This window comes from Ovis canadensis, chromosome 7 (genome assembly GCF_042477335.2).
Source record: "Ovis canadensis isolate MfBH-ARS-UI-01 breed Bighorn chromosome 7, ARS-UI_OviCan_v2, whole genome shotgun sequence".
NCBI lineage: Eukaryota > Metazoa > Chordata > Mammalia > Artiodactyla > Bovidae > Ovis > Ovis canadensis.
The window spans coordinates 69,701,181-69,773,269 of record NC_091251.1 but is presented as its reverse complement, the minus strand read 5'-3'; the positions used below and the strand labels follow the sequence as shown (position 1 = coordinate 69,773,269).

The 72,089-nt window shown below is 43.9% G+C and overlaps 1 protein-coding gene across 2 annotated transcripts; it reads right to left on the bottom strand.

Moving 5' to 3' along the window:
• Positions 1-12,599: 12,599 nt before the first annotated feature.
• On the bottom strand, positions 12,600-55,973 carry TNFAIP8L3 (TNF alpha induced protein 8 like 3). Of its 2 annotated transcripts, XM_069596601.1 has the most exons (3): positions 55,353-55,973; positions 54,470-54,577; positions 12,600-14,116 (listed from the first exon to the last, which is right to left on the bottom strand). In XM_069596601.1, exon 3 carries the CDS (start codon positions 14,028-14,030, stop codon positions 13,554-13,556), a length of 477 nt encoding a protein of 158 aa, XP_069452702.1. In that variant the 5' UTR covers positions 14,031-14,116; positions 54,470-54,577; positions 55,353-55,973; the 3' UTR covers positions 12,600-13,553. The 2 variants fall into 2 exon arrangements, with proteins under 2 accessions (XP_069452702.1, XP_069452701.1); XM_069596600.2 differs by lacking the exon at positions 54,470-54,577 and having other exon boundaries at positions 55,353-55,722.
• Between the last annotated feature and the right edge of the window lie 16,116 nt (positions 55,974-72,089).

Sequence of the window (72,089 nt, the reverse complement as noted above, 5' to 3'; positions counted from 1 at the left end):
TTAATCAATAGGAGCTCATCAAATGTCTCCATACCTACACTGAAACCAAGCACCACCCAAGGGCCAACAAGTTCCAGAGAAAGACAGACCATGCAAATTCTCCAGCAACACAGGAGCATAGTGCTGAGCTTCTATATACAGGTTGCCCAAAGTCACACCAAACTCATTGACATCTCAAAACTCATTACTGGACACTTCAGTGCAATCCAGAGAGAAGAAATCCAGCTCCACCCACCAGAATACTGACACAAGCTTCCCTAACCAGGATACCTTGACAAGCCACACGTCCAACCCCCACCCACAGTGAGGAACCTCCACAATAAAAAGGAACCACAAACTGCCAGAATACGGAAAGGCCACCCCAAACACAGCAATATAAACAAGATGAAAAGGCAGAGAAATACCCAGCAGGTAAAGGAACAGGATAAATGCCCACCAAACCAAACAAAAGAGGAAGAGATAGGGAATCTACCTGATAAAGAATTCCAAATAATGATAGTGAAGATGGTCCAAAATCTTGAAAACAAAATGGAGTTACAGATAAATAGCCTGGAGACAAAGATCGAGAAGATGCAAGAAATGTTTAACAAGGACCTAGAAGAAATTAAAAAGAGTCAATGTATAATGAATAATGCAATAAATGAGATAAAAAACACTGTGAAGGGAACCAACAGTAAAATAACGGCGGCAGAAGATAGGATTAGTGAGGTAGAAGATAGAATGGTAGAAATAAATGAAACCGGAAAAAAGAAAAAATAATTAAAAGAAATGAGGACAACCTCAGAGACCTCTGGGACAATGTTAAATGCCCCAATATTCGAATCATTGGAGTCCCAGAAGAAGAAGACAAAAAGAAAGGCCATGAGAAAATACTTGAGGAGATAATAGTTGAAAATTTCCCTAAAATGGGGAAGGAAATAGTCACCCAAGTCCAAGAAACCCAGAGTCCCAAACAGGATAAACCCAAGGCAAAACAACCCAAGACACATATTAATCAAATTAACAAAGACCAAACACGAAGAACAAATATTAAAAGCAGCAAGCGAAAACCGACAAATAGCACACAAGAGGATTCCCATAAAGACAACAGATGATCTTTCAATAGAAACGCTTCAGGCCAGGAGGGAATGGCAAGACATACTTAAAGTGATGAAAGAAAATAACCTACAGCCTAGATTACTGTACCCAGCAGGGATCTCATTCAAATATGAAGGAGAAATCAAAAGCTTTACAGACAAGCAAAAGCTGAGAATTCAGCACCACCAACCCAGCTCTCCAACAAATGCTAAAGGATCTTCTCTAGACAGGAAAAACAGAAAGGGTATATAAACTCGAACCCAAAACAATAAAGTAAATGGCAATGGGATCATACTTATCAATAATTACCTTAAATGTAAATGGGTTGAATGCCCCAACCAAAAGACAAAGACTGGATGAATGGATACAAAAACAAGACCCCTATATATGTTGTCTACAAGAGACCCACCTCGAAACAAGGGACAGACTGAAAGTGAAGGGCTGGAAAAGGACATTCCACGCAAATAGAGACCAAAAGAAAGCAGGAGTAGCAATACTCATATCAGATAAAATAGACTTTAAAACAAAGGTTGTGAAAAGAGACAAAGAAGGACACTACATAATGATCAAAGGCTCAATCCAATAAAATACAACAATTATATATGCACCCAACTTAGGAGCACCTCAATAAGTAAGACAAATGCTAACAAGTATGAAAGGGGAAATTAATAATAACACAGTAATAATGGGAGACTTTAATACCCCACTCACACCTATGAATAGATCAAATAAACAGAAAATTAACAAGGACACACAACTTTAAATGATACAATAGACCAATTAGACCTAATTGATATCTATAGGACATTTCAGCCCAAAACAATGAATTTCACCTTTTTCTCAAGTGCACATGGAACCTTCTCCAGGATAGATCACATCCTGGGCCATGAATCTAGCCTTGGTAAATTCAAAACAATTGAAATCATGCCAAACATCTTTTCTGACCACAATGCAGTAAGATTAGATGTTAATTACAGGAGAAAAACTATTAAAAATTCCAACATATTGAGGCTGAACAACACGCTGCTGAATAACCAACAAATCACAGGAGAAATCAAAAAAGAAATCAAAATATGCATAGAAACAAATGAAAACACAACAACCCCAAACCTATGGGACACTGTAAAAGCAGTGATAGGGGAAGGTTCATAGCAATACAGGCTTACCTCAAGAAACAAGAAAAAAGTCAAATAAATAACCTAACTCTACACCTAAAGCAACTAGAAAGGAAGAAATGAAGAACCCCAGGGTTAGTAGAAGGAAAGAAATCTTAAAAATTAGGGCAGAAATAAATGCAAAAGAAACAAAAGAGACCATAGCAAAAATCAACACAGCCAAAAGCTGGTTCTTTGAGAAGTTACATAAAATAGACAAACCATTAGCCAGACTCATCAAGAAACAAAGGGAGAAAAATCAAATCAACAAAATTAGAAATGAAAATGGAGAGATCACAACAGACAACACTGAAATACAAAGGATCATAAGACTACTATCAGCAACTATATGCCAATAAAATGGACAACTTGGAAGAAATGGACAAATTCTTAGAAAAGTACAACTTTCCAAAACTGAACCAGGAAGAAGTGGAAAATCTTAACAGACTCATCACAAGCATGGAAATTGAAACTGTAATCAGAGATCTTCCAGCAAACAAAAGCACAGGACCAGATGGCTTCACACCTGAATTCTACCAAAAATTTAGAGAAGAGCTAACACCTATCCTACTCAAACTCTTCCAGAAAATTGCAGAGGAAGGTAAACTTCCAACCTCATTCTATGAGGTCACCGTCACCCTAAAACCAAAACCTGACAAAGATGCCACAAAAAAAGAAAACTACAGGCCAATATCACTGATGAACATAGATGCAAAAATCCTTAACAAAATTCTAGCATACAGAATTTAACAACATATTAAAAAGATCATAAATCATGACCAAGTGGGCTTTATCCCAGGGATGCAAGAATTCTTCAATATCCGCAAATCAATCAGTGTAATACACCACATTAACAAATTGAAAGATAAAAACCATATGATTATCTCAATAGATGCAGAGAAAGCCTTTGAAAAAATTCAACATTTTATGTTGAACATTTATGTTGACAAAAACCAACATATTTATGATAAAAACCCTCCAGAAAGCAGGAATAGAGGGAACATACCTCAACATAATAAAAGCTATATATGACAAACTCACAGCGAACATTATCCTCAATGGTGAAAAATCAAAAGCATTTCCTCTAAAGTCAGGAACAAGACAAGGGTGCCTACTCTGACCACTACTATTCAACATAGTTTTGGAAGTTTTAGACACAGCAATCAGAGAAGAAAAAGAAATAAAAGGAATCCAGATTGGAAAAGAAGAAGTGAAACTCTCACTGTTTGCAGATAACATGATCCTCTATATAGAAAACCCTAAACTCCACCAGAAAATTACTAAACCTAATCAATGAATATAGTAAAGTTGCAGGATATAAAATCAACACACAGAAATCCCTTGCATTCCTATACACTAACAATGAGAAAGCAGAAAGAGAAATTAAGGAAACAATTCCATTCACCATTGCAATGAAAAGAATAAAATACTTAGGAATATATCTACCTAAAGAAACAAAAGACCTATATATAGAAAACTATAAAACACTGGTGAAAGAAATCAAAGAGGACACTAATAGTTGGAGAAATATACCATGTTCATGGATTGGAAGAATCAATATAGTGAAAATGAGTATACTACCCAAAGCAATCTATAGATTCAATGCAATCCCTATCAAGCTACAAACGGTATTTTTCACAGAAATAGATCAAATAATTTCATAATTTGTATGAAAATACAAAAAACCTCGAATAGCCAAAGCAATCTTGAGAAAGAAGAATGGAACTGGAGGAATCAAGCTACCTGACTTTAGGCTCTACTACAAAGCCACAGTCATCAAGACAGTATGGTACTGGCAAAAAAGACAGCAATATAGATCAATGAAACAAAATAGAAAGCCCAGAGATAAATCCACGCACCTATGGACACCTTATCTTCGACAAAGGAAGTAAGAATATACAATGGAGAAAAGACAATCTCTTTAACAAGTGGTGCTGGGAAAATTGGTCAACCACTTGTAAAAGAATGAAACTAGATCACTTTCTAACACCATACACAAAAATAAACTCAAAATGGATTTAAGATCTAAACGTAAGACCAGGAACTATAAAACTCTTAGAGGAGAACATAGGCAAAACACTCTCAGACATAAACCACAGCAGGATCCTCTATGACCCACCTCCCAGAATATTGGAAATAAAAGCAAAAATAAACAAATGGGGCCTAATTAACATTAAAAGCTTCTTCACAACAAAGGAAACTATAAGCAAGGTGAAAAGACAGCCTTCAGAATGAGAGAAAATAATAGCAAACGAAGCAACTGACAAAGAACTAATCTCAAAAATATACAAGCAGCTGATGCAGCTCAATTCTGGAAAAATAAACTACCCAATCAAAAAATGGGCCAAAGAGCTAAATAGACATTTCTCCAAAGAAGCCATACAGATGGCTAACAAACGCATGAAAAGATGCTCAACATCACTCATTATTAGAGAAATGCAAATCAAAACCACAATGAAGTACCATTTTACGCCAGTCAGAATGGCTACTATCCAAAAGTCTACAAGCAATAAATGCTGGAGAGGGTGAGGAGAAAAGGGAACCCTCTTATACTGTTGGTGGGAATGCAAACTAGTACAGCCACTATGGAGAACAGTGTGGAGATTCCTTAAAAAATTGGAAATAGAACTGCCATACGACCCAGCAATCCCATTGCTGGGCATACACATTGAGGAAACCAGAATTGAAAGAGACACATGTACCCCAATGTTCATCACAGCACTGTTTATAATAGCAAGGACATGGAAGCAACCTAGATGTCCATTGGCAGATGAATGGATAAGAAAGCTGTGGTACATATACACAGTGGACTATTTCTTAGCCATTAAAAAGAATGCATTTGAATCAGTTCTAATGAGGGGGATGAAACTGGAGCTGATTATACAGAGTGAAGTAAGCCAGAAAGAAAAACACCAATACAGTATACTAATGCATATATATGGAATTTAGAAAGATGGTAATGATAACTCTGTATGAGAGACACAGTTGTATAGAACAGTCTTTTGGAGTCTGTGGGAGAGGGCGAGGGTGGGATGGTTTGGGAGAATGGCATTGAAACATGTATATTATCATAAGTGAAATGAATCACCAGTCCAGGTTTGATGCCTGACACAGGGTGCTCAAAGCTGGTGCACTGGGATGACCCAGAGGGATGGGATAGGGAGGGAGGTGGGAGGGGGGTTCAGGATGGGGAACACATGTATGTACACCTGTGGCAGATTCATGTTAATGTATGGCAAAACCAATACAATATTGTAAAGTAATTAGCCTCCCCAAAATAAATAAATTTTAAAAATATATAGTATTTGTCTTTCCCTGTCTTATTTCACTAAGCATAATATTCTCTAGGTCCATTCACATTGAAATGGCAATATTTCATTCCCTTAATGGCTGAGTATTATTCTATTGCATATTACACCCACACACATATAATATCTTCTTAATCCAGTCATCTTGGGTTGCTTTTGTGATGGGCACTTGGGTTGCTCTCATGTTTTGGCAATTGTAGATAATGCTTCTATAAACATTGTAGATAATGCTTCTATAAACATCTTTTCAAATTAGAGTTTTCATTTTTTTCTGTATGTAACACAGGAGTAGGATTCCTGGATCATATAGTAGCTCTATTTTTGTTTTTGTTTTAAGGAATCTCTATACTGTTTTCTGGTGGCTCAGATGGTAAAGAATCTGCCTGCAATGTAGGAGACCTAGGTTTGATCCCTGGGTCAGGAAAACCCCCTGGAGAAGGGAATAGCAACCCACTCCAGTATTCTTGTCTGGAGATCCCATGGACAGAGGAGTCTGGTGGGCTACAGTCCATGCTATCACAAAGAGTTGGACATGACAGCGACTAACACACATACACACACACACACACGTACTGTTTTCCATAGTAGCTGCACCAGTTTACATTCCCACCAGCAGTGTCAGAGGGTTCCCTTTTTGCCACACCCTCTCCAGCATTTATTATTTGTAGGCTTTTTGATGATGGACATTCTGACTTGTGTGAGGTGATACCTTGTTGTGGTTTTGATTTGAATTTCTTTTACAATTAGCAACATTGGACATCTTTTCATTCACTGTTGGCCATCTGTATGTCTTCTTTGGAGAAATGTCTATTTAAGTCTTCTGCACTTTTTGATCAGATTATTTGTTTTTTCAGTATTGAGTTGTATGAGCTGTTTGTAGGTTTTGAATATTAACCCCTAGTTGGTCTCATCATTTGCAAATATTTTCTCTTATTCCACAGATTGTCTTTTCATTTTGTTGATGGTTTCCTTTGCTGTGCAAAAGCTTGTAAGTTTGATTATGTCCCATTTGTTTGTTTTCGCTTTTAATTCTTTTGCCTTGGGAGACTGATCTAAGAAAATGTTGCTATAATTTATGTCAGATAATGTTTTGCCTATGTTCTCTTCTAGCAGTTTTATGATGTCATGTCTTATATTTAGGTATTTAAACCATTCTGAGTTTATTTTTGTATACAGTGTGAGGGAGTATTTCAATTTCATTGATTTACACATAGCTGTCTAGTTTTCCCAACCCCACTTGTTGAAGAGATTGTCTTTTCTCCATTGTATATTCTTCTCCCCTTTGCTGTAGATTGACTGACTATGGGTACCTGGGTTTATTCTGGGCTGTCTGTTTTGTTCCATTGAACTATATGTCTGTTTATTGTGTCAGTACCACACTACTTTGGTTACTGTAGCTTTGTAGTGTACTCTGAAATCTGGAAGGGATAGGCCTCCATCTTTGTTCTTTTTCATCAGGATTTCTTTGGCAATTCTGGGCTTTTAATGGTCCTATATAAAATTTCAGGATTATTTATTCTAGTGCTGTGAAAAATGTTATGGGTATATTAACAGGGATTACATTAAATCGGTAGATTGCTTTTAGTAATATGGCCATTTCAAAAATATTAATTCTTCCAATCCAAGAGCATGGAATATTTTCCCATTTCTTTGAATCATCTTCAATTTTTTTATAAGTGGTTTATCGGTTTTAGCTTATAGGTCTTTCGCCTTCTTGGTTAGATTATTCCTAGTGTTTTGGTTTTATTTTTAAGCTATTTGAAATGAGATTAAAAAAAAAGCCTTCTAACACAAAGGTCTTGAAGGGGTTCATTGATATGTCATCTCTCAGTCCATTAGGAAGTATTATTTCATTTAAATAATGAATAACTTCTCTTCTAAGAAACCTACAGTACAGAAATGTCCAGAGCATCTTCCCTTCTGTGGTGCTCAGAATGTGAAATTTTGGAGCTAGAAGGATTCTTGGAGATTTTGTGCAATGGTCTGCTTTTACAGTTGAGGAAACTGAGGCCCAGAGAGGTGAAGTATTAAGAAATCACCACGTATTGGGCAAGGTGAGACTCAACCTCCTGACTCATGGCTGATTTCATGTTCTATACTTTCTGCTGCCTATGAAAGCAGAAAAGAAAACCCAAAATATCCATCTTCCCAGCCTTCCCCATCCCAGACTCAACAATCTGTTTCTAAAGTCAAGTTGTAACTGTTTCTGAATCACAGAGCAGGGGCAGCCCCATCCCATCACTGAGGCAATGTGACCCTCTTGGCAGGGATGCTGTTGCTGTAAGGGGTGGGCGGAGCCCAATTACTCCCCAGGGAACAGCCCACAAGCTCTTCCTTCGCAAGTGAAGAGGCCTCTTCTCTCCCTCCATAATGTAGTCTAATTGTGGCTTCCCTGCTAGCCTCTTGCTCTGTGCCAAGCTCTGGCTCCTACCCAGCTCCTCTTAAGGCAGAGCCAAACCCCAGACTTCCTTGTCCCAGGAGCTGGTCCAGAAAAGTCTTATAGTCTGCAAGAAGGAGCTCTATACCACAGCCTGGGGGGGGGGGGGGGGTCTGGCCGCCCAAGCTCTGGCTTCCTGGGTAAGTGTCCAGGACTCCTCCTCTGTACAGAGACCTGCCCCAGCTCAGCAAACAAAGGACAAGGTGGAGGAAGGATAGGTTAGTCGTGGCACTGAGGAATATAGGAATATTGACTGTACCACTATACCAGTATACTGAGAATATACCCCTGCTGGAGAGAGGTGTGAGAGCGCTTGCTCTGGCTTACCACTCTTTCTTCTGAGACTGGGAGGAATTCTGAGTGTCACGTGCCTTGAGTTCAGACAAGGAATAAGTCCCTGAGATCCTGGGACCATGTGTCTGATAGCTAGGCCTCTGCACGCTGCAGGTACTGCTGGAACTGGGAGGATGTGAACAGGTGCAGGTGACTTCTCTTCTTCCCAAAGAGGCTTTGCAGGTTTTCTCCACTCTTCTCTTCCTTGGAAAGAGCAGTACCTGGTGTGCCCAGTGATGGCCTCTCTTGTGTCTTTGAGATTTATTATCAGAGTTGCCAGGATGGGTTGGTTAATTATTTGATTATTTATGGTAGCTTTTTCTGGCCAGTTTTCAAAGGGCAGGCAGGACATGTGGGATCCCGCCTTTTCCTGCAGAAGGCCTATGTATCCTCCAGACACAGGTTCACCTCTCAGTCTTTGAGTCCCCACAAATGAGTCTCCATCAAGGGTAGGGTAACATTCATTCATTCTCTGCAAGCCTATATTTTTGTAGGCTTTAGCAACATTTCTCAAAACGGAGAACCCATGGATGCCTAAGCTATGCCTGCAGACCCTTGGGGATGCTCAGGCCTAGTTAGAGAAACACATTAAGTTAAATTGTTTTCTTTCATTTGGGTTGATCAATCAGCATGAACAACATTGTAAACACAAAGAGAAACTCGGACCCTGAAGGAAGATGGTACTACCTGACTATAAGGTAGTTTTCCATGACTCAGAAGGTACTGGGGCTAATAGTGATTTTTTTTTAAGTTGTCAGAATGAGACAAAAATTTAAAAATCCCTTTTTAGAATTAATGGAACTTTACCCCCTCCAGACCACTCCTGCTTCCCCAGGACTTTCATGGGTTTCTAGATGCTATTTTAAGGAAAAGGATTGTGGAAGAGTCTTTCCCCTACCCAGCAAGACCTCCCTCTGCAGCAAGAGCAAGAGATGGCCTGGTTGGGGCTTTGATCCCATAGCAGGGTCAGACTAAACAAAGGTCACCCACTGACCACACAGTTCTGAGTTGAGAGGGCCTTGGAAACCCTTTCTCCCAAGGCCATCTGATTTGTGACTGTACTGTCAACATCCCATTCCATTACTAGACACAGTTCACAGTTCAGTTGCTCAGTGATGTCTGACTCTTTGTGACCCCATGGACTGCATCATGCCAGGCTTCCCTGTCCATCACCAACTCCTGGAGTTTGCTCAAATTCATGTCTGTTGAGTCAGTGATGCCATCTAACCATCTCATCCTTCGTCATCCCCTTCTCCTGCCTTCAATCTTTCCCAGCATCAGGGCCTTTTCCAAGGAGTCAGTTATTTGCATCAGGTGGCCACAGTATTGGAGTTTCAACTTCAGCATCAGTCCTTCCAATGAATGTTCAGGACTGATTTCCTTTAGGATGGACTGGTTGGATCTCCTTGCAGTCCAAGCTAGACATTTCCTATTAATGCACAGTCTTTGCATCCCAGAGTTGGTCTAGAATTTTTACTAACTGGTTTTGCTCTTGACATCTAGGACCATGCTGATTTTTAAAAGCCCCCAGAATATTGGGGACCAGGGTATATAGGCCTTATCTAAGCTCCTTTTTTAATATATGGATGCAAGAAGTTCATTGTAGCAGACAGTGAATGTACTGATTTGCCCCTGAAAATGCACAGATGGGTGAAATGGGAAAATGGAGAAGAAGCACAGATGGAGAAATCTTTTCATTTTGATTTGTCACTGAGCAGAGACCTGGAGTTGCTGAGGGTGTCAAGACTCACAGATGCAAACACAGGGAGGAAGAGTGATACAGACACATTGCAGGCACAGCTGGCAGGGAATGTGTTTCTGTAGGGTTCAGACACATGAAGAATGATACAAGCAGGTGTGGGATGGACACTTCAGCACAAATTCCTGGTGTCCTCACGTGGGGACACAACTGAGTGCCATGAGATGGATAAAGACTCAGTGATGTCTCCAGATGAAAAACTGCTGTTTCCTGTCTCTGCCCTTGATGTGCTGAGCCAGGCATTTCTCTCTGAATTTTGCGTGGGACTTGATCAAGTGAGTGTTTTAGTACAGTCGCTTCTCTTGAAATCAGTTTTCTTTAGGGTGCCACCTAAATGTAGATATCATAACTTTGCTTTTGTGGGTTCTCGCTATTAAAAGTTTAATACAAAGTTCTGGGCACAAGGGCTTCCCTGATAGCTCAGTTGGTAAAGATCCGTCTGCAGTGCAGGAGACTCCGGTTCATATCATGGGTTGGGAAGATCTGCTAAAGAAAGGATAGGCTACCACCCACTCAAGTATTCTTGGGCTTCGGTTGTGGCTCAGCTGATAAAGAATCTGCCTGCAATGTGGGAGTCCTGTGTTTGATCTCTGGGTTGGGAAGATCCCCTGGAGAAGGGAAAGGCTACCACTCTAGTATTCTGGCCTAGAGAATTCCATCGACTATACAGTCCATGGGGTTGCAAAGAGTCGGACACGACTGAGTGACTTTCACTTTCTGAGCACAAAAGTTACATCTAAAGAGTCTTGTTTTTAAAATCATCTGCTGGTCTCTGTCACATTGTTTTCAACCAAAATGGCTTTCTAGGGGCACTAAGTGACGTGGTTAGAGTCGTCAGATAAACCAGTAATGAGATTCCTTGGCCACTAGATTGTTATGTAAAATATTGAAAATGTGTAGCTTTTTAGTTTGTTGATGAAATTCACTCATCACTTGAATTTACATGCCAGTGGTGTGTTTGAAAGGTATACTGGGGATGGAGGGTAGGCATTGACTATTTTTAGAGGTGTGGTGGGTTACTTATGCCTGGGTTGCTCAGCTCCCTGGGCTATTGTTGATAATGTGGAAACACACCCCACTGGCCTCGAGGTAGAGTGCCCCTTGCTTGGCTGCCTCAGTGGGGAAGCTGGAGGTGGTAGAATGTTTTGGTCCACACTGTATTGTGCTTGCTGAGATCTGGTCGTGGAACTGCTGATCCTTTTCTGACCACCACAAGGAGGACCCCTCCTTCTGAGGCTGGTGGCTCAGAACCTGCTCAGCTCTGCTGTGCCCTGACCATGCTGTGACATATGGAGAGGGGAGAACCTGCAGTCCTCTGTGACTGGGGATCCTGCCTTCTTTCCCTGCTGTCTCAGATGAAGAGGAGACAGTTCTACCTATTCCTTTGGCAGGGTTGAGCTCTCTGGGTAGGTAGGTCCACCTACTTAGCGAAAAAGAACCTGCTTCTAGAACCACCCGTCATATTAGCATGCAGTGCTTAATCAGACGAGTACACCAAGGCAGTCATGGAGGGCAATATGTGAAAATTTGGCTAGTGCTGGGCTGCTTGCTGCCTAGTTGGCAGGTGGGCAGGAAGGAGCCTGTCACCTGCAGCTTCCATTGTGCTGTGCTTAGTTGCTCAGTCATGTCCGACTCTTTGTGACCCCATGGACTGTAGCCCGCCAAGGTCCTCTGTCCATGGGATTCTCCAGGCAAGAATACTGGAGTGGGTTGCCATGCCCTCCTCCAGGGGACCTTCCTGATGCAGGGATCAAACCCAGGTCTCCTGCATTGCAGGATTCTTTACCGACTGAGCCTCCAGGGAAGCCCTTCCACTGGCACTGCCTAAATGACCAATGGCCTCCCCAGCCCAAATGTGCACAGGCCATCACTGTTTGGTCCTTGGACTATGAAGAGGGGCTGAGCCACGTTTGTTAAACAGGAAGACAGGGGCTGACTTACCTATTCCCTATTACCCAGTAGACATCTTTTCTATGAACAAATTTTGAGTGCTGGTGGCTGAAGAACTTAACCGGATGCTTAATACTGATGATGATATGGGAGCCAGTTGGGGTTGAATGGCCACAGTAGGTTCAGCTGCCATCTTTTCACACTTGCCCACAAACCATCTCTTGATGCTCTTGCCAGGGAGAGGCCATGGGGTGGGCATGAATCATGGGGCTTGAGCTAATGTAGTATTTTTGCATTATTATCAGATACCAGAGAAGCATAACAGGACAGAGGTGATGCTGGATAGGCAAGTCTCTTAAGGTGATGTCCTCCAGACAACATTATAAAGCATTAAATACTTTGTGTGAATGTGAGGATTTAAGACACATGGGGAAGGAGGTCACAATGTGCATAACTAGCTCCCCACTGAGCAGGGGCACAGCTCTCAGCCTATACCTGCTCCCCCAGGGGCTACTTTCCCTTAGGGTCTGAGTGCAAAGCTCTTACTCTTTATTTTCTTCCTCCTTTCAATCCCATCATTCTTAACACTGTACCAAACTCCAAGGAATTTGATTTTTGAACCACAACTCAAAAACATCTTGTTTGAAGGATAATTCCAATTTATTAACAAACCAGAATAAACAGCACAAAATGACTGTGAAAGACCAAGAAAGACAGACAGGGGTTCATTCAGCCCAACTCTCCTGTGCATGCAGGGATAAACCTTCCCTGTGCCTCTTTGATGGTGCCCCTTGGATGGGGAAGGCCCATCCTGCAGGAGCAGGGTGAGCACAGTTCTTCTCTGCTGCTTCCTCATGGGTGGGAGACTCTCTCTCTACTCCCCTACCCCCCAGAAAGGTCCCCCCTGCAGGACCATAAACCTGCACATCTAAGACTTGAAAAACATTTTTCCACTTTGCTGCTATACTTTTTCACACCTTTGGATTCATTTTTATGAATGAAATTGTGTGTTTGAAACAGTACATCTCGACACAGATTGCAAACCCAGCCTGTTAGAAACTATTGTTCTTTCCTCCACTGCCTGATAGTCTAGATCCAGGTTGGTCTCCACAACATGCCAAAGAGAAACTAGTAAGACCTCACATTAGAGTTATCAAAAGCATGAACATAGTCTCACTTGATCCTCACAGCAACCCTGGGAGGTAGGCATGTAGGCACAGTGGTTCCAGGATCCAGAGAACAAAGTCATAACTGATGGAGTGGGAACCAAATCTGTGTACTCTGACCCCTGGTCCAGGGCTCCTTCCACTCCACAAGGTGAACTGGGCCCACCCTGGTGAGCAGGGTGGCTTTTCTGCTCAGGAGAGAAAAGACGTCCTTTGGGCTTGCAAACAAAGGAGATTTTAAGTACATACCTCAGCAGATAGCTCAGAGGATAAACACACCTGAGCTCAACCTAGCATCAACATTAGAGGGATGAACAAAACAGACATAGGCATCTTTGACAAGGGTTTCTTCTTGTTTCCTGATTCTCATGTGGAACACGCTGGGTGCCATGACATGAATGCAGTGAAGTCCAGGAGGAGAGAAGGCATTCAAAGGACTTTTTCATCTATCAGTTTATTGATTCCTTCGCAGATCTTCTTGAGGTTGGGCCTACAGTCTCCATCGAGGCTATAAAGGGTGGAGAGGAACTCCACATCGGCAAAGTGGTTGAAGACATGATTGATGCGCCCGTGGGTCCTGGGTGTGAGGTGTCGCTGCACCAGTTCATGCACCAGGTCCTTGCACTCATGTAGGAGCTTGGAGAGCACGTTTCGATCGAAGGTGTATTCCACCTCATAGAAGCTGACGATGGTCATGGCGGTCTGGTTCAGCTTCTTCCTAAACTTCTCCACTATCACAACTTCCTCTGGGCTGAACTGGTTGTTCCGGTAGAGGATCCCGATTTTGATTGCCACCTTGATTAAGTCTTTCATGATCTTGTGGGCTTCCTTTTTGTTATGTATGTGCTCTTTGGTGACTTTGTAGAGCTCATCAAAGATCTCGCTGCTGGTATCATCAATCAGCATGTTGGCCACAGTTTTGCTGGCTATTTTGCTCAGAATCTTCTTCTGGGCTTGAAGGGCAAGGTTCTTTGAACTAAAAACATCAGGACCTATGGTAAGAAAAGAAATAAAAGTTATATAAATAGGAGAACCTTTGATTAGGTTTCTACAAGTGAAATATACTAACTTGAACTTTACATTCTTAGGGCAAAAATTCATGCCTTCATAACCCATGACTCTTTTATGAAACCCTACCCTAGTCTGGTTATTTCACTGTCCTTGCCACATGATATGCCTGTTTACCTTCTTGAACCTTTTAAATTGTCCTTTTTCCATTCTGGACATGGTCTTCTCATGCCCAGGCCAGATCTCATCCTTTTGACCTACTTCATGCAGAAAACCTCCTTGAATCTATTTGTTCATGGAGAACTCTCTACAATAATTATTGTAATGAAAACCATTCAATTTTACAAATTTACAGGAGGAAATTATTGCTTAGTGATAAGAATGTAGCACCAGTGCCAACCCCATTCCTAGGACAGACCTGGGTGGTTGATCATGGGAGTGTTTTTTGACTGAGTCTTAGAATCCATATTCATTGAGTCTAAGATGTATTTTTTTCACATTTGATATCTTGGAAGTAGTGATCTATCTTATAGTCACTGTTGCCAGGTGGTAGTTGTGTTGTGGTTGCATTACCTGTGTGTACATCAATTTACACAATAGGAGACAGGGATTTGAAATAAAAATCATGAGTACTCTTGAAAGAAATGTTGCCTCCCCAATGCTCTTGATGACAGAGAACTACACTGTGTGGGAAATACAGACATCAATGCTCCGAGCAAAGATGCTTCTGCCAAGTAGTACCCTGAATGTGAGGAAATGTAGAAAAACCAAACCCAGTTTATTTCCCGTACTTTCCACTTTGTGAACGAATGAGAACAATATATGTTAAAGGAAATAACACTATGTATAAGTAAGTCTAAAAAGAATCTTCTAATAAGAAATTGGACACAAAACTCTAAGCAGTAAGAAAGGAATCATTTGTAATTTAATTGGAAACATTTTCTTCTTTCTTAAGAGCATATAAAATGGCCTCTTATAATTGATGGGGTCTTAGACTGGATGGAATACTCCATGAAGTTACCAGTTAGCTGAAACTGGTATATGAAATGAAACCCATTGGCCATCTTCATTCAACAGTATGTATGTGTATCATTCTTATCCTCCCAAGGAGAGTCAGGTTGCCTGAGGAAAGAGACAGCATCTCCCACAGCACCTAGCTAAGTCCTGGGCACAGGGATGGAATGGCATTTGTTAAGTTAAATGCTAGGAAAATTCTGCAGAATAAATTTCCCTTTGAGAACTGAGGGCCCTCTAGGATCCCAGGAGTTCTTTTCCAGCACTCTGTGGCTACATGGAAGTGACAGGCAGCATGGACAGACAGATGGCCACACACACCAGCTTTTGCAATCCTCTCCGGCCCCTCCTCATCTCAATCCCACCCCCTCTGCTCACCCTGGATTCATCCCTCAATGGAATGCCATTAATCCCTGGGTGCATAAGCCTCACAAACACGGACTCAGTAAATACTCAAACACGATTCAGACACAGGCTCCAGCTCTTCCTCCACCTGTATGCCCCCTCATGGACTGGCTCCTTCCCTCCCAGCTCAGCCCTGGGTTTTCCCAGGACAGCTACTCCTGCTCATGGAGCTCTTTCAGCTGTCAGCCCCAGGGGCATGGCCTGGAGTGGGGTCACTAAAGTGGGATCAGTAGAACTAAAGAAGCAGGCACCGTGGGTCTCCCATGGCCCCAGGAGGCTCTCCTGAACGTCTGAGAACATAGATTCTTCAAGTAACTTCGGAGCAAGTGACCCTGACACAGCCAGGATTTTCCCTTCAGCCTCAGTATGAAGGGAAGAAACATCAATTTTTGACTTTTCCTTACTGTGAGATTAATGCCCTTCCAGAGCTGGAGACAAATAATATTCCTGCCCAGTCCGATCATCTACCATGGTCATCAGACCTTTGTGTAGATAACCTTTGTTCCCAAAACATCACATTCCTCCTCCCCATACAAATATTTACCAGCATTAAGGATATTTAAAAGATTGTGCTGCATGCTTTGAAGTCAATTCCACAGGAGAAACTTACAGACTTTTAAGCTTTGGCTCTGTCACCAAAATAACTGTATGCCTCCCTAGGTGGTTATTCTGTTGGGAAACAATGGAATCCAGATGGATCTGTTCTGGAATATGAAAAAACGAGTCATTTCTTTGTAGACACAATTCCCCAAACTTGAGAAGATATTTGAAGAGGCACTCTAGAAATGCAGCACAGAAGCAACTGACCAACTAACTATGTGTCTGCTGAAATATAAGCTCTATGGGAACGGGAGTTCGTGTCCAAGCCCCACTGGACTCAGTGGGCCCACTGGACCCAGGTGGCCCTTGGCAGCTATTGTTGAATGAGGGAACACTGGCTCTGAGCCAGGCGCTTCATGGCTTTACCCCTGAGAACTATGGGAAGCTGATGTTTTTACCAAGGCTTTCTTGCTAGCCAGATTCCAAAGGGTCATCACACCTTTTGCTCTTCTATCCCCATAAGAATTTTGAAAAGCAAGTACCTCCTTGCATATTTTTTAACTTGACAGGAAGTATTTTTCACCTTATGGTTAAACAGTTATAATTTCAAAATAGATTACATGTCTAGATATTTTAAATATTGATACTTTAAAATCAATGTGTTTATTCTTTTAAAAGTATTCAGTGTACACAGCCCACACCACAGTGATATAACATCCATTATTGTCCATTTGAAAATGACAGGAGCAAGCTCTTCTTTAAAAATGAGAGCTGCTACATTGTTTTTTTTCTACTTAAAATTGTATGTCTATGACATCTAGAGAACTTTAACTTAGTATCTGTTTTTATGCTTGAAAATGTTTTATTTGATCAAGCCATCCATAATTCTCTATAACCAAAGGATACATAAAAATTGAAATTGAAATTAAAATAATTCTAGTGATCAAAATCTCCAATCCTTAAAAAAATTCCTTAAAAAGTTATCACTCTACTTATTTTGGGTAGAAGTATTAAACTGTTATAAATACTAAACGTAAAAAGTAGTTTTATTGGGCATGTACCTTCAAGTGAGATTAGTAGAGGCAGGTCATCACTTTGTTTGACCAGGTTTTGCACCCCAGTGAAATGTATTCATATTTATTCCAATAAGATTCTTCATGGGTGGGAACTCCATGACTGAACCAGTGGAAAGAAGGAAGGCTCACTGCACTTTGACCTCAGATTGTTGTTCTGACAGTTGAATTTAGAAGAGTAGTGAAGTGAGAAAGAGGAGTTGGACTTAGATATCAATTCCCTCAAAACTCTCCTCATGTGCTCATCGCATGGAAAGTTTCTGGACTCTCCATGGTGCACACACCAATTTGAATCCTGCTCTTTCATAAGAGCAGTGTTGTTCCATGAGATGTTAAGTGCTGTTCTTTTCAGAGGAATAGAGTTTCTTTTTTTTTTTTTAAGGTTTTACTCCATAATTATAAAATATTGGTTAAATTTCCTGTGTTGTACAATATATCCTTGTAGCTTATTTTATACATGATAGTCTATATCTATTAATCCCCCACTCCTATTTTGCCCCTCCTCCTTCCCTCTCCCAAGGAAGAAGGTTACTATGGTAACTGATTGTTTTCTATATCTGTGAGTCTGCTTCTCTTTTGTTATATTCACTAGTTTGTTGTATTTTTTAGATTCCATGTATAATGGGTATCATACATATTTGTCTTTTTCTGACTTATTTTACTTAGCATAATACTCCCTGAATAAAGAATTTCTTGATCAAAAAAGGTTTGGAAAACATTAGGTTAAGCAATATTAAACAGATTTCTTTCCTATGAGACTTCAAAGATATTTCTTTAATACATTAAGGTGTTTTATCAGCTGTCAGAGAGGGGTGGGTATAATTGGTAGAATAATGACCCCCTCCAAATGTCCACATCCTAGTCTTGGAATCTGTGCATGTACTACCTTACTGGGTAAAACAGACTTCATAGATATGACTAAGTTAAGAATTTGGAGATGGAGAAATTACCCCGGATTAGCCAGTAAGCCTGATGCAATTACAAGACTCTTTGTAAGTGAAAGAGGGAGAGAGAGTAAAAAAAAGACTTGATGATGGGGGCAGAGGATCAAAGGGATGTAATGTCTGGCTTCAAAGATGGGAGAGAGAACTGCATCAGTCAAGGAACACAGATGGCCTCTAGAAGTTGAAATGGACAAGGGAACAGATTACCCCCTAGAGCCTTCAGAAAAAATGCAGCCCTGCTGACACATTGGTTTTCAGAGCTATAAAATTCATTCAGGATGTCTGATCTCCAAAGCTGTGTGACGATAAATTTATATAGTCTTCAATCACTAAGTTTGTAGTAATTTTTTACAGCAGCTGTAGAAACTAATTCAGGTGAGTAGAGTGTGGAAATGTTCTTGTTTAGTCACTAAGTTCTATCACTCTTTTGATCCCATGGACTCATTAAGGCTCCTCTGTCCACTGGACTTTTCAGGCAAGAATACTGGAGTGGGTTGCCATTTTCTTCTCTAGGGCATCTTCCCAACCCAGTGATTGAACCCATGTCTCCTGCTTGGCAGGTGGATTCTTTATCACTTTAGCCACTAAGGAAGCCCAGAGTGTGGTAAAGCATTTCCCAGTTTTATCTAGTTACCAAACTCTGTTTTTTGAGTAGAGTGACCAACTGCCCTGAGTTGTCAGGACTTAGGGGTTTCCTGTATGGTGGACTTCTGGTGTTAAATTTGAAAAGCCCAGGCAAATTGGGACAAGCTGGTTACTCTCTTCCTGAGCCACTAATGATACATAGATCATTGACCTAAAAAATGAAGAACAATGTTGAAGTTGCTATCATCTCAGCAGGGTAAGATGCTTACTCTTGTTGCCACACATACCACACTTCTCTACTTGCTTTTTAATTTTAGAGTCAATCTTGACCTTTTTTGGTCTCTTTTGGGCCAAGGTTTCTTTTGTCCCTTGGTTTCTCTGCAATTACTGAGCATTTACTCTTTGTTCAACTCTGTAGAAGTGCTGTGGGGGACGTCCTTCCCTCTTTCCCCAATATTTAATTGGGTCCTACTCTGAATATGGTCCTGCAGGGAGGCAGGGTAGAGACAAATGAAAGAAAATACTTTAACACATGAAACAGCCAAAACTGGCACGAGAGAGAACAGGTGGTCGAAGTTCTGGGCTCTGAAGGTGGACTTGAATGTGGATAGGTGGGGATGGCTACAATATCAGGAGGTGGTTTCTAAAGTCATCGAAATAGGCCAGCAATTTCCTCCAAATCACAAAGGCCTTGGGTGGTTTCCCACATATGTTCTCAGCAATTTCTCTTGTAAAAGAACATGTTATTTACCTACAAAGGGACTTGTGGTACAAGCTTCTATGCTGAGCCCTCAGGAGGGTCACAGGTATTGACTCTCTGAAGCCTAACAATCAAGAGGCTAGAGCAGAGGGATTACGGATCATCGAATTATGAGAGAAGCTTTAAGAAAAAACAGCAACCAAGCAGATTCCCACACTCTACTCCAAACTGTCAGTACTAAAATCTCTAGAAGGAGGGCCAGCAATCACAAGCTCTCTAACGTTTAGCATGATTCCAACCTACTGAAGATAGGACCCACCAATCACGGCACGCCCCAACATGTATCTTACTTCCAGAACACTAGTCCTGTCAGATGTTGCAGGGGAGAGGATTTCGTGGTCAGCTAAATGAGTTTGTAGATGACTATGTATTGTGGCTGGCTTTTGATGTTGTGCCACACTAGACAGCTTATTAAAGGCTCTGAAAAGTCCTGAAGTAAAGATAACTGTGTAGTTTTATTATTTATTTGATGAAATAGCATCAAGACACCAATCTGGTCCACTCTAACAACTCCCAGGGGGAGGGCTGGAGAGCTAATACTCTTTCCAATGGGCACACGATTCAGGGGAGAGTGTGTGCACCAAGGGAGGGCTTGGGGGTGGGGGGCAGATTTTTTTTTCAATTTATTTTTAATTGGAGGATAATTGCTTTGGGACAGACTTTTTGCATGTGGAAATCTTGGACTTGTTTCCTTCCACCCATCCTTCTGTCTCCATCTCTTGCAGAGGGACCATGTTGGCGACTCACCAGGGAGAAGCACTGCAGACTGAGAGGAAGAGCGTGAACTTTGGAAGCCAAGATCAGGAATGCCCTGGAAATACCTGGGAAAACAGGTCAAACTAGTGTGCATGTGTTTGTTTGGGGGAAACACCAAGAAGATCTAGGCTAGGTCATGGCAAAAACTATTCTCTTTTTCCTTCATACAAGCCTTAAAAAGGCTCTTTTAGCCAGTGACAATTCTCTTAACTACATTTAAACAACAGTACCCATTCCCCAGCCATGAAAAGTAATGGATTGTTTACAGTACCTGAGAATGTCTGAGAATGGAAATAGAAAGGTGATTTTGCAGCTTGTGTGACTAGCACAAGGAGATGAGACTGAGAAAGCTGCAAAGTCCATCCTTGTAGAAAAAAACCAGAGCTTCCTTAAACCAAGATTGATGAAGGCACTCAAATAAAAAGATTATGAAGTCAGTGCTCTGAGAATAAGCAACCTTGGACCACTACAAGGAAAGGAAAAATACCAGAACTCTGTTGGGAGAATGGTGTGGCAATGGGGATGAACTAGTTTGAAGAGAGAATGCAAAAGGTAATTTGAATGGACCCTTTACTGCATGGAAAAGTGTTGGGGCCAGTCTGAGCTGATGCTTCTATAAATGATGTTTAGCTGTAGCACAAGTGATGTTTCCATGTTTGTAGAAACACTAAGCTCTCCTGGATGGTGAAATGCCAAGCTGGTGGTGATAAACAGCAGGAAGGGTGAGTGGGCAGAAAAGAGGCAGATGAGCTTCAGCATGGTAAGAGCAAGGTGATACATTCTGGGAAAAATAAATGATGGTTATGAAAGATGACAGGCTCTCAGCTGTCAGCTACGGCCCAGAGAAGAACTCTTGAGCATCAACCCAGGATGTGCTGTGGCAGAGAGGGGCTGGGGGACAGACTCGGCTCTTTTCTTCTTACTCTCAGGACCTTGTAACTTCTCTACCTCTGATTAAAGAGTGTGTGTAAAACATATATGGCTGTGTGGATAGCTGTGTCAAAATTATAAAATTATCTGTAATAGCCAGCACTCACACGATCTCACTTCACTTCTGTAAATAGCTTAGGAAAATGGCAAGGAAGACAGTAGGCTAAAAATTGTTAAGTAGAAGTTAGGGGTGGAGAGGGTACCATGAGAAAAACAATCTGTGGTGCTTAATAAGCACCATCTGTCAAAGTAGGAGGCCCAGAGTACAAGGAAGGTGGGAGGGGAGTCCCCAGGGCACGAGGAGGGGTAAGACCTGGGCAGAGGGTGATCTGTGATTGTCCAGGTTTCTGGCGCTCAGTCACTTCCACTTCACTGGGTTTTTGTTTTGGTTTCTTTATTTGAGTGTAGTTGATTCACAATGCTGTGTTAGTTTCAGGTGTACAGCAAAGTGAATCAGTTACCCATATACATATGGCCAATCTTTTTTTAGATTCTTTTCTCATATAGGTCATTACAGAGTACTGAGTAGAGTTCCTTGTGCTTTACAGTAGGTCCTTATTAGTTATATATTTTATATATAATAGTGTGTATATGTCAATCCCAAGCTCCTAATTTAGCTGTTGGAAATAAAGTTTGAGCAAGTCTCCTTGAGATGGAGCAGCCCGACAAACTACTCTGAATGTGAACTTTCATGATGAGCACCCATCTTCTGCTCACCTGCACAGGCACCCAGAAAAGCTGATTATACTAGTCATGTTCTCCTGCCTTGAGGACAGAGCCCCTGGGCTCACCCCTGCGTGCCTGCATGCTCAGTAGCTCAGTCATGTCCAACTCTTTGCTACCCCATGGACTGTGGCCCACCAAGCACTCCTGTCCATGGGATTTTCCAGGCAAGAATACTGGAGCAGGTTGTCATTTCCTCCTCCAGGGGATCTTCCTGACCCAGGGATCAAACCCGCATCTCCTGCATCTCCTGTACTGGCAGGCAGATTCTTCACAACTTGAGCCACCTGGGAGGCCCATGAGAAGACCCAAGGTCTCCAAATTTCCACCACCTGCAATAAGAAGCAAGCAGCTTGTGGGTCCCGTGGGTGAGTCACCATGGCTTGGAAGGGCAGCAGCCTCCACCAGGCACCATGAAGAGGTGTGAAAAATGAGAACATTAGAATTTTATTTCTGATTCCTTGTTTTCTAATGAGATAGATTAAGCTTTACTAATATTTAACATTCAGGCTGACCCTGGGACCCACCGGTGTGTGGCAGTCTAAGAAAAGAGGAGAAGATCCCTCTATTCCCCAGGGGGTGGGGAAGTATTTAGTGTGTATCTCTATTTCTTTGTTCCATTTCAGCAGTTTTGGCTTATTTTGGCATATGTTTATGTGTGCTTGGTTAAATAGACTTACTGCTTATATTATTTAGTTCTGACTAAACTAACCATTCAGAGAAGGCAATGGCACCCCACTCCAGTACTCTTACCTGGAAAATCCCATGGGCGGAGGAGCCTCGTAGGCTGCAGTCTGTGGGGTCGCTAAGAGTAGGACACAACTGAGCGACTTCACTTTCACTTTTTACTTTCATGCATTGGAGAAGGAAATGGCAACCCACTCCAGTGTTCTTGCCTGGAGAATCCCAGGGACGGGGGAGCCTGGTGGGCTGCCGTCTATGGGGTTGCACAGAGTTGGACACGACTGAAGCGACTTAGCAGCAGCAGCAGCAAACTGACCATTATGAAATGGACCAATGATTTCAAAAGATTCTTGCAAGAAACAAAACTGAGGCCTGAAGACAATACACTAATCATGCCAGCACAAGTGAGTAGCAAGAAAATGGCAGAGCTAATGATTATCTTCCTCATCAAAAGAGGTTTTCCACAGCCAAATTATAAGGTAAAAGTAATGATCTAATCAGATCAGACAAGAAATGAGCTATAAAAATTTCAAAAATTCTAATAAGATTATTTGAAGTATGGATTTCATACACTTGTACTTGCCTCAAGATATCCCCCAAGGCAGTAGGAAGTCGTGGCAATTTCCAAGACACTGAGTGCTGAGTGCTAAGTCCCTTCAGTTATGTCTGACTCTGTGCAACCTTATGGACTGTAGCCCGCCAGGCTCCTCTGTCCATGGGGATTCTCCAGGCAAGAATACTGGAGTGGGTTGCCATGTCCGCCTCCAGGGGATCTTCCCGACCCAGAGATCAAACCTGCGTCTCTTAACATCTCCTCTCCTACCTTATATCATCAGGCAGGTTCTTTACCATCAGCGCCACCTGGGAAGCCCAGCAAGACAGACACATAGTGATTTTGATCTTAGCTTGTACTGTGGGTGAGGGTAATAAGGAACAGCCTGGGTGACTCTGGGGGAGATGGATGAGTCAGGGGTGAGGCTGAGTGCTTCTAGCTTGGAAGACATGAGGTGGGGGACATTAAGGCACCACCAACTCAAACAAGCATCTGGGAGAGCGTGTGTGGGGAGGATGACTTCAGGCCTGAGCATGCTGAGTTCTAGGGGTCCCGGGGGCCTGTACAGCAGGCATCTCTAGCTTGACATGTTCTGCCCTGAGCTTCCCATTTCCCCATTCAGACCCAGTCCCTATCCATCAAGCAGTTGACAGTGAAAAGACCTAGCTTCCTTAAATAATTAGCCAATGAAAGATCCTGGGGGATAAATAGGTTCTTCCTTTAAAATGCAAATTCCTCATTAAAGTGTAGTCTCTACTCACTGCTTCCTGGGGATCACATCAGAGCCGCATTGTAGCCCTCCTAGGGCTCCTCTCCTACTTCATGGTCCACCTCCCCACCAAGAAAACGGATTATTTTAAAATGAGGGTAGGAAGTGACAGGTAGGTTTCAGTACAAAGGATTGAGGTGGAGGGTGGAAGGAGGAAGGACTGATTTGTCAGAGACAACCAAGTGTAGAGGAGAGGGTGTCGCAATAGCCCGTCTTCACCCACCCTGAGTACTGCCTCTAGCTTGGGCTTGAAAGAAAGTGAAGTGTTATTTGCTCAGTGGGGTCACACTCTTTGAGACCCCATGGACTGTAGCCTGCCAGGTTTCTCTGTCCATGGAATTCTCCAGGCAAGAATACTGGTGTGGGTAGCCATTCCCCTCTCCAGGAGATCTTCCCAACCCAGGGATCAAACCTGGGTCTCCTGCGTTACAGGCAGATTCTTTAACATCTGAGCCACCAGGGAAGGGGTGCCCTTAAAATCTTGCCCTTGGCTAAGGCCTAGGAACAGTCACAGACTTTTGCTTTGCCCTGGGTGGCTGCTCAGTCCTAGAGATTCATTCATCTAGCAATTAGGAATGAGGATTTGAGTGTTTTGTGGTGGGGAGTGGGGGGGGGGGACCAGACATGATGAAATTTCCTAGTTATATTGGAAGTTTTAGGGTGCTGAGAAAGAATATACAAAAACAATGGTAGACAAAACAAGGTGCCTTCATAGGAAAGCATATTCAGACTGTTGCAATGCCTCACACTGAATAAGTACACTTCAAAGGCAACATTTAATGACCTTCAAGATGAAGACTCTTTTTCATTTAAAAAAAAAAAAAAAATCCCTGGGCCTTGAAATAACCATTTCAGGTGAAGAAATCTGGCAGGGTCAGCTGTAAGCTCTTCTAGCTCATTATCTCACTTTGTCTTAGATGCCCCCAATCCACCCACCTCAGCACTGAGGAATTCGCAACTCAGTTAATAATCATGTCAGGGATAATGTTAACTACAAGCACAGATTATGTACCCCAGGTAGTGTATACTATGTATTTGATCCTCACAAAAGGGCTGCAAAAGGAAGACTGTGAGTCCTATTTTATAGATGAGGAAACTGAGGAACAGCAGATTTAAGTAATTTGTTTAAAACTATGAGACTAGTTAAGTACGACAGCTGAAGTTGAGCCAAATCAACTCTAGACAAAGCCTGCAATCTTTGCCTCCCTGCATCTGCTTTTAGAAAATTGTCCCTGGTTCCCTAATGACTGTGATTTCTCACTTATTTGAGAAATTAAATAGGTCTCAATTAAAATCACCATCTAGCACTGAGATTTACATTTCATCATTCTTAAAAAATATTATCCCCAAAAAGCCAGTCTTATGATGTGACAGAACAATACCACCTATTCATCAAAACTTAAAGGTAGATGTAGCTTTCCTTTTGAGAGGCCACTCTATGTATTCGAACAGAGTTGCATACTGGCTTTGTTTTCCATATTGATTTTATAGCTAGCTCTGAACAGTGAATGAGTGACAATTTTACTCAACAGAACTAACTGAAGCAGATACTTGTGAAGTCACTGGGGTAGGGGGTGTGTGTGTGTGGTGAATCATCTCCAACTCAACAGGTTAATTTTGGAGATCTGAGAGATATTTTTGTCTCACAGCAGTAGAAGAGCAACTCTCACTGAAAACAACATCTATGATATATGATTTCTTTAAGCAAAGCTTATTCACCCCTCCCCCAACCTCTCTTGCCTCTAACAAATAACTAGTGTGTCTCCCTGAACAGCAGGTCACACTCAGGCATAATAAAATAATAAAAATAGAGTCTATGTAGGTGGTGCACTATGCACAGCAGCTCATCGTATCCTTGCAACAATTCAACACGCAGGCACTGATCACCACCATCATCATCATTTTACATACAAGGAAAGTGCAAAGTGAGGATCAGTAGCCATTTAAATGCACCATTTAGGAAGTGGCAGAGTTGGATTCGGGCTGTCCTAGAGTCTTGTGCTTCAACTCCCCACACTAACCTGCCATTCATGAGGTGATAAACACCAATTAGTTTAAAGGCTTTTTTGAATTACTGCTCACTTTAACATGGAGATTGAGCTGGTTTTCTCCTCAGAAGAATTAATTTTTTTACAAACCCACGGAGCATTACAAATATATAGACAAAACAGAAGATAATATAACAAACCTTACTTGTATGGTCACCACACATACGGAACAAACCTTAATATTTTGCCCTCAAAGACATAGGGAGATGAAGCCCGCTTTGTTTTCAACTTTGTTTCCCTTCTGTCTCCTCAGCTCTAATTGCAGCTTCAGAAGTCCGTGTGTCTTTTCTCATCCATGTTTTTATATGTTTACCTCATGAGTCTGCACACATCAGCATTATACTGTTCAGAGTGTTTTTAAACTTCAGACGAAGGTATAACATTACACAGATCCTTCTGCGTCTCTTCATTCAACCTCATTCTTGCAAGATTGATCTAATTAGTCATTTCATTGCTTACACGAATATATTCTATGTCCATGTTTCATGTTGATGGACATTTACATTATTTCCATTTTCTGTAAGAAAGTAAGACCAAGTCGCATCTCCTTGTGCACACACACAATAGCCTCCTGGGTTCTAAACCTAGGCCAGCACTGCCAGATCCTGCACCACAGCTGCCAACAGCTTCCAGCAAGACTGCACTAATTTTCACTCCCAGCTGCAGTGTATGAATTTCCTGTGGATCCACTTCCCCGTCAATACTTCAGATCCAGATTTAAAATTTTTGCCAATTTGTTGAGAACAAAATGGTACCTGATTTTAATATGCATTTCCCTGATTGTCACTGAGAGTCAATATATTTTGTGTATATTGAGCATTCAGGCCTTTCTCATCTGTGAATTACTTATTCATATAGTCATTTCCCGCTTCCCCGGTGGCTCAGCTGGTAAAGTATCCGCCTGCAATGTGGTAGACCTGGGTTCGATCCCTGGCTTGGGAAGATCCCTGGAGAAGGGAATGGCTACCCACTGCAGATTCTGGCCTGGAGGATTCCATACACTATACAGTCCATGGGGTTGCAAAGAGTCAGACACAACTGAGCAACTTTCACTTTCTTTTCATGGTCATTTCCCACCCAATTGGATTGTGTGTCTTTTTCCTGTTAATTTGTAGGAGTTTTTATGTATTATGGATTCTAAATCTCTGCTGCTCACATTACTTGTGAAAATCTCCTCCCAGTCTGTAGCATTACCCTTTAATTTTGTTTATGGTGTCTTCAGCTATACAGAAATTCAAACTTTTATTATAGTTAAATTTATCAGTCTTTCCCTTTATGGTTAGTGGTTTTTGTGAAAGTGGAGTGAAAGTGTTAGTAGCTCAATCATCTCCAACTCTTTGTGACCCCATGGACTGTAGCGCACCAGGCTTCTCTGTCCATGGAATTTTCCAGACAAGAATACTGGAGTGGGTTGCCATTCCTTTCTCCAGGGGATTTTCCTGACCCAGGGATAGAACCCAAGTCTCTTGCATTGCAGGCAGATTCTTTACCATCTGAGCCAACAGGGAAGTGGTTTTTATTTTGTGTTAAAAAAAATTATTTCCTGCCATGAGGCAATAAGTGAGTCTCATATATTTCCCAAAAGTTTTAAGGTTTTGTTTTTCACATTAAGGTCTTTAATCCATTTGGAATTTACTTGTGGGTACTGTAGAAGGTATATTTTTCTCCTCATAATTTATTCAATTTATTGAATAGCTCATCTGCCTGCTACTGATCTGCCAGACCACCTTTTTCTTGTCAAGTTCCATATTGCAGAGGTCTGAGTATTTTACTCTCTTCTATTGATCATTTTGTCTATTTCAACACCAATACCACACTGTCTTAATTACTGTTACTTATAGTAAGTCTTGATTGGCCATAGGGAAGTTCCCCCCATTTTATTTTTCTTAGAAATTGTTTTGATTATTCTTGCCTTTACTCTTCCAAATGAATTTTAGTGTCATTTGACCAAATGAACACCTTGTATTCATTTGAAGTAAACTGATATGTTTATGATAGTAAGCTTCCCATTCATTAGCGTGATATATCTCTCCATTTAATCAGAGTATCTTCTCTGTCTTTCAATAAGGTCTTACAGTCGCACCCATAAAGCTCTTGCATATCTTTCATTAGGTTTACTTCTAGGTATATATAGTTTTGGTTGCTACTCTAAGTGTAATTTTTTTCTACAATATTTTCTAAATGGTTATTGATAATGCATGGGAACCCAACTGATTCCTGTATTGTTGCTGTTGCTCAGTTGCTAAGTTGTGTCCCACTCTTTGGGACCCCCATGGACTGCAGCATGTCAGGCTCCTCTGTCCTTCACTACCTCTTGGAGTTGGCTCAAATTCATGTCTGTTGATCCCTGTATATTTGTTTCCAATTGAAAAACTTTGTTGAGTTCTGAGTCCTAATAGATTTTATGTAGCACTGCTTGTAATTTTTAATGTGGACAGCTACATTGCCTGCACAAAATGACTGTTTTCGTCTACCTCCTATTTCATTTTCTTGCCTTATCGCCTTGGTAGGAAACTGAAGTACAATACTGAATAGTAAGGGTGGTATTTGGCATCCCTGTCTCATTTCTGACTTTAACAGGGTTGCTTCTAATAATATTTCCCACCACATATACTGTCTGCTGTAGATTTTTGATGGATGCTGCTATGACGTTAAGGAACCTTCCTTCTCTTCCTAGTTTGCTAAGGCTTTGTTTAAGGTAAAAATATGTATCTAATTTTATCAAACACTTTCTTTGTACCTACTGAGATGATAATATGGCTTGTCTCTCTTAATATGTTTATTTAACCAATTATTTAGAGACTTTTTAATTTGAATCATCACTGCATTCTTAGGATAAGCTGCTTTACTTGGCCATGTATTTAATATACTGCAGAAATCTATTAGTAAATATCACAGTCAGCATTTTGCAATTATGCTTAAAGGTGAGACTGGTCTATAACCTTCTTCTATTATAGTCTTTGTCTTATTTTGATGTCAGAGTAAACTAGCCTCATAAAATGGATTGGGTTGCTTTCTCTTTTTCTGTTACCTGAGACTATACATGTCAGACAAGGATGAATGGTCTTTTGAAGGGTTAGTAAAATGTGTCCATAAAAGCCACTTGTGACTACTGTTTATTCTGAGAGTAGGGATGAATGAAGAATCAATTTCTTTAATGTTTCCTGGTGTAGAAGAGCAATAATTCCCTAAAACAGAACATTCTTATAATTTTTTATTTAACAACTACTTTAAGCTCTTGAGAGCTTAAAATCTAAAATCTTAATCCAAAACCTTTAGAGTTTTATTACTTTCCCTAGAGCATCCACAAAGTAGGTAGTCATTCTGAATGGTAGACCACTCTCAGGAGTAAAGAGACAAATACTACCCACTGGCATAATTTTTAATGCTGTTCTTCTTGTTTTGTTTTAAGAGTGGAGACTGAGGAGCTGTTTCTCAAAATATTTTCTTTCTTTAATAAGTTTATTATAAAAATGATACATGAGCCCTGAGAACCATCAGAAAAGGCAGATAAGCTGAAGGAAGAAAGTAAGCACCCCATGATCCCATCGGCATAATGGTTAGCATGTATATATATTCTTCAAAACACTCTCCCAGGCATAAGCACTTTCATATTCACTAACATGGCAACAATGATTACTATTTTCTAATCTGCATTTTCACTTAACATTCTGAGGATATCTTTCTCTGTCAATAAGTAGATTATATATTTTTTGATGATATAATTTCCCCCTGCTCTGATTTTCCCATTTCCTCTCCCAATTCTCTCTTGAAAGACTTTAATTTGTTCACAGTTTTTGCTACAAAGGACCTGGAGACAGTAACAAATAACCTAGCACCAGGGAGCACTGTGGAGGAGCTGGAAGGCTTTAAGCAAATACTGAAAAAGTATTTGCTCCACTCGTGACGAAGGTTGGAAGCTAGGACGGGCATAACAAAGGGTTATGAGCGTTACCGAGTGCCCAAGGCTGGGAACGGATGATGAAGGGTCATACGCCCGGCCTTGAGGTGTTCGGAGGCTTCCTTCTGACCACCTGTTTCTGGGAGCAAGGACTGTTGTTTCATGATAAGACTCCCTTTAGAGTTTCGCCAAAGCTATGTTATGGCTCGGAGAAGGCGATGGCACCCCACTCCAGTACTCTTGCCTGGAAAATCCCATGGACAGTGGAGCCTGGTAGGCTGCAGTCCATGGGGTTGCGAAGAGTCGGACACGACTGAGCGACTTCCCTTTCACGCACTGGAGAAGGAAATGGCAACCCACTCCAGTGTTCTTGCCTGGAGAATCCCAGGGATGGGGGATCCTGGTGGGCTGCCATCTATGGGGTCACACAGAGTCGGACACGACTGAAGTGACTTAGCATGTTATGGCTTGGGCGGTGGGAACTGTATTTTATGCTTGAATGCTTTGATGTTTTATTGAGAAAGGCTAAGTGCAAGTCTGCTTTATGCTCTGCTCCCTGAGACCATATATCTGTGAAAGCTGGATAATAAAAATTTGTCAGTCCACTAGAGGCTGTCCCTGAGTGTTCCTTTCAGAGTGCGGCCCTCCAAGCCTTACAGAGCACGAAGATGGGGAGGATGTCCAAAGGTGTCTCTTGGCAAACGGCAGTATTCCCTCCTAATGCTCCTTCCTGAGCCAGGATATGGCAGGTGACAACCAGAGGCAGCCCCACAAGCAGACTCCTTGGCTCCACTTACCCCAATTCTGGCCCTCCCACTGGAGGCCTGCTTGTCCATGTCAGTCAGCAGTCATACTGAAATCAGAAGCCACAGGGAGGCTTCACTAGGACGGCTGTGCCCTAGCCCAGCTGGCTGAAGAAAGCCAGGCAGATAAGAACCAAACAGCACCAGCCACACAGCTGGCTCTCCATGAGGGTGGAGCCCGGGGCCCCGCGTGCGCACAGGTGAATCCAGTGGACCCCTGTCTGGGCGGAAGGGGCAGAGCCACAGCTTGTCTGTTCCAGCTGAAGGCCTCCTCCCAGCCAGGGACGGTGGCCCTCACGCCTGAGTGCAGCCCGCCTTTCCCTGTCCTTCCCTGTGCTGCTGTGCTGTGACTGGCGCTGGGCGCTGACAGGGCTGATGCTCGGGAGGGTGTGAACCTCACGCCTAGGGCAGTGTCAATCAAGCAGAAGTAGTCCAATAAATGTTACCTGAATGTCTGGATGAATGGTTTAGCCTGTTCTTTTCTCACACTTGGAGGCCTAGATTCTATCTGTTCAAGATACATTCTGGAATAAGGTATGTATTCACAAAGTGCAGGCCGAACTGATCTCACTAAAAAAAGAAAGTACTGAATTCAGCTGAGGGACTGAGTTCCATCCCTTGCCTGTCACACAGAGGTGTCTGCCTGGTCCAGTCAGGCTCTGTCTGTGCCTCCACAAGCAGCAGCAGCACCTGGGGGCCAAGATGCCTCACCCCATCATACCCTCAGTGCTCAATTCCAGCAGGAACCCTCGCTCCACGGCAGCAGCATCCACCCCTCCTGCCACCCCTGAGCCTTCCCCCATTCACGGCCCTTCACGCTCACAGGCTATTTTAATACTCAGGAGCTGTTGGGGATCAGAATAGCGCAGGACATGTCTGTCTCTCTGGGTGATTCTCTTTCTCTGTTGGCAGCTCCCAAACTGTTCACCAAGGCAGGCGCTCAAACACTCAGGCTCAGGCCATCAGACTGCTAACAAGGATGCCAGTAGGATGCCACATTCAGAGCCGTGGGAGGATGCCAACTTGGTAATATGTGAAATTAGTAAACAGACCGATGCAATAAAAATGTCAATCTTTGGAATTCTCCCATTTTTGGATAGCTATAAAGCCTAAAAAGTTTTTTTTTTTTTTAAAGCAGGCAATAAAAGGAAACAAACTCTTATCTATATTGGAACAAATAAACAAAATATGGGCTGAGACAGTGGGTACTTAAGCCCAAAGCACTGATGCTCTTAGAAGGTGCTATAATGAGATTAATACAGTAATATGTTAACCCTCAGTTTAGTGAGCTTAAAAAAGATGAACAATTTGCTGTACTAGGGACGTCGAAACACCCGAGGGTGAAGAAACAGAAGGTGCTTCTGGATGGGAGATGATTTGGCAGCCAGTGTTATGCCTTGCTTAATATTCTACTTAATTTTTTTTTTTTTAGTGAAATAAGAATTTTGTACAATGACGTTTTTGGATTTCAGTCAATATGAACAGGAAATGGGCATATGTAATATGACTTATAGTACCCCCTAACGGTATTCTAGAGTAACTGGTTTTTTTCTTGTTGTTCATGGATCTGAGGTATGAGACATGAGTTGAGACACATTTGGAAATCCATTGGTGCCATGGTCCTACTTGGCCCAGTTTGCTGAGGGGAGTTGGGATGGTGGATAGCTTGCTCTCCTGCCAGGTCCCTGGAGGCTGGGTGCCTTAGTTCTGCTGGTACCCCACCTCTGAAGGAACCATTCTGAACAAGAGAGTAGCTGTGGAGACTTGCCTTTCTGGAAGTTGCCCGTAAGCGTGTCTTTCTCTGAGGCTTCTTTTCTAAATTAAACTTTCTCCATACTTGTCTCAAAGGCAGTAAAAGCCTCCAAAGAAAGTTATTTATACTTCATGGTAATATTGGAGAAGGCAATGGCACCCCACTCCAGTACTCTTGCCTGGAAAATCCCATGGATGGAGGAGCCTGGAAGGCTGCAGTCCATGGGGTCACTGAGGGTCTGACATGACTGAGCGACTTCACTTTCACTTTTCACTTTCATGCATTGGAGAAGGAAATGGCAACCCACGCCAGTGTTCTTGCCTGGAGAATCCCAGGGATGGGGGAGCCTGGTGGGCTGCCATCTATGGGGTCGCACAGAGTCGGACACGACTGAAGTGACTTAGCAGCATGGTAATATGACAGTACCACCAAAAAGTTTCACTGTTTCAAATCAAGTCACTAGGCACCAGTCACTCTAAGATGCTGATAACTGCTATCTTGGGGAGCCAGGATGCCAGGGCTGTGGCTATGAAGTTGATCCCCAAGTCTGGGGAAAATCCCCAATACAGGGAAAACTGGGAGCTGACCTGGGTCCTGTCTCTCCATGAGCCCACAGCAGAGGAATGGAGGAAAGAGCCCCAGGGCACTCCCTGTGTACTGTGGGCCCAAGTCTTCACCTTCCTGGTTTATACATCTGGGAGTTGGACTAGATGATTCTGCTCATTTGTTTTATATTCTCAATTTAATAATAACCTCATCAGAATCAGAAACTGAGTTTTAAAGTCCATTGAAAAACCCCACTGGGCATTGTTGAGATAGAGCCCCTGCCGGTGGGAGAGACTCTCAGCTTTCTCTCAGCTTTCCTTCTTTCACACTGGTTTCCCTCCAGCCTCTGAGCTCTCCCTCAGCTCTGCACTGCCAGTGGTTTCCATAGTGGAATGCTTCCTGCTTTTCTGTCCTTCTGAAAACCTGGGGCATGGACCTTGGAGGCTCCAGCTTTCCTTTCCTGTGTCTTTCCTCCAAAATTACACCTCCCTCTTCCCCCCTCCCCCCTCCAGCCCCAGGGCCCTTGACTTCTCTGTCAGATGTCAGCCTGTCCTCGCCACAAAGCAGACTTTCCCCCAGGCTTCTCCCAGTGCTGACCTCAGCGCCCTCAGACCAAGCCGCAGACAGCCAGCGCCTGCGGACTGCCCTGTGCTGACGCAGCTGCACACGGGAGCTGCGTCCCACACGCCAGGTCCCGTTCCTCTCACCAGGCCCACAGCCCTGTCATCCCACCTCTCTGCCCCCAAGAGAGATTGGCTCATCCTTTTCGCGGTTTCACCCATGGCTTAGTGAATCTTCTCCCCAGATCCAAGCATCCCTTGCTGTCCTCCTTCCCCCTCTCCTCTGAGCCCTCTTCTCCAGAACAAACTCGGTTCTTGGGGCCTGTTCAGGGACCTTCCATTTGGCGTCACGTGTTCGTTCACTGCAAGTTCCAGGAGAGGGGGACCAGGACTGCTGTGTCCGCCATGGTGTCCCCGGCACATAGAAGAAGCTCGATGATAGATTTAAGCCTCAATCCCCAACACTGACTGGTCAGCACAGGAAGTGATGTCATGGGGAAGAGGGTGAGCCCGGGGCCCCAGGAAGAGGCCTGAGGAGGGTCAGCTGCAAGAGGACAGAGGCGCTGCGGTCCTGTCCTACCCTGGCTTTCACCCCACACTCAATGGCATCAGCTCTCCCGAGGTCACTTTCTAGTTGTTCCTGGGGAGTGACTGGACATGGGAGGACATTTTGTTGTCATAGCATGGGAGTAGGGGGTTCTATGGGGCATCAGTGGGTGCGGTCAGATATGTTACCTCTGCTGTAATTTCTGGGACAGGGAATGCCTGTGGCACCCTGCGACACACACTCGGGCCTTGGCTCACCTGACCTCCAACATCCTGCAATGCTCCTTCGGTCTCTGCTTTCTGGATTCCCCTGTCTCGGTTCTTCACAGCCTCTTCCAGGGCACCTCTTCCCTCTGCCCAGGCCTGAGGCCCGGGTGTTCTCCATTTGCTCAGGACCGTTTTCTCTCTTGCCACACACTGTCTCAGAATGTGAGATGTCACGCCTTGCTCTTCCCGATACACCTCCCAGCCCAGGTGTCTCTGCTGAGGCCCAGCCCCACATGTTACTGCTTGCCAGCCCTCTCCACCTAGATTCCCAGGCCTCATGCTCAGAGCTTCCCTCAGCCCCTTTCTCCCACCCCTCTGCAGCCTCCTCCTTGTATTATATGTGGCTTTGCTGCCTGCTCAGTGTCTGGACAAGAACGTGGGGGTCATCCTTGCCTTCTTTCTCTCTCTCACCTCGCGCATCTAAGGGGGCATTATACTGTCAATTCAGCCTCCTTCACGTCTTCAAATGTATCTGCCTTTCTCTGTCTCACTGACAACACCTTAATACCTCATCATTTCTCACCCAAATGATTGTCTGTCTCCTCACTCATCTCTCTGCCCCAGCTTCCTTTCTGTTTTCCACACTGGGCTTAAGAATTGGCTTTCATGATGCTCCTCCACCAGGGAGAACATCAATTGACTGGCTGGCTTCCATGGACTTGAAGACAGAGGCCAGACTCTTGAGCATGGGATGCTGGTTGCTGAGCTCACCTCTCCAGCTTCATCCTCCACAGACTCTGAGCTCCTGATTCCAGGCAACGCACAGGTGTCGTTTGTCCTGCTCTGTCATGTCTGGGTCCCCTCTGCACCTTTATATATTCAGTTCCCCTGTGCCTGAACTTTGGCTCTGCCCTCACCGCCAGTTCCTATTCAATAACCTCCAGGGCTCCCCGAAGGATTTCTAACGTCTCAGCAACTTTTCTCTGCAACTACTCTTCCCTCTGTTATATTCTTATCACCATGGAGAGCAATCATCCATTGGTTGAATGAGTGACTTTATATCTCACCAGTCTGTGAACAACTTGAGGGCAGGAATCATCATTAGTTTAACACTGCAACTTTAGCCAGGGATTGAAACATAGAGACTGTTGTGTGAATGAATGGCTAACAGTCTTGACATTTTATTGAAATCCACTCATGCTCATGTCAGGAACAATAATGATAACTGGAGCGGGTGAGGTCTCAGGACTCTAATGCCTGCTTCCTCCACACAGGGGCCTGAGGTTGCCGCACTGCCCCTTCCCCACCTGGGTATGGTCGCTCTGAGCTGACCAGTTACTTTTCTTTATCATTTTATTTCTAAAAGTCTTTTTTCAAAGTAATACAGGTACATTATTTAAAAAGCTAAATCCTTCTATAAGGCTCATAGTGCTGTAGACTCTGGCCTACTTCTGATGCTGGCTTTCTGGAGGCAAAACACTTTATAACCGTTGCAACTAATAATTACTAGTTATTAGCAATTACTAATAATTATGTTTAACTTCCTTTCACAGAAGGTGAGAATTTAGCTGTCTTTTCCATTCATTTCTCCTTCCACCTTCCAGTTTGGTTCTATTTCAATATTTGTTTAAATCAAACTTAAGTGCTTACATTTCTGTGATAGAGATACCATTCATAGCTGAGTCATATATATTCTGTCACTTCCATGACAGCATTTCCTTTCTTATTCATCTTGTTTTCCCAGGAGTTAAACACTGCCTTGTATTTCTTTCGGTTAGTTTTCTATCTACCAGGCAGTAATTCACTCTACTGGGTAGTAATTCACTCTTAAAGTTCTAAGCAGAATATAAAGTGTTTCACAACAGGTTCAAACAAATCAACTAATCTTTCTTGGAGACTCCTCTGGGAGCGCTGTGTGCCCTGGCTCAAATCTGGGTGCAAAGGTCTCTTAGCCTGCTCCAGGCTCTCAGCCCAATTCTTCCTTCATTCTTCATTTCTTCTTTCCTGTATCCATCTCCTGTTTCTTGGTTCTCACAGCTTTCTCTTTCTTAACTTGCTCCCCATTTCAGTGTAACACTTTGTCCAGTATATGCATCAGCAAACTACCTTAAAGGGCCAGAGATTAAGGGCCAAAAGTACAAAAAAGTACCTATAAAGCCATTTACAATGTAACCATTAAAAAAAGTAAAAATGCTTCTAGCTTGTGGGATGCACAGAAACAGGTGACAGGCCCATCTTGGCCTGGGGATGTCAGCTGGCTGACCCCTAGTCTAGCAGCTCCCTAAGGAAGAGAGCACAGTGAGGTGATTTTTTTGAGATCTACTTTATCATGCAATGATTTAGTCTACCTCACACACTTGACTGATAGTCTGACTGCGCTCAGAACTCTCTCACCAATCATTCGCCTTGAGAATTCAAAGAAACTGCAACTCTGTCGCTTAGTCCTCAGCTATGTAGAAAACTAGTGCCTTGCTTTTCGTTTGTCTTTAATTTTTGTTGCAGTATAATTGCTTTATAGTGTTGGGTTAGTTTCTACTCTACAGCAAAATGAACTAGTCATACGTATACAGGTGCCTTGTCCCTTTTGGACTTCTTTCCCACTCAGATCACCACAGTGCATTAAATAGAGTTCCCCGTGCTATAGAGTCTGTTCTCATCAGTTACATATTTTACACATAGTATCAGTAGTGTATATGTGTCGATCCCAGGTATCCATAAATTTGTTCTCTACCTTTGTGTCTCTATTTCTGCCCTACAAATATGATCATCTATACTGTTTTTCTAGACTTTGCATATATGCATTACTATATGATATTAGTTTTCTCTTTTTGACTTACTTCACCCTGTATGAGACACTTTGGGACCATCCATGTCTCTGCAAATGACCCAGCTTTGTTCCTTTTTAGTGGCTGAGTAATAGTCCATTCTGTCTATGCGCCACATCTTCTCTACCCCGCCCTCTGTGGATGGACATCTAGGTGGCTTCCATGTCCTGGCTATTGTAAACAGCGCTGCTATGAACCCTGGGGTGCATGTATCTTTTTGACTTACGGTTTTCTCTGACTAGTGCATTGTTAAGAGCCTGGTTTTTCTCTCTGGAAGCTTTTAATATCTTTGCTTCATAACAAGTCTCCAGTCACAGCCATTTATCTTGGTGTTTCCACTGCCATAGTCCCTCTTGCACTCTGGAGGGCTTGTGGGATGGGTGGGAGGATCAATGCAGAGGAAATGGAGAGGAACACCTAGGTGGGAGGGGCTGCAGGGAAGCAAAGCACTAAGGATGAAGCAGAGATCTGGGGCCAGGGAAACAAGCTGGAAGGGAGGTTAGAAGGACTTGCTCCTGGGGTGGAGGTAAGAGGTCAGAAGGCCACAGCTGGAAGCCAGCTTTTCTCAAAGTTCTGGGCTCTTTAATATTAAAGGGGGCTACTCTCCAGGTGGGGAGGCTCAAGAAGGCTGGGGCAGCCATCTCTGGCTGCTGCAAGCCAAGTGGCCCTCAGGAGGTATCACCTCACACCAGCCAGAATGGCATTCATAAAAAAATCCACAAACAGTAAATGCTGGAAAGGGTATATAGAGAAGGGAAGCCTCCTACACTGTTGGTGGGAATGTAAACTGGTACAGCCACTATGGAGAAGAGTATAAAGGATTCTTAAAAAACTAAAAATAGAGCTACCATATGACCCTGCAATCCCACTCCTGGGTATATATATGGAGAAAAACATGATCCAAAAGGAAACATTCATCCCAATATTTATGGCAGCACTATCTACAATAGCCAAGACACGGGGCAATCTAAATGTCCATTGACAGAGGAATGGGTAAGGAAGATGTGGTACAAATATAAAATGGAATATTACTCAGCCATTAAAGAGAATGAAATAATGTCATTTGCAGCCATGTGGATGGACCTAGCGAGTGTTACACTGAGTGAAGTAAATCAGACAAAGAAGGAGATATATGACATCCTTTATATAAAAAGGAATACAAATGCACTTACTTATAAAACAGAAAGAGACTCACAGACTTTGAGAACAAAGTTATGGTTGCTGGGAGGAAGGCTGAGAGGAAGGGATAGTTACGGCATTTGGGATGGACAATGTACACACTGCTATATTTAAAATGGATAACCAACAAGGTCCTACTGTATAGCACATGGAACTCTGCTCAATGTTATGTGGCAGCCTGGAAGGGAGGGGAGTCTGTGGGGAGAATGGATACATGTATATATATAGCTGAGTCCCTCCGTTGTTCACCTGAAACTATCACAACACTACTAATCAGCTATACTCCAATACAAAATAAAAAGTAAAAAAAAAAGAGAATCGGTCAGGCCTATGGCCCCTCTGGCTTCCCTGCCACCTGACCAGCTGTGCTTAGTCCTCACCCCTGGTCTTTATTCTGCTGATATGACAGTCTCAGACCCTAGTAACCACTGACCTTCACCCCTCTTCAGACTTGGCTCAGACCTCAGCCACTCTCATTGGGTTGTAACAATCAGTTCAGTTCAGTTCAGTCACTCAGTCATGTCTGACTCTTTGCAACCCCATGAATCGCAGCACACCAGGCCTCCCTGTCCATCACCATCTCCCGGAGCTCACTCAGACTCACGTCCGTCGAGTCAGTGATGCCATCCAGCCATCTCATCCTGGGTCGTCCCCTTCTCCTTCTGCCCCCAGTCCCTCCCAGCATCAGAGTCTTTTCCAATGAGTCAACTTTTCGCATGAGGTGGCCAAAGTACTGGAGCTTCAGCTTTAGCATCATTCCTTCCAAAGAAATCCCAGGGTTGATCTCCTTCAGAATGGACTGGTTGGATCTCCTTGCAGTCCAAGGGACTCTCAAGAGTCTTCTCCAATACCATAGTTCAAACGCATCAATTCTTCAGTGCTCAGCCTTCTTCACAGTCCAACTCTCACATCCATACATGACTACTGGAAAAAGCATAGCCTTGACTAGACGGACCTTTGTTGGCAAAGTAATGTCTCTGCTTTTGAATATCTAGGTTGGTCATAACTTTCCTTCCAAGGAGTAAGCGTCGTTTAATTTCATGGCTGCAATCACTATCTTCAGTGATTTTGGAGCCCCCCAAAATAAAGTCTGACACTGTTTCTACTGTTTCCCCATCTATTTCCCATGAAGTGATGAGACCAGATGCCATGATCTTCGTTTTCTGAATGTTGAGCTTTAAGCCAACTTTTTCACTCTCCTCTTTCACTTTCATCAAGAGGCTTTTTAGTTCCTCTTCACTTTCTGCCATAAGGGTGGTGTCATCTGCATATCTGAGGTTATTGATATTTCTCCTGGCAATCTTGATTCCAGCTTGTGTTTCTTCCAGTCCAGCGTTTCTCATGATGTACTCTGCATATAAGTTAAATAAGCAAGGTGACAATATACAGCCTTGATGTACTCCTTTTCCTATTTGGAATCAGTCTGTTGTTCCATGTCCAGTTCTAACTGTTGCTTTCTGACCTGCATACAGATTTCTCAAGAGGCAGGTTAGGTGGTCTGGTATTCTCATATCTTTCAGAATTGTCCACAGTTTATTGTGATCCACACAGTCAAAGGCTTTGGCATAGTCAATAAAGCAGAAATAGATGTTTTTCTGGAACTCTCTTTCTTTTTCCATGATCCAGCGGATGTTGGCAATTAGATCTCTAGCAAAGCTATTTTTAAAAGTAATTTTATTTTTGGCTTGAATTTATCTATTTTTGGCTGTGCTGAGTCTTCATGGCTGTGCGGGCTTTTCTCTCCTACTCTGTAGTTGTCGCTTGCAGGCTTCTCATTGTGGTGACTTCTCTTGCTTTGGAGCATGGGCTCTAGGGTGCTTGTGCTTCAGTAGATGTGGCTCCCAAGCTCTAGAGCACAGGCTCAGTAGTTTGTGGTGCACGAGCTTAGTTTTTTTTTAAGGCATGTGGGATCTCCCTGGATCAGGTATCAAACCTGTGTCTCCTGCATGGCAGGGAGATTCCTTACTACTAAGCCACCAGGAAGCCCCGAAGAGCTAATTTATGTGGAGAGGTTTTTTTTTTGTTTGTTTGTTTGTTTTTTTGTTTTGTTTTGTTTTTTTAAATAAAAATGAAATAAAGAAAACCAAGAATGGTTGGATCCAAACTTCTTTACTCACGAGTGAGTGCCAGCTCATCACTGACTTCCCTCCTAGGGTGAAGGGAAAGACAGGTGATAGTCTCTAGAGATCCTGCTTGGGTGCTTAAGAACCTGCTGGTCTTAGGATGTACCAACCATCACTCTTGACATAAACACCTGCTTCCTCTAGGAATGTACTCCTATCTCTATTATTCTTCCTCTCATATTCTCTGATCTCTCCTTTAAAATCCACAGTTGTCATATTCCCCTATTTGCAATTAATAAGATATGGCTTTTCAATAAGGAAACTGATACTGCTTTCCACTTAAAGATTAAGAAAGTGATTTTTTTAATGGAAGGAGGAACTTTTCTGGCAGGGTAAAAACGCTTAGTTACTATATGTTTTTATATCTGAGAATGAGTAAAATAATCATCAGTATCAATATAAATTCAGTTCAGTCACTCAGCTGTGTCCAACTCTTTGTGACCTCATAAAATAATCATATTTTATAGTATAAGTCAAGAAAGTAAATATAGACAAAATCCTAGCTGATGGGGAATATCGGTTATTAAGGGTGAATGGGGCTAATTTAAAACTAGGTTAAAAAACTCTAATTAATGTGAGTCTAAAGGGTGAACACCTTTGTTTCCTATGAGTTTCCTGACTGGGCTATCCCTATTTGATGGACTAGAGTAAAATAAGATGGAAATGGGGGGCAGCAAATAATACTGGGGCCATGATATCTCTTATTTTCAGCTCCAAGATACAAATGAAATCCAATACATTTCTTCTTTTTCTTTTATTATAGTTAATTTACAGTGTTATGTTAGTTTCAAGTGTTCAGCAAAGTGATTCAGTTGTGTAGATTCTTTTCCAGATTCTTTTCCATTATAGGTTATTACAAGACCTCAATAATTTCTAATTCCTTCAGAAATAGATACATATAATACTTAATATCATATTAACTTTTCAATGGGCTTCCCAGGTAGCTCAGTGGTACAGAATCTGCCTGCCAATGCAGGAAATGTGGATTTCAATCCCTGGGTTGGGAAGATCCCCAAGAGATGGGAATGGCAACCCATTCTAGTATTCTTGCCTGGGAAATCCCATGGACAGAGAAGCCTGGTGAGCTGTAGTCCACGGGGCCACAAAGAGTTGGACATGACTGAGCAACTAAACATCAACAACAGCATTTCAATAATGAACTTTTTTGGAAAGACAGATCAAACTTAGGGGTGGAAGACCAATATCTCCGAAAAGCTAATAATCCTGTTAAAACAGAATTTTAAATGCCTCTTCTTTTTTTCAAATCGTAAAAGTAGTAAAGACAAAATCAATGTGAGGATGAACAAGTGGAAAATGAAAGTCACTCATGTTTGGGATGGGGGTCGGGAAGGAGTAGGGTCAGGGATAGAGGATGCACACACTGCTGGTCAGCAAGCAACAGCAAGGCCACAGTCTAGAGCCAAAATGGCTGAGTCAGCAAGCTCACCCAGCAGGTCCATTTGGCTTGCAAGGTCCTTGGCCTCAAATCTATAAGCTCGTTATCTACCCTGACTCTTCATGCTTCCCATACCTGGCATGGGGGCGCAGGCCAGGTGGGCTCAGAAGGGAGGGTGTGATAAGGTGGAGGTGCAGAGCTGAAGCCAGGGCAGTGGGCAAGTAGGAAGGGGGCTGAGGAGAGAAGTCCAGAATTGCCCCCACCAGTGAGCCAGCAAGAGCCCATGAAAAGAACCCATGGAGGCCTGGTCTGATGGGGAAGAGGATCATGGGGAACAGAGGGAAGAATGAGTGTCAAGGAAGAAAACAGAGGGACCTGTGACAAACCTGCAAGAAAGTCAGAAGGATGAGCAGTGGACAAGTCCACTGGATCTCATTTGGGGTGGTTTTTAAAATAAAAATCTGCTGAAAGTTATACATTCTCATTTAGTATGGAAGGAAAACAAAAAAGATGGAAATTAAAATTGCCTACAAACTCATCATACAGAGTGGTTAATTCTGTTCCAGGATTTTAAAAAAATAGTTCATGAATGTGAATGGAGGGAGAGTTTCTTCCCCTTCTCTCTATTAAAAAAAAGGGGTATGTGACCTATGAAACAAAAACAGACTCACAGACATAGAGAATAGAACTGTGGTTGCCAAGGAGGAGGGGGGAGAGGGATGGATTGGGATTTTGAGATTAGCAGATGCAAATCATTATATACAGGATGGATGGACAACAAGGTCCTACTCTATAGCACAGGGAACTATATTCAATATCCTGTAATAAACTATAATGAAAAAGGATGAAAAATAATATATATACGTATATGTATAACAAAGTCATTTTGCTGTATAGCAGAAATTAAACAGGACATTGTAAATCAACTATATTTCAATACAAATTTTTAAAAAGGGATGGATTGATATGTACGTATAGGTGTATGGGTGTATATGTATAAATAAATATACATGTATATATGTGTACATGTATGTATATAGCAAAATTATGATCATAGATTATCAAGCTTTCTCCATATATTATAGTACAAACATCTATATTTTTTCCAAATTAATTTTCCTTAACAGCTGAATAATATTCAGGTAAATAGGTAAATACATGCTTGGGTTGAATGGGGCTTCCCAGGTGACTCAGTAGTAGAGAATCTGCCTGCAATGCAGGAAAGGCAGGAGACTCCAGTTCAATTCCTGGATCAGGAAGATCCCCTGGAGGAGGAAATGGCAACCTACTCCAGTATTCTTGCCTGGAAAATTCCATGGATAGAGGAGCCTGGCGGGCTACAGTCTATAGGGTTGCAAAGAGTTGGATATGACTGAGCAACTGAGCACACATGGAACCTGATGGCCACCCAGGGATGTGAGGAAACAGATTCTGAAATGTTTCTAGGCAGTGCTTCAAGGTCATATGTGACCCCAAAGTCTGGGCTTATATATTTTTAGGTTGAACATTTAGATTTGTTTCTGCCCCTCCCATTTTTTTTTTTTTTTTGGGAGGGGGATGTAGCTTTAAATAGTGGAAATCTACCACTTATTTTGTGATCTGGGGTAAATAATCTCTGTGGATGTGTTTCTTTATCTATAAACTGAGAATAATGCCTGCTTTCTCCATTTCCTGATTTTGCTATGAGAGCATGTGTATAGGAGATTTCATTCTTCTTATGACTTCACAGTTTAATTTTGAATGACTTGGTGGCTGGTGAGGCCACCAAAAGAGCTGAGAGAAGGTGATGGAAAGGTAACAGTCCAGGTACAGCTGTGCTGCCTTGGGGTGTCTCCTGGACAGGAAGGAAATGAAGCCCAGATGACTTTGAAGGGCATGATTCTTGCTCTGGAGAGAGGACCAGGTTAGACCACAGCTTTGGGAACCTTTAGCTTCATGCTGGAAAAATGGGAGGGCTTTTCCAAATGAAAAAGGGCTTCCCTGGTGGCTTAGAGGGTAAAGCGTCCGCCTGCAACGCGGACTCAGGGGTTGAATCAGGGATTCAATTGAACTCAGGGGTTCAATCCCTGAGTTGGGGAGATCCCCTGGAGAAGGAAATGGCAACCCCCTCCAGTACTCTTGCCTGGAAAATCCCATGGACAGTCACAAAGAGTTGGACACGACTGAGTGACTTCACTTTTCCACTTTCCGAATGAAAAGTGGGCAGGCTTTTCCAAATGAAAGTGTATTGTTAGAAAAGAACAAGGCCAAGAGCAAAGCCTTAGGAGACACAGGTAGAAAAAAAGTATTAATGAGGGATGGCAGAAGGGGAAATTGAGGAGGGATACAGGGAAAAGGAAGTGGAAGAGGAACCAGAGATCAAACTGCCAACGTTCGCTGGATCATAGAGAAAGCAAGGGAATTCCAGAAAAACATCTACCTCTGTTTCATTCACTACGCTAAAGCCTTTGACTGTGTGGATCATAACAAACTGTGGAAAGCTCTTAAAGAAATGTGAATACCAGATCATCTTACCTGTCTCCTGAGGAATCCGTATGCAGGTCAAGAAGCAACAGTTAGAATCCTGCATGAAACAACTGATTGGTTCAAGATCAAGAAAGAAGTATGACAGGGCTGTCTGCTGTCACCCTGTTTGTTTAACCTATACACTGAGCACATCATGATAAATGCCAGGTTGGATGAGTTACGAGCTGGAATGAAGATAGGTGGGAGAAACATCAACAACCTCAGATATGCAGATGATGCCAGTGTAATGGCAGAAAGCAAAGAGGAACTAAAGAGACTCTTGATGAGGGTGAAGGAGGAGAGTGAAAGAGCCAGCTTAAAACTAAACATTAAAAGATAAGATCATTGCATCCAGCTCCATTTCCTATTCTTGGGCTCTAAAATCACTGTGGATGGTGACTGCACACATGAAATCAGAAGATGATTGCTTCTTGGCAGGAAAGCTATGACAAACCTAGACAGTGTGTTGAAAAGCAAGGTCCATAGAGTCAAGGCTGTGGTCTTCCCAGTGGTCATGTACAGCTGTGAGAGCTGGACTGTAAAGAAGGCAGAATGCCAAAATATTGATGCCTTTGAACTGTGGTGCCAGAGAAGACTCCTGAAAGTCTCTTGGACAGCAAGGAGATCAAACCAGTCAATCTTAAGGGAAATCAACTCTGAATACTCATTGGAAGGACTGATTCTGAAGCTGAAGCTCCAGTATTTTGGTGATCTGATGTGAACAGTGGACTCATTGCAAAAGTCTCTGATGCTGGGAAAGATTGAAGGTAGAAGGAGAAGAGGGCATCAGAGGATGAGGTGGCTGGATGGCATCACCGATGCAATGGACATGAACTTGGGCAAACTTCAGGAGATGGTGAGGGACAGGGAGGCCTGGCATGCTGCAGTCCATGGGGTCTCAAACAATTGGACACGACTGGGCAACTGAACAACAACAACAGGAAAAATCAGGATTACATACGATCAGAGAAACCAAAATTAAAAAAGAGTCAAGAAAATTTACATTTAATTCCCACCATGTACTGCTCTGGGCTGCTGAAAGTTGACTGTATTAACTTAGCTCTGTCTGCTTTGTTTGACTGAGATTGAATCAATGAATTAAATCTTAAGAGTGAGAGAAAGGCTAACAAAGGTGAACAAATTTTCCTCTTTCCTTATAAAGTAAAAGATCAATCTAAACAAAGAGTAAAAGCATATTTGGAGAACTAGAAATGAATAAATCTATTCCCGAAGCTGGAAGTTATTAAACTCCAAGTAAATTAACCTTTGCAATTGTCGCCATGCATCTATAAAACATACTAAATTATTCTTGGGTATTAAAAAAAATGTAAAAATATTCTAAGGGCTCCATGTAGGGCTCTCCTGACTGGTGAAGTGGGCCCTGTACATGGGAAGGGCCTGGTGTGGGCCTATGGTGTCTGACTTCTGGGCAGCTGTGCTGGGAGGGAGAAAGCTCAGGAGAGGAAAAGGGGAAGGGGATGGCAAGAACACGGTGGACGGTGTCAAAAGGAAACATGGGAGTGGTCCTTTTGATATCCCAACACCCAGAATTACTCTGATCCTTTTTTAAAATTACATATGTTTGGGGGAACAATAGAGCCAGAATATCTGGCTTCCAGCTCTGGTGCTGATGCTGTCTGGCAGTGTAGCCAATGTTCTTACTAAACATTTCAGAAGTGGGGCTCTTGTTTTCTTACAAAACTTCCTTCCTCCCTAAATAAAGGTCTCTTGCATTTTTCAGGATGGCTTTTGGACTACACTCTTTTGGAAAAGCCCATCTATTCTTGGGACTCAATCTCATTTTCTTCTTTGTACTGTTTTTGCATATTCTATCATGAGCTTGCATTCCTTTGGTTGGAAAATAATGCTACTGAAAGGCAGTAAGTAAGAAACCCAAACCCAAGTTGTTCAGCTCAGTGTCTCGTTATTGCGCTATAGTCTCAACTTCGAGTTTTCTCTTGCCCTTGAGCCCAACTGGTCACCATGTCCTGATGATTCTATATCTAGAATGATTCTAAATACTGGAGTGGAAAAAATGCCTAAGTGCACTCTGATAGAGGCAATACTTGTTTGGCACCTCTCTTGATGCTGCTTTTCAACCCTCTCTCCTCTCCATCTCCTCCTCCACCACGTTGCCAGGACCCTAGACGTATACATGGCTGCAGGGTCCTTCCAGGACCTTCTCTCCCTGAGAGCTGCTTTGTGCTGCTCTCCTCTTCTTCCCTCCTAAACCAACTCTTACTAGCTCCTGTTTTGGAACCCATGACAGCCTCTCCTTGCCCATGTATTATTGGGCCACTGCAGGAAATGTCTGCAGCTTGAACAGGGCCTTCTGGAGGTAGAATGTCCTAAGCTACCAGTAGGAGCCTGAAGAAGGAACCTTATAGTCCAAAGGCGCTGTGGGAGCTGGTGGCGGATGTAAAGGAGCTTGGTGGCATCTACTGATCTAACAACAGAGTTTACCTGGTAAAGAGCACCGTGTTTGGAGTTTAGACTGGCTTCATATCCACTGAGAAACTGAACATCCCTGAGCAAGTTACTTAACCTCTCTGTGCCTCAGTTTCCTGGCCTATACAATGGGGCTATTTATAGTACCTAACCTATAAGGCCTGTGTAAGTCTTAAATACCATATAAATAGTTAACCTGGTCTCAAATACATTGTATGTACTTAAATAATATAAAATTAAGTACAAACTCAAAACATCACTATTATTTTACATTCAGTACCAGCCCTCTGGGACTGGACTCTGGCTGGCAAAGACCATTTCTCATCTTGTTTGGTATATGCCACAACTTCTTAAATCTACTTTCTCTTCCCTGTGACCTGGACCCCAGTCTTCTCTCCCTGACTTTCTTAATGTCATTCCAAGCAAACCAAGGAACCAGACTCAAGTGGGGTAGGGAAGAGCTGCTGCAGAGGCCTGCCAGGCAGACAGCCCCCTTCACTTCCCTCCCATATTATTCCCCAAAAATCTGGTTATATCTTCCTAGCATAACCCTCAGGCCCCAAATTAGGAATGCGGGATGTGTGTGCTCACCAGAACAACCCTTTACAGAATTTCGTCCCGCACATGACCCTGGATGCCTCCACCATAAAAACATTAACTGTGAATTTCCATAAAGCTGTGTATCACCAAAATACTTCCTTTTCAGGCTAGAAAAGTTTCTCAGAAAGCATATTTTACTTTCAAGAAGACAATCTAGAAACTAGTGGCTGCTCCTGTGGTTTTTCAGCTGTTTAAACCAGCATTTGGATACCACCAATGTCTCTCTTTTTTTTTTTTTCCTGGAGAACTGAATTACAAAATACTGGTTTCTATTAGGGTGTGTCTAGCACTTTCTTTGAGGCCAAGCATTCCATTTTTATAGTCTGCACACTAGATTTTCCATGAACAATCTCAATTTTATTCCTAGGCAATGATGTTTAGGAAATCCAATATGAACATGAAGACTGTTCTAAGGCAGTTTCAGAATTTGTCCTATGCAGTTGCCTAAAAAGAGCACTTCTGATGTATAAAAAATATGTTTTGGGGGCATGTGATAATATATGTTGGGGAAAAGGGTTCTCACTACTCTTTATGTTTTCTTAGACTGGGCTATCTCAAGAGAACTTATCTGCTAAATTCTTCTTCTCAAGCCTTCATATCTATACTTGTACACAGTACAGCCCAAACACCCACCTACACAGCATTTTACAGTAAGGGTTGGAAGCCAAGTGACTGAAAAACAAAACAAAATTATGTATATAGTGTCTTTACAGAGATTTACATGTGAATTCAGATGGGAGCCAATGGTAACTCTGGAGGAAAATGAACCAATTAAAGAAAAGTGCTAATGGAAAGTGTAACTATAATTTGGTTTTGCTGACAAATAAAAAAGCAGGTGCCATATTTTTAGGGAAAAATAATGTAGAAAATAGCTTTATATTTACATACACATACACATTCTGTCTCCATCTCCAGAAATTTACACATTGGCCACAACTACCACAATACCCAATTTGACATTCTAAATATGTCCACCCTCTCTTCCTTTAAGCCCTCTAAGGGGCCCCCCTGGGCTACGCCAGGCTTCCCATGGACTCCTGTCTGTCCCTTCTTCTCTGAGTCCCTTGGCTCATTCTCTTCCCCGTTGAAATCTTTCACTCCTTCAGGGCTGTCCTCAAGGCCCATCTCCACCATGAGGCCTTCCCCCAGAACCCCAGACCATTATGCCCCATGCTCCAAACCTGACACTATTTAACAAATTTATTTCAACTAATTTATTTGGCTGCACTGGGTCTTAGTTGCAGCATGTAGGATCTAGTTCCCCAACCAGGGATTGAATCTAGGCCTCCTGCATTGGGAATGCAGTCTTAGCTACTAGACCACCAGGGAAGTCCCTGAATCCTCCACTATTTATTGCTGATGCTGTCAATTTTACAGATTCATTTTGGGTAGGCATTTTCTCTCCCTATGGGTGCAAGCCTCTTGAGGGCAGGGCCACATCTAATTCCATTTCTTTTTTAAAAAAGAAAAAAAAAAACATTTTATTTGATTTTTGGCCACACCCTACGACATGTGGGATGGATCTTAGTTCCCCTACCAGGGATCCAACCCACACTTCCTCCATTGGAAAGTGGAGTTTTAACCACTGGACCACCAGGGAGGTCCCTAATACCATTTCTGTCTGCTACCATAGTACCCCCCACATACTGAACACAAAACAGATGATGAACCAATATCTATTGGGTTGTATGGGTTGAACAGCTGGGTGCAGATCTGTGAGATCTAGAATGGCTAATTTCATCTGGCTATCTAAATTGCTCTAATTAGGTCCAGATAATGTTCATAGCTGCCCATAGGCAGGGCTGCCACCCCTCATGAAACATTCCTGGAGAACTGTGGAGGCCACCCGTGGTAGATGCCATGGTGTACGTTCCAGGTCCCCCTTCAGGAATGAAAGGCCTAGTGCTCCACAGCTGCTGGAAGTGCTGCCTGCAGACAGCTCTCAGCTGAAGGGGCAGGTTTGTCCAAGATGCAGGGATGGCCTGCATCTAACGACTGATCATTATGTCAGGGGATATAAAAGCCTAGTCCCTCACCTCAACTCAGTTCTGTAGGGCTTTCCACCTTCAACTTGTTGGGCCTGCTCTGCAGCTCAGCTTCTCCCTCTGCCCAGCCTGGCATCCCTCCCCTCTGTTTGTCTTCCCCAGGTATTGATCCCAAGACCCTCTCCCAGTAAACACATTGCATGCTAACCTCCATCTCAGGGTCTGCTTCCTGGAGAACCAACTTATAACAGCATTTGTAGATCCATCCATCTATCCAAGCAGCCAGCCAGCCAGGCAGTAACCTACCACTGTGTTTAGGGCACACAGGTGGTGTTGATGAGAGGTGATACAGAGGAAAAAGGCCCAGTCTTTACCCTTAGGGAGCTAAGACCAATACCAGAGATGAGACATGTACAGGAATAACTGTGAAACACACAATGGAAAGTGGCTGGTGTCAAGAGAAAATATATAAACAGAGACGTGGCAGGATCTAACCTCAGGGCAATGGTGTGAGAGTCTTCCTGTACTGGCTTAAGCTGTGGCCATCAGTACCTGTGTCCTATCTGCCCATCTGATCCCAAGCCCTCCTAGAGACAGAATGGACTGTATCCTTATATCTCTTTTCATGCCCCTATACTTTCCAACACAGAGTCCCAGATAGCGCAAGTGACCTTAAAACACTGAAGCAAAGCACTGAAGGAAAGCGTTGGCAGCCCTACTCTATAGGACAGGATTTTGGCTGTCCATCTGGCCTTTTAGTGCAGAGCTCTCAGGAGGCTCCTCAAATTTCTCATTCATTTATAATGTCCATAAAACCCTGGAAACATGAAAGCATGGGACAAGGTCCTGATCCTCACAGCAGCCCACGGTGTGGTTGGGGCCGAAGCCCCTGAAAGTGTCCAAAGTAAGGACGAGACCTGGGACTCTGACTGATAGCCAAGTAGTTCATCATCCCCAGGTGGTGTCCTTGCCCATGGTTGTTTGGTTGTTCAGTCCATCAGTTGTTAATTTGTCAGGCGACAAATGTTACTGAATAGCCTCCACAAATAACCCAACAATAAGAATCAACAAACTCCAAAACCCCATGATCCTCCAAAACCAATGTCCCAGCATAATTTACTATGGGTGGGGGGAGGTGCCTTTGAGTGAAACTTTGTTGTTATTCACTCGCTAAGTCATTTCTGACTCTTTGCGACCCCATGGACTGCAGCATGCCAGGCTTCCCTGTCCTCCACCATCTCCCGGAGCTTGTTCCAATTCATGTCCATTGAGTCGATGATGCCATCCAGCCATCCCGTCCTCTGTCATCCCCTTCTCCTCCTGCCTTCAATCTTTCCTGTCTTCAGGGTCTTTTCCTCGCTATTAAGTATCTGATGGAAAGAAAGGAAGCACTGGCCGGGTGGGGAAGTCTGTCTCCTGCATTTCCCTGCCTCAGCCCAACTCAACACGCCAGTCCCTTTGCACTGTCCCTCTCCTTTTACTGCTTTTGTACAATCTGTCACCAACTTCTGCTGTTTGTTTCTCTGAAATGGCATTTTCATCCTTACTCTTCTGCCTCGCTTAGGGATACCATCCCCTCTGACTGTGTGGTCACACCCTGGTAGCCGAGGCTCCAAGCCTAGGCCATCCCCCTACTTCATGTCTGTCAGACGTGGCTTCTGAAAACACAGCTCTCAGTCAGGGACATCTCTGCTCTGCTATCAGCTCAGCTGGGGCTTCTTCAGCGCTGCCAGGACCAAGTTATTAAGACCCCCTCTAGTAAGTGGCTCTCCCTACATTCATCTAACTTTATTTCCCAGTACACCTTGGTATCCCAGAGGAGGGCATGGCAACCCAGTCTAGTATTCTTGCCTGGAGAATCCCACAGATGAGGAGCCTGGCAGGCTATAGTCCATGGGGTCACAAAAAGTCGGGCATGACTGAAGCGACTGTTAGCACACACATGCACACCTTAGTATATGCCCTCCACTCCAACTGCTTCCCTGTTCATCTGTGCCTTTGCTCAATGGTGTCTGACTTCTGGAACACCTTATCTCCACTTGGCTAACTACTGAATCCTACCCACTCCTTTGCCACTCTGTCTTCCTGGACCAAGCTTAGAACCTAGGGAATGGGAAAGACAGGGAGGGCAAAGTCAGGAGCCTGCTGTTTTCCCACTTCCTTTATTATCTTGAGGTTTCCTTATCACATCCCAACTCCATCGCATAGAAATGCTTTTCTGTGGCACCTACCCAGCCACAGGGATGCTCCATCAGTGTGACTACTTCGCGCTAGCTCTGGGTAGAAGGAGCTTGTCTGTTTCAGCTGGGGTAGACGATCTCAGTTTTACAAGCCAGAAAGGAAAGAAACTGGCACTGCTAATGTTTACTCGCTTGTTGCTTCTTAGGAAAGAATCTGAATCGGTGCTGAGTTAATATACCAAGCTCTAAGATTTCTGAGAGATGGATGGTGGGTTTGTCAAAGGAGAGACTGCCAAGTTGGGTCTCTGGAAAGAATCCAGTGTTTCATAAACGCTGTCTCTTTCCTAATCATAGAGAGAACCATAAAACTACAGAGAGGCAAAGGAGAGCTGCAGGCAGCAGAATGACATAGAAGCACCATCCTGTGCTTCTTGAAAAACAGAAAATGCAGATTGGGACAAATCTTATCCACACTCCCCCTTTGACCTTCCTATGCAGGCACTGCTCCATGAGAGAGCAGTACGGCAGATACTGTGGAGATCTTTGGAAAAGGCTCTTGAAAGGAGTACAGTAAAGACATTTCCTCACTCCTCTGCCAGTTTTTGACCAGGAAGGTTATGAGATGGGCAAAATGGACAGAAGAATAGTGACTATCTCCCCTGTCTCCTGTTACCTTGAAGGGAAAAGGTGAACCAGTGTGTGTGGGGATTAACCACTCTTCTATCGGAAGTGGCATAAAAATGGCTAACCTCCAGGTTAGAAGGTAGACTGGATAAGGTGTTCTCTACTTTGTGCAACTTCCTCTAAAGCCAGAAGAGATGGATGGTGAAAGCAGTAGTTTTGAAGGACCCCTTCTTTATGCCTTGAACTAGAACATGAGGATGAGAAGGGGTAACTGAAAAATAACCTCTCCCAAACAAATACATCTGCGTGTGTGTGTGCGTGTGCACGTGTGCACACACACACACACACATACACAAGACAGAGTGAAAAGGAGAAAATTCAAAACAAATCTTCTCAGGCAATTACATTAATGTAATAATAATGACAATAATACTAATTGTTTTATACATGTTATAAATGTTTTATACATGTTATTAAATGTTATCCCCGTTTTACAGATGGGGAAGTTAACTTGCCCATCAGGTGGTGCTAGTGGTAAAGAACCCGCCGGCCAATGCAGGAGATGTAAGAGATGCTGGTTAGATCTCTGGGTTGGGAAGAACCCCTGGAGAAGGGAATGGCAACCCACACCAGTATTCTTGCCTGAGGAATCCCATAGACAGAGGAGCCTGGTGGGATATGGTCCATGGGGTCACAAAGAGTCAGACACAACTGAAGCAACTTAGAACACACGAGGGTAGAGATTAAGACCCAGGTCTCTCTGATTCCAGAGTCCAGACTCAGAACTTTAATACGGTCCATCTTACAGCAAGGCTTTTCTACAAGTTCAGGAAGGAGAGGGCATTGACGAGGAAGCAGCCCTTCATCTCAGCTCCCTGTGAGGTGGGTACACACAAATACACACATTAATACTCCAAGACGCCCCACTTCCTCTGCTGTCCTCAGTTACAAACCCACTCAGCTTGCACAGATACCGGTCCACAGATGGATGTCATGTTACTTACAGGGACAGTGATCAGCCCTATGGATAATTTAAACTGCATCTGAAGCTGCAACAGGAGTTTCCTTTCAATAGGATGTAGCCACAGCTAGATGATGAATTAGCACTTAGTTTTGAAGGTGTGTCACGAAGACTTTAAGATTGAAAGTGATGAGTGAGACTGAATGCCATTTAGCAGAATGGCTTGTGACATTCAAATAAATGTTCAACTTGTGAGATTCAAGCACACAGAGGAAGAAGAAATGACTGTGGAAAACGGTAAGGCAGAAACAAATGGTGACAGCTCACAGAACTGGCTGCCCTTCTTCATGGGATCCATCCAACCTCAGTAGTCACGGCTCAGCTGCTGTTAGCCGTGTAGCGGTCTTCCACACAAACAGACATGAATCCCCAGGGATATTCCTTGCTGAGCAGGCTGCCGGGAGAAGCAACCAGACCCTTCAGAACTCTTTTCCTCACCTGTCATCCAAGTACCAACTCTTCTGAGTGTCTCCTGCTACGGCCCCCCGCCCCTCCACCACCTTCTCTCCCCCTCCTCTTTCTCAAAGCCTCCTATCCTCCCCTTCTCCATCAACTGACATAAAAGATCTGAGGGTGGGAGCTGGGAGAGCATGTTCCTGAGATTTTGAGAGAGTAAAGTTTCAGTGTCAATGTATCCACCTCCCCTCCTCCTCCTGAACTCTAGAGATATACTTAGATACACACAAACACCCACTGGAACTTTTAAATGATGGGAAGAGATCCACAAGCCACCTGTGAAACAAAAGCTTGGTGCTTCATAGTCATGGGAACATACAGGTTGGAGAAGAGCTCATGTTTATTAATTAGGTCCACACATACCTTCATAAAGCAGGTGGCCCTTGCACAGAGATAGGAGTCCTCACACACAGGCATCTTGATGATGCCACCTTGTTTCTCTGCCATCCTCCTCTCTTCCCACCCAGCTGTAGGTATTTACCACAGCTGCCCTGTGAGGTGCAACAGAAAGGCAGTCACTCCGCCCTTGGCTAGGCCCTGGCTATGATTTATGGGTAAGCCACCTAACCCAGTTCTGAAATATGGAGATAATAACCACCAGGCTAGGTGCTGTGAGGATGAAGGAGAATAATATATGCAGGGCCTTTGGCACAGCTTCTGGCTGACCTGCCTGATTCCTGAGTCTGCCTTTCCCACAGGCACGCCTGGGCCGACGGTGCCTGCTGACACTTGGTCCCCACCCTGGGGACCCTGGTCTGAACTGGGAAGAGTGGGGACTAGTCTGGGACCTCGGATCTGTACCTGAGGACCCCAGCTCTCAGGTCACAGGTCTGCTGGCCAGGGCCAGCCTGCAGGGCGGTGTGATGCGAGGGAAGCCACGGGTACCTGTGAGTACCATAGGTCTTCTGCCCCTGGACCCGTGGGCGGCGGGCGGAGCGGGCCAGTGGAGGTAGGTGGGCAGAGCCCAGCGGTAAGTCGACTCAAGGCTGTGGGTGGCTTCCTCCTGTTGCTCAGTATCAGGGAGAGGCGGGGGAGGACATTCATTTTTTTCTTAAGTAAGCATCCACCCATCGTTTCGATTAACTATCGATTGTGAAAAGCTGGCTGCGCCCCTTAAAGGCGAAGCTCGGCCCCCGCGCGCCAACGTGTCTGTCTCCCTGGACCCTTCGTGGGGGACCTCCTCCGCGTGTGCAGGGCAGCGATGGGCCAACGCTTCCGCACCGGCTCATCTAGCAACCTCGGGAACCGCAACCACGAGCTGTGGTTTGAGTCCTGCCTAGCCACCCGCGGGGGCATTTTCTTCCCCGAATGTCCTGTCACGCCCTCGGAGCCGGTCATCTGTTCCGCAGCGTCCCTGGAGCTCGGAGTTCGAGGAACCGGCCGGCTCTTGGAAAGTTATTTCAAAAAGCAGATGTGTTGCAACCCTCACTGCAGCAAACTACAGGACAGGATTTCCCAAACCTTGTCACCCGCTCCCCCACCCCAACCCCAGCCCAATACCTCCCCACCCCCTGCCCCGGCCCGACGACCCAAGCCATGCAGCACGGAGAGCCACCCTCAAACGCACCTACGCTCCCTCCAGCGCCCAAATGCAATGGGGAGAAAACCCCAAAGCAAAGTCAGAGCGCAGAGCCGTCCCAATCCCGGCCTGGAAAGGATCGGACTGTTGGGGATCGGCCTCCCGCCTGGCAGCTCCGAGAATACTCGCGATTTCCCTCCCGGGCCTCCCCTCCTCGATGCCCCAGTCTTCCTGGGGGCGCTGCCCCGACCCCTCGTACCTGCGGCGGTCCCGGGCTCGCCCTCGCTTTGCTCGCCTGAATCTGAATCCATGCCGCCGGCTGGCGTCCACAGCCGCCCGTCCGTCCCCGGGGCGTCCGGGGCCGGCGTCCGGACTCGGGCAGCCGCGTCGCACTCCGGCCGGGCGATGCGCGGCGGCCGCGGTAGCGGGCGGCTCGGAAGAGGCCAGCGCGGCCCGCTCTCCGCTCCCCGCGCCCGCCGGCCGGTGCCTGTGCGCGAGGCGAGCGCGGGGCGGAGGGTGGGGCGCCCCGGGAGAGCCGGGAGGAGGGCGGGGAGGCGCGAGCTGGGAGGAGCAGGAGCGTCCGGCGCCCGCGGGCTCCAGACTGGGGTTAAATACCCGGGGGAGGCGCCGCTCCTCCACCCGCGACCCGCAGCCCTGGACTTGCGGAGCCCGGCTAGGTCGTGCGAGTTGGCGAGGCCGAGCCCCTTCCCTTGGGGGTGGCCAAGTTTGGAGAATTCTTAAATGAAAAAGCGCCTCTGCCCAAGTTGGAAAAGGAGAGGTTCCGAGTGGGAATGCTGGGGCTGCCCGGGTTCGAGTCTGACTTTACAGTTAGGAAATCTTGGGCGAGTGACTTAGCTTCTCTGTGCCTATTTCCTCACCTGGAAAATGGGGAAAATGAGAGTTCCCTTTTGTCCCGAATGGTGTGAGAGGAGTATGTAAGTCATGCGTGTGAGGGGCAAGATCAGGGCCTGGCACCTAGCGAGGAAGTAAACAGCGTGCGGCAGGTGAAACTAACGCTGGTGGCTCTTCTGGCGTGGGTGCGGGAGGCCACGGTCTGGAGCCCTAGCTCCCGTCCAAGGCAGGACTCCCCCACCTGCTGGCCAAGGAGCCAAGCCATTTCCAGGCACAGACTCGGGCAAGAATGGATTTTAAAACCTTTACTTTAACGCAGAGTGCTAAATTTCCTCAATACCCTCCTCCTTCCACTTTCTAAAAGAAAAAAACTTAAAAAAGAGAGAGAGAGAAAAAGAAGCAGTTGTGTACTGATTTAGTAATTAAGAGACTAAACTGGGGGGAAATGCACGGAGCACTAAGGCCTGAGGGGATCCTTTGTTGTTAATTCCTGATTATCCACGCAGTCTTATTTTCTTCCTGAACTGTCAGCTCCAACACTTACATAACCTTAAGCCAGCTTCTCTACATGTAAAGTGTGGGCAGAGAACAGGGACACACTTTATTGACCCGAGCAAAATGAAATTGGAAAGAGAAAAGTCTGCTCAAAAGAGCCATTTACTGTTTCCTCTGTGCACTCGTTTTAACCTCTACAACGATCCAGTGAGGAATTTGAAAAAAATATTTTGTTTTGGAGGTCAAAAATGGTTGAAAGTTGGCAGTTTCCAAGATAACTTAAGCTGTTATCTCCATTTTGAGATGTGGAAACAGTCTCTGAGCCTATGGTCTCAGGCTCAGTATGTGGGTGAGTTGGGCCTTGAAATCTGATCTGATGTCTGGGCTTTCTACTGACCATTAAGGTAGCATCACAAGTGAGTTTGGCCTCTTGACTGCCTGGAGTCTGCCTCTTTTGGAGGAGGTCTGGACTTTTCAGAGAGCAAATACAGTTCTCCTTTGGGTTCTCAGAAAACGTTTTCTGGATGGCAAAACTCATGGACTTAAGCTAGTAAGAGCTGGATGGATTTCACTGGAAGGGTCTAAAGAACCCTTGCTAGACATAAGATCTTGGACAAATGGCTTAACCTCCCTTAGTTTTCTCAGGCGATGGCATCTCCTTCATAGGGTGGTTGTAAAGGAGTGAGTGAAATAATGAGTGTGGAAGCTAGTTAGTACCCAATGCCTGGCACATAGTTCATGTTTGATAAATGGAAAGAACATTCTTAGATTTAATGGATCCCATTTAGAAAAACAAAATATTTTAAAATCACAAATTTAAGTGAAAAGAAAAAAAGTCACAGCAACAGTTGGATAAAAGTTGACACTCAAAAAACAAATAGCTGGGTCATTAAAAAAGTTTGGCATCATGGTTTTGTAGTCCTAAGGAAAAACAAGGATGATAGCATCAGAGAACAGAGCATATTGGATTGAAAAGTCATCCAGCTTCCTCTAAGGGCCGTGCCTAAATTCAGCAACAGGAAATGTGAAACTTTCTCTGCCCCCCTAGACCTACTTTTCTGGCACTTGGTGGAAGATTTTTTTTTTTTAATTTTTCTTTTTGTTTGTTTTAATGGACAAGTGATCTGGGTTGAAGACAGAAATATCACTGAAACATCTACACATCTTAGCGCAAACAGGGAAACTCACTATTGGAACTTGATCAACAGTAAACAAAGTACTGGGAGTGCAATTAACAACAGAGATATATCTGTCAGTCATCAGCTCTTTACTGAGTACGTAGTACATTTTAGACCAGAGATAAGATTCTGAGGGCAGAGGGTATGTGTGTATGTATGCTCCGTCATGTCTGACTCTTTGCAACTCCGGGGAGAGAGAGGGCTGGTCAGAGAGCTCCTGAGAAGTCTATGAGGTGAGTCGTCAATAAGCAACACCAACTCGTTTAGCCATCCCTGTATTTAATCGTAGTCGCTGCTAAGTCGCTTCAGTCGTGTCCGACTCTGTGCGACCCCATAGACAGCAGCCCACCAGGCTCCCCTGTCCCTGGGATTCTCCAGGCAAGATCGCTGGAGTGGGCTGCCATTTCCTTCTCCAATGCATGAAAGTGAAAAGTGAAAGTGAAGTCGCTCAGTGGTGTCCGATTCTTAGCAACCCCATGGACTGCAGCCTACCAGGCTCCTCTGTCCACGGGATTTTCCAGGCAAGAGTACGGGAGTGGGGTGCCATTGCCTTCTCCGAGGTTTTAATCGTAGTATATGTCTGTAAAAGGAGGCAGATGTAGAATGAAAAACTGAATGTGGAATTAAACAATGGAGAAGAGAGATCCAAACCAAATAAAATCTCCATTCCAATTTCCTATGATACGCAATCTGTTGTCATGGGATAGCAAGACAAAGGGAAATGACTGCTGGCACGCAAATGGGTTTAATGAGGAACATTAGTGGAACATACCTTATCTATCCTCCCAGTGTGGAAAAATCTGTATAAGAGAAGGAAGTCCTTAAAATAGTATCGCTTGATCATCATCTCGACAAAAAAGGGGAAATCTGAGGTGTTGAATCTCAGATTTACAAACCAATCCTAGTATGTTTCTTTAAAAGAAAGAAAGAGAAAGCTCTTAGAAAAGGGGAAAGGACTTCCGTGGTTCCTCTGTATATTTTTAGAAGAATGGCCTCACTTTGCAGACTTGAATCTAGACTTTTAAACCACTTTCCTCAGTGTTTCCACTACATCTTTTTGGCTTGGCTACTCTTCAGACATGAACATTTCTAACTCATATTGGTCATTTCTTAGCTTCAGCTAATGAAATTGGTGGCTTTTTAAGGAACTTTGTCTGGTGGAAAAGCATATTTATTTGTAAGGCGACAAGAAACAGATAATAAAATAGATCCATTTCTTCTAACACGATAATACTCCTTTAATCCAAGCCAGTGCTATGACTCATCTGCCTGTCTCCTCTTGTGGGATGGAAAGGGAGCTGTCTGCAACCTTCGGCAGGCAGCCGGGAGGAGAGAGGGAGGGAGGTTCCTCTCCCAAGCTAGGGCTGCTGTTCTGCTTCGAAAATTCACAGGGTTCTGGAACTGCCATTTCTTTGGGCTGAAGTGGCCCTTGGTACTTTGGAACCAGATCTTGCCTGGGACAGCCTCATTTTAAATAACTCGTCTTGAGATGGTTGCTGGCACCAAGGAAGCTTCTGCCCAGAGCCAAGGTGACCTCTGTGGGGCTCTGGGCAAGCTGGACCAGTGGGGTTTGAGCTTGCTTCCTATCCATCTGGCAGAACAAGATGCTGGAAGACAGCCTTGAAAGAGGGGGATTTTCCTTTTTTTTTTCCTGGCTAGCAAAATAATTTTTATTGTTACCCATCCCACTTTGCCTTATTTCAAAAACAATGCACATTACTATAGAAAAAAATGGGAAAAACTTACAAGCAAAAGAAGATTTTAAAATCCATTCATAATTCCACCAGTGGCAGTAATTATTAGCATATCTTTTGAAAATTTTCCTTCTTTGTGTGTATAGCAGTCTGCTTTTGTAACTTGCTTTTTCCTTTTAACAGTGGTGAACATCACTCCATCTACTGTCTGACAACATGATTTTTAAAAGCTGCACAGTATTCTATTATATGGGTGTACCATAGGTATTTAAACATCCTCTATTGTTGGGCATATAGGTTGTTTCCAATTTTCTGCTAAAATAGCATCAGTGAATATCTTTCTGTCCAAATCTTTGCACATGTCTTTAATCAGTGTCTGTCAACCTTCAGCAGCCTCCATTGTTCTTGGGAGGAAAAAACAAGACAGAAAATTATAGCTAACAAAATAATAGCGGTATCTATCCTGAAACATTAAGGTTATCAAGAATTTTAATGAGCACGATCCCTCTTGGCAGAGGATGGGTTAGTTGAGTTCGTTCTTGAATTTATCAAGCATTGATTGAGCTCAGAGGGCATTTTTATGGGTTGAGGCGAGGAATAGAAAACATCTTTCTGCATTTTTTGGTGGGCACTGTGTCCTCTGCACAGGCCCATCCACGTCCAGACCCCTGTGGGGAGGCAGGGGTGGAAGAGGCTGGTAATTTGGGCTTCACGCTGTTCTCCCAGGCTTTTAGTTCTGCCCTCATGAGCTGCCTACAGGACAGCTTCCTGAGCAGCAAATGCAATGATAGTGACTCTAAAGCACAGATTCAGAGGGAGAGGGAAGTTGAAAAAGAGAGAAGAGGAAGAGAGATGAGGAGGAAAACTTCATGGCCCCGATCTCCATTGTGTTTTGGCTCAGCTTCCTATGGGGCTGTTTATAAGCCTTTTAAACAGAAGGACCAGGATCACAGGTTCAGCCTCTCTGGGAGTCCCCCTGATTACATATGGTATCTTGGGCCCCCTGTGGCATTCCGTCTGGGGGCTGCAGGATGTGAGGGTGCTGTATTGGAGCTGTTCTTATAACCATCCACAAGGCTTGTATATGGGCACCCTAAATGATGGATTTTGCTGTGCCATATGTCTTCCCATCTTCATGGATCCTTCCTTGTGTGGAAAGGGCCAGTTTATTCCTACTGGGGAGAAGGGTGGTCTCAAGACCCATGAAACTCAAGCAGCAACTAGAATCCCTCCAGTTTAGGAAGATAAGAGAGTACCCAAAGACTGCATACGGGCAATATTGCCCCAGCTTTCTAAAGTAAGAAAGGAGTAGATTTCAGGAATCACAGGTCCATAATAGGCCTTTTTGGCCACTCTTTAGAAAACGTCTGGAACAAGTAGGTTCATATATGTTTAAAGAAGAAAGTGGTGATCCCCAGCAGCCAACATGGGTTCATTATGATATCCCATTAAGATGACCATGTTAACTTTCTTTAAACAGTATCATTAGGTGAATCAAGATAATTTTATTTAACTTTAAGGCAGCAAGTATTAGTTAAGCACTCTGTGCTTGAAGTGAAGAGAGCTGACTGCCATGGATATTATACATTGTGATATAAGTAAAGAATCTGATGAAGCCTTGCATAATTCCTTTGCTGGTAGGTGGATCTAGAACTGGTTGAGCAGCACCACCCAGTGAGGCTTGATTCATAGTTCTGAGTTAACTTGAAGGGAGATCTCCGGTGGAGTGACACAGAGCTCGGTTCTTTGCTCTGGTCTACTCTATTCTTTTTCTTCCTCCTCCTCTTCTTTTTAAACCAGCGCTTTGGAGGATGAATTTGGTTGTGTTTATCAAATGTGTGGTTGCCCTGCTAAGACAGATCAGGAAAGACTTGAAATCACATAGAAAAAAAGTACATGGGTCTTGATAGTCTGTAGATTCCACATGAGTGGGATGACTGCTGCATTGCTACAAGAAGGGCAGGATTAGTCCTCTGTTTCTGAGCTGGTGTTCGGGTCACCAGGGGTCTTGTGAACATCTGGTACCACATCCCAGGGAGCTCCCAGAAGGAGGGATACTAGAACAGTGAAGGAGGTTTGGGAAGTATTCTGTATAAGGAAGTTTGAATGTCAGGCTTGGGAAAGGAAGAAAACAAGACATGACAGGATGGACATCCTCAGATGTGTACAGACCTAGACTCTAGGCCAAAAGGGAACTAGAGATCAGTGTTATAAGTTATACACTGTTATAAGTTACACACAGTATTATAAGTTGCATGCTGATCTGTAACACTATGGGTCAGTGTTACATGAAAGCAGAATTTGTATTTAGGGCCATTCCTGGCCTGCTTGTACTCAGAACCATCCTTGCACGTTCTCTGCTCTGTAGAGAGGAGGATGGGCTGGAGGAAGCACTGACCATTGCAGGCTGCATTTGCTGTCCTGTGATGTGAGCTAGTTGCTAGCTGGATCTAGCAATGTGAAGCACTGGCAGAAGACTGGAAGACAGGGCAAGAAAGAGCCGGGATATTCTCTCCAGCCCTCCATCCTTCAGTCCTGGGACTGTTGCTGTATCTCTTCCGTGGCTCCAGCTCCCACTAATGGACCCACTGCGGTTCCAGCTTCCATCAGGTCACCATGGCCTCTGGGTTCCAGTAATAGCACATCCTCTCTTTTTTCCCCTCCAGCCCAGGATGGCAGTGGCTTCCTGCTGTTGCTAATATCTAGGGTTCCTTGGGGTTCCCCAGATGGTGTTAGTGGTAAACAATCCATCTGCCAAGCAGGAGACACAAGAGATGCAGGTTTAATCCCTGGGTGGTGAAGATCCCCTGGAATAGGAAATGGCAACCTGCTCTTTCTGGGACAATATTATGGACAAAGGAGCCTGGTGGGCTACAGTCTATGGGGTCACAAAGAGTCGGACATGACTGAGCACAAACACTCTAGGTTGCCGCACTGCCCTCTGGCTTCTCAGCTCTTCCATCCCCCTGTAACTGGTCCCCTGCATTATTCTTTTAAAAATAATGTGTTTTCAGAGTTGGGATTAGAACTCAAGGCTCCTGACCTGAGATCAGCACTCTTTTCATTTCATGTTGGCTCTCTCCTCCTGTATAGATTTTTATTAACCATCCACCCATGGTTTCTATTAGTCACTCTTTTGATCTATGGGAGGGAAAATTGAGTCTCCTAAATCCTTTTTTTTAAAAAAATTCTTTTGTGATTATGTGACAACCTAGTTCAATAACACTTACTCGCTAATTATTTTACAGAACAAATACCGCTCGCCAAGGGTTGAGTAGAACCTTTTTTTCCTTCCTTCAAAGCATTTTGTACTTAGAAAAGCTAAATACACATTCCAATCTGGAAGATTCCATTTATATAAGTCTCTGATTTCATAATGTCTATGTTGAATTGAGGGCTGTAGAAAAGGAAAGGAATGCTCAAGGCCACCTAGTCTAACCCTATCACTTTAGATGTAAAGAAACAGGTTCAGAAAGACGGAGTGGCTTTCCCAACTTTAGGGGCAGAGTAGGGCAAGAACCCAGGTCTCAGGTCTGAGTTCAAGGTACTTATACCATCATACTCGTTTATGGGCTGTTTACTGTCATTCACTGCATCCAGTTTTCAATCTGCTTCTGCCTTCAGTTCCCAAATATCTTCCCAGTGCTGTCTTTCCCTTCTTTCGAACTCCTGCTTTCCAGGGTTTCAGTAGCCCATCTCCACTTGGAATGGAATTATCAAAGTAGGAGTTGACTAAGCCCTTTTTAAAATTTCTTTATCTCATCAACAACTTCCTTTGGCTCCTTCCCCTTCCCTTCTTTCTCCTCCACTCCCCTTCTTTCCTGGATTCTCAGATTTTCCATTCTTCTCTCCTCCCTAGCCAACATTTTTCCTTCCCACCAAGTCTTCTCTTGGCCTGGCCCTTTAACCGGTCTCTCCCTTTTGTGTTCAGTCATCCCAGTTGAAGCCATCAACACTTCTAAGAGAGGAATCTTTCAAGCCCTGGATCTGATTCCTGGTTGCCATAAACCTTTGATCATTCTCTGAGGAAAGCCATAAATTAATGCCATTCCTTGGCAGGCCCCCTGGGCCTGTCCAGATCACTTCTCTGGCCTCTCAGTTATGGATGTGATCATCTTAACACCTCAAACACTATAGCATAGATGGGAAATCCTCCCCTAGCCAAGAATGTAATATTTATTCTAGGTCAGACTATTAAAATGTATCATCCCATGGGAATTTCCATTGTTTCAACTTTCTCTTTTGGCTGTCAGTATCAATCTTAGCTGGTTTTTAGATCTTTCCAAATTTATGTTATCTGGACAGTCATGAGTGATCAGATTTACTGAAGCTCTTTCAGGATAACATCATTGCAATATAATATTTGAGTCACCGTGACCCTGTTCAAATGAACTAATCCTACCCCCAAACAGACACGTTGACAACATATTTCCAGTTGGCTTAATTATATTATTCTATCCTTCCAAATTTTGTGTTACTTTCTTCCAATGTGGATTTTGTCAAGTCACATACTTATCAAGAATCCAGGAACTCACTTTACCCTTCACATTCCTATAATTCATACTTTAATTTCTCTTGAAGAAGTCGATAAGTCCAAGGATCAAATATTGGATTTCTGTCCCAGGAAACAAACGTAGGGAACACCCGTCTCCTTCCTTGGTCCAGGTGGTACTGCTATAAGAGTTAGCGGGAACAGAGGAAAGAGGCAGCCTTGGACACCAGAATCCTAACCCCATCGTGCTCTCCTCTCCTAGAGAGGATTGGACGGTGGGTCAGAGCAACACTAACTCTCAGTTCCAGAAATCATATCTTTCCAAAATCTCCACAGTTACCTAAGGTGCCAACAGCCTCCCAGCTCCCCACATTTGTCTTCAAATTAGTTCTGTGATTTTTCTGGGGGGTCTTACTTCCACTTTGGTGTTCACAGTTCTATCAAATTCTAATGCTATTTCTTCCACAGATCTCTTTTTTTAAATTTAAATTTATTTATTTTAATTGGAGACTAATTACTTTGTAATATTGTATTGGTTTTGCCATACATCGACATGAATCCGCCATGAGTGTACACGTGTTCCCAATCCTGAACCCTCCTCCCACCTCCTTCCCCATACCATCCCTCTGGGTCATCCCAGATTTTATTCTTTCATTTCCAAATTCACAGTCTCTCTCCTCCCAGCTCTTTACCAGTGTCTTGAATGCTGCAACAACACACTTCCTCCAGCCTTGCCCAAATAAATCCCCCTGTACCCAAGCCAGAGCTCAGGCTCCCTCAACCATCACTCTTTTTCATCTGAGGGTTTGTGTCTTCGCCATCCTGCTCTACTCCCTATGCCCAGGAGAGCCTTGAATATGTGTCAAAACAAAGAACTTGCCAGAGTATCAACAATGATGGTTTGTCCCAGTGCACCGCGTTTCAGTCTCTCTCTGCTTCCTGCCTTAATTTCTCTCTCTACTTGCTGATGTGTTGGCCCCTTTTCCTTCTTCCCCTAGCATAAGGCTTGCCTCCTTCCAGCCAGCCGGGATGCTTTGCTCTGACAGCTAGAGGTTTTGACTCTCTGGCTTGGCCTTAGGCCCTTGTCCCCAGAATTACCCTCATGGGAACTTTGGGCCAGCAATCCTTGATGTTCCTGGAACCCACATCTTCTTGGCTTTGCTTCTGGACCACTAAGTGTTGGGTAATTTCTGGCATGTCAGAGTGAAGACACCTGGATTTTTGTCATGAACTTGATGTGTGAGTTTAAATAAGTCAGGGCTGCCTGCCTCAGCCCTCTTCAGATGCCAGTTCTGAGGACCTTCAGCTTGCCATCTTGCATGCCTTGAACATATCCACCACTTCCCTGCTAATGCCCAAACCTGTCCTAACCAAGCCCCTTTCTCCTGCCACAAGACAAGGAGGGGGATGAGTCTTATCTGTAACCGGCACTCAGCATACCCTGGGTCCCTGTATATTCACTGACCCACAGTTTCTCCTTTGGCTCTGTCCCCCAGACTGTGTAAACAGTGTTCTTGGGTCTTACCTCAGTGTAAGAGGTAAGAGGTAAATGGTTTGATATTAAAACTCCAACTAAAAATCTTATTTTATCTGCTTAAAAAAAATCATTGTAATATATAGTGGAACTATATGTAACCTTGTTCTGTATTTTCCAACTCTCCTGTAAGTGTGTTATCATAGTTTCATAATATAAAAAAATTAAAATTAAAAGATAAAGTATGCCTTCCCACAGAAGCCCCTCCCCACCGCCTGGTCATTCTAATAGCCCTTCTTGTGTACCATTATCTCCTTCCTGGGGTCTGGGAATGCTGTGTTCAGTATTCCAAGAGCTAGCGCACTGAGATTTGTACTTCTGTTTTGTTTCCAATCCAAATTGATTATTTTTTTCAGTTTTCATCCAGATGTTTGATATCATGTAAACACAGCTTGAAAGTGTTCCTGAACTGCTTACAGATGTACACCAGTGAAATCCTTTCCAAATTATATATAATGATGCTCTATTTATATCTGCCATAGTCTCTGGCTTGAGTTTTAACTATAAGACTAAACTGGAAAAAAAGTGAAAAATTCACATATGTGGATGATTTGTCTACTTGATTAAAGACTCCAGATATTTGGACATATTCAGGAATTGACATCGTTTCCCACTAAATGCAGGCATATCTGCAGCCATGGTATTCTGAACTGAATGTTTGTGTCCCCATTCATATGTTGAAGCCCGAAATCCTAATGTGAAGGTATTTGGAGATGAGTTCTTTGGGAGGTGATTCAGGTTAGATGAGGTTATGAAGGTGAGGTCCTTATAATGGGATTAGTGTCTTTATAGGAACAGTTGGAATTGAACTCTCTCCCTCTCTCCATGAGCTCACACAAAGAAAGGGTCATGTGAACACACAGTGAGAAGGTACTGGGCTATGCTGTGCTTAGTCGTCCAGCCATGTCTGACTCTTTGCAGTCCCATGGACTGTCACCCGCCAGGCTCCTCTGTCCATGGGGATTCTCCAGGCAAGAATACTGGAGTGGGTTGCCATGCCCTCCTCCAAGGGATTTTCCCAACCCAGGGATCAAGCCCAGGTCTCCCACATTGCAGGGGGATTCTTTACTGTCTGAGCCACCAGGGAAGCCCAAGAATACTGGAGTAGGTAGCTTATCCCTTCTCCAGGGGATCTTCCTGACCTAGGAATTGAACTGGGGTCTTCTGCATTGCAGGAGGATTCTTTACCAGCTGAGCTACCAGGGAAGTGAGAATTTGGCCACTTGCAACTCAAGAGAAAACCTCTCATCAGAAGCTGACTATGCTGGGACTTTGATCTTAGATTTCTAGCCTCCAGACTGTGAGTAAATAACATTTCTTTTGTTTAAGCACCTAGTCTGTGGTATCTTGTTGTGGAGATTGAGCAGAATGATATACACGGGGACCGAGAATCTGCCGCTTCATTCAGTGTATGTTCACTGTGACTCTCGAACCTGCTGTATATAAGCCAAGACCTTCTTCCTTGATGGTTGGCACCAGAAGGACACCCTGTAAGCCCTGTAGATCTACTTAATTCTCATCAAGGCTTAGTTGCAGATACAGTATTTATGGGTGATTGCATAAAAGGTATTATAGCAGATTGTATTGTCCAAAGATGTTACAGTCTGGTCAAATTTCTGGCCCACAAAATTGTAAGGAAAATAAAATGGTAGTTGTAAGTCACTAAATTTGAGGGTAATTTGTTATGCATCTGTAGTAACTGTAAGAGATATACATTTCATTGATTCCTGTCAGTAAAATCCCACCCCTGAATCAAGCCCAACCAACAGAAAGCCTACCTTGGTTGGATTGTTTTTGAGTGGCCCTCAGGTGTGGTGCCCTAGTTTGTACCAACAGACAGGATCAGAGGCAGCTGCTCTGTGGAGATACTGTTGAGAGGGGATCGGGGTCACTTAGAGCTTAGGGCAGGAAAAGTTGTGTTTCTTGGGAGCAGTTGGTATCTTACAAACACTGTGAATCTTATTTTTGCTCAGCTTTTCCTCTTTGCTATGGCTTCTAGGAAGCTCAGGACTAATTCTGTGACCAACATGTAACAATTTTATTTCTTTATATCCTTCTCTATCCATTTTTGTAAGCCCCTTAAAAATACTTTTGAAACAAGTGTTTTGATGCAGTTGGGCTATAAATGAATTAATGCAGGAATGAATGTCCCTCAAATCACCTTAGAATTTGAGAATGTTATTAGATTGAGCTAGTTCCAACATAAAGCTTTATTATAACTTTATTAAAAACCAAACATATCTTGTGTGCATGCATGCTAAGTCACTTCAGTTGTATCCAACTCTTTGTGATCCCATGAATAGGCTCCTCTGACCATGGGATTCTCCAGGCAAGAATACTGGCATGGGTTCCCATGCCCTCTTCCAGGGGATCTTCCTGGTCCAGGGACTGAACCTGTATCTCTTACATCTCTTGCATTGGCTGGCAGGTTCTTTACCACTAGCACTACCTGGGAAGCCCACAAAATTGTAAGCAAAATAAAATGGTAAGATAAAACATATCTTACATTACCTAAAACAAAACTACCAGAAGCTAAAAGGGACCATCTAGACTGGAAGTTAAAAGAAATAATAATCCACTGCAAAGTAATATAACATCATTTAGTAAGTTAAACAATGAGGCATTTCAACAGGAAAAATGTGTTTATTGAGCACCCATTAGCTCGTGGGCACTTTCTAGATCCTTTATGTATTTAATTGCATTTCAGTTCAGTCACTCAGTTGTGTCTGACTCTTTGCAACCCCATGGACTACAGCACGCCAGGATTCCCTGTCCGTCACCAACTTCCGGAGCTTGCTCAAACTCATGTCCATTGAGTCGGTGATGCCATCCAGCCATCTCATTCTCTGTCATCCTCTTCTCCTGCCTTCAGTCTTTCCAAGCATCACGGTCTTTTTCAATGAGTCAGTTCTTTGCATCAGGTGGCCAAAGTATAGGACCAAAGTAATAGATTAAATTACATTTAATCATGTTTCATCCAGATGGCCCTATGGACATAAAGTTATCTTAAGTTCAAATGAAAAACTGATTAGAGAGGTTGAAAAGCTTGTCCTGGTCACACAGCTAAATGGGAGAACTAAGCTTTGGACTCCATGCCCTTTCCAATTACGGTGGGAATTGATAACCACCCTGAGGTGCACATAGGTTAGAGTACTTCTCCAGGCATAGGTCAAATCCTCTTCAAGTTCAGATGCATCTCTTTCATGGGAATGGGGTTTTGCTGCAACTAGTTCTGCTGGAGGAAGGAACCAGTGGCCTGGGGTGCAGCAGGCGGGATGGATAGGAAGCAGAGACATGCCCCCAGGGGACAGCCTCTTACACAATCCTCACTTTCTGAGCTGTTTTCTTTTCCCCCTTCCATATTAATCACCACCACACCCCACCCTCCTCAGAAGAATATCATTGCTTCTTCAAAGAGACTCCTGAAAAACTCAGATGTTGGCCACCACTGTGGGTGAGGTTTCTGCTTGTTTCTGGGCACTGGCACATTGAGAGGTGTTTGCCTTTTCTCTTCACATCTGGATGGAAGGGGCTTCCCTGCTGATTCAGAAGATAAAGAATCTGCCTGCAATGCAGGAGACCCGAGTTTGATCCCTGGGTCAGGAAGATCCTCTGGAGAAGGAAATTGCAACCTACTCCACTATTCTTTGGAGAAGGGAATGGTAATCCATTCCAGTATTCCTACATGGAGAATTCCATGGACAGAGAAGGCTGGCAGGCTATAGTTCATGGGATCACAAAGAGTCAGACATGACTGAACAACTAACACACACCAGTATTCTTGCCTGAAAAATTCCACGGACAGAAGAGCCTGGCGGGCTACAGTCCATGGAGTCACAGAGAGCTGGACATGATTGAGTGACTAACACTTTCAATTTTATGGACAGAAACAGGAAAAAGGTGTTCTTGGTACTGAAATAATTCCTTTCAATGGATTCAGCTAGGAGATCAGGCAAGCATCATGACCATGGGCTTCTAGGCAGTGCCTGGACATTCTTGCATTTCATATCAAGAAGGGTTCGGTAATGATCCCCTGCTGGCTGTGTCCTCTGCCAGGCAGTGATTTTAAGCACCAGAGAGAAGAAACCCAAACCTTTGGGCAAGAACTCCATCCAAGCCCTGACTGCATGCTGTCATTTATCTGGATGATGCCGCTGGAACTATGACCTAAATTCTCAAATCTCTCTAATGCCTTGCCTACATAAATGGACTTTTAGCTGCTATTAGAGTTAACCTTCTAAGTAGGCATGAGGTGATTTAAGGGGTGTGGTTTGGGTAAACCAAACAGCTCCACACCTTCTCTCCTGCTGGGCACGTGCCTAAAGTCCCACCATCAGGGATTCAGATCACAGAACCAACAGGAAGCTTTTAGTGTACAAGAGCCTCTTAATAAAAACATCCCTAGATGGATACCTGGAGCAGATCCAGGGGAGTCCCAGGCTGAACTGCTGCCTTCTCTGCGCTCAGCCCCTTCTCCCTGTTCCAGCAGCTAATACCTTCATTAGGCCATTGTACTCAGTCCTGGTTGGTTCTGGAGCCAATTCAGTGTGTTAGTCAGTGTCTTTCACCTACCAGCAGATGGGTTTGGCAGTTGACTCACTCAGTCACTCACTCACACAGTTTTTGTTGAGCAGCTCCATGCTCAGGTGCCAGGCATTTGGCTGGACTCTGAGGATACTGGCAGGAGCACAGTCCTGGCCATCATGGGGGTGTACATTATGCTGGAGGAGGCAGACAAGTTCACTAATAAATGTGTCATGGGTCAGATAGTGATGAGCACTGTGAAGAAAATAAGGGGCTGGATGTGTGATATTTCACACGGGCAGAGAGCAAAGTTCTCTTGGATGAAGTGACAGTGGGGCAGAAGCTGTGTGCAATGAGCCTACAAGTGAGCCAAAGATATGGGGAAGGGTGTCCAGGCAGAGGGGCACAGGGTGTGCTGGAGGACCCTCAAGGGGCCTGGGGGAGCTGGGAGAGGGATGGGGAGGGAGTCAACGAGGAGGACAGTGGGAGGCGGGCAGGAGTGGTCATTCCACACTCCCCAGTCTGAGTGCTTGGAAGGCTTGGAGTAAACCCTGGTAGACAGCACTGGCCAAGCCACGGCGTCTCTCCCAGAGAGCCAGGGACCTGCATCCCAAGCCCCAGCTTATCTGGACGACACCCTGGAAATTGCCTGCCAGTTCCCCTGGAGCTGGAACCCTGCGCCTCCCTCTGCATCAGCAAGGACCATCCCTCTGGTGGCTCCTGTAGCGTCTCCTCTCCGCCCCCACTGTGGCCCCTCTAACCTTCCCTGGTCATCCCCATCCCCTACCCTGACATTAGGGTGGGAGCAGGCACCTTGCAGGTTGGTTCTCCTTAGCTCTAGCTCAGCCACCTATTGGCTTCTGTGCCACCCACTGTGTGCCTGGCCAGTCCTCCCACCTCATTCCTGGGGCTGGCTTGTTTGCACAGAATCACTGCTCAGAGCTATAAGATGCTTTGTGGACAAAGACCTTCCACCTTGTGATTTTGTCCAGGGCTCACCCTGGGTAAGCCTTTTCCTGCCCTTGGGAAATCCACTGAGTACTTGGTGTGTGCTAGGCACTGTGCTTTACATGTGTCAAGATTATCAAGATTTTCCAGTAAGATAGATGTTACTAAATTTTATCCCTATTTTACAGATGAGAAAATGGAGACTCAGAAAGGCTAAAGCATTTGCTAAAGATCATACACAGCTGGTGAGTGGTGAAATTTCAGTTGAAACCAAATCTGTCTTTCCCCAGAGCCCCTCCCATAAAAATGAAGAGTTGAATGTATTCAGAAAGAGGTTTTGAACAGAGAATTGTAAAAGGGACAGCCCTGCAGCTCCAGCATAGAGGAGCTGATCTGTGCATTTTGCCTGCGTTGTTCACCTAACAGGAATGAAGATCCTGAAAATTGTCCTGCCATTCCTCACTGGTGATGGCTCTGCTATGCCAGCATCCCAAACCATGCAGCTCCCCTGGCCCAGAGCTCCCTGATTGCAAGTGAAAAATGCCTGCATTTATAGTACTTCCCCTGATGCATAAATGTTCTTTTTTCTGGCCTGCATGCCTGGCCTCTTACATCAAACGTTCGCCCTCTGGGTACCGTGGATTGGGAACACAAAGCTAATTATGGCTCCGTCTCTGCTGTCGTGGGCACCCCAAAGAGTTGCCGTTTTGAGATGACTGCTTCCTGCCCCTGTTTTTCTGAGGAGAAGCACATGCTGCTGCCTTTCCCCACAATTCTTCTCAGGTCTGCAAGTTCTTAATGAGCACCTATTACCTGTGAGATTTGGTCCTGGGCCTACTTAGTGAGAAATGAGATCTTTTTAGTCTTAAAGAGTCAGTTAGCAAGTTTAGGGGGTGAGGGGAGAAACAGGGTACATGGACGACAATAACCCATAAAACCCTATTAGCAGGCAGAACAGAGCCTTTTTCTTGCTTAACTACGTGCCTAAAAACAAAACAAAAATGAAAGACAATGTTATTTCAACAAGATGAGCCTGAAATGAAAATGGACATGATGTAAAAATTTTTTCATAGAACATTCAAACTGAAAATTATGTTTTAGTAAACTTTTCTTTTTGAAAACTTCCACATTTACCTCAAATTTTGGAGGAATTTTCAGGAGATTATGAAGCTTCCATGAAACTGTGTAAGTCTGTTTTTGTTCAGCCTCCAGATGTAAACCTCATTGGGAAAGCTGACCCCCATTTTTAGAAATAATGGCAAAAGCATAGCATTGTGTG

Excerpts from the sequence above, each read along its gene's own strand:
- TNFAIP8L3 (XM_069596600.2), bottom strand. The coding sequence starts at position 55,404 with ATGGATTCAGATTCAGGCGAGCAAAGCGAGGGCGAGCCCGGGACCGCC. Across the intron at positions 14,117-55,352 it reads CGAGCCCGGGACCGCCGCAG|GTCCTGATGTTTTTAGTTCA; the intron begins GTACGAGGGGTC and ends TTCTTACCATAG.